Source organism: Gymnoscopelus microlampas (assembly GCF_963454915.1).
Source record: "Gymnoscopelus microlampas genome assembly, chromosome: 7".
In the NCBI taxonomy this organism is placed as follows: domain Eukaryota; kingdom Metazoa; phylum Chordata; class Actinopteri; order Myctophiformes; family Myctophidae; genus Gymnoscopelus; species Gymnoscopelus microlampas.
In genome coordinates this window covers 17,337,032-17,408,961 of record NC_139944.1, presented here as the reverse complement: position 1 = coordinate 17,408,961, position 71,930 = coordinate 17,337,032, and the positions used below count along the sequence as shown (strand labels likewise).

At 41.6% G+C, this 71,930-nt stretch overlaps 2 protein-coding genes across 29 annotated transcripts; one reads left to right on the top strand and one right to left on the bottom strand.

Annotated features, from left to right (window-relative positions):
- Positions 1 to 12,933: 12,933 nt before the first annotated feature.
- Positions 12,934 to 18,841, top strand: cd8a (CD8a molecule). 2 transcript variants are annotated; one of them, XM_084063349.1, is made up of 6 exons: positions 12,934 to 13,040; positions 13,675 to 13,983; positions 14,418 to 14,516; positions 15,408 to 15,515; positions 15,661 to 15,700; positions 16,205 to 18,841. In XM_084063349.1, the coding sequence occupies exons 1-6, from the start codon at positions 12,971 to 12,973 to the stop codon at positions 16,248 to 16,250; spliced, it is 672 nt and encodes a 223-aa protein (XP_083919475.1). In that variant the 5' UTR covers positions 12,934 to 12,970; the 3' UTR covers positions 16,251 to 18,841. The 2 variants fall into 2 exon arrangements, with proteins under 2 accessions (XP_083919475.1, XP_083919474.1); XM_084063348.1 differs by having other exon boundaries at positions 12,968 to 13,058; positions 13,690 to 13,983.
- On the bottom strand, positions 17,314 to 69,796 carry cast (calpastatin). Of its 27 annotated transcripts, none has more exons than XM_084063345.1 (32): positions 69,614 to 69,795; positions 65,775 to 65,843; positions 39,280 to 39,348; positions 37,489 to 37,575; positions 36,993 to 37,073; positions 36,351 to 36,470; positions 35,418 to 35,700; positions 35,272 to 35,381; positions 34,596 to 34,643; positions 34,374 to 34,475; positions 32,994 to 33,074; positions 32,067 to 32,105; positions 29,671 to 29,745; positions 29,376 to 29,432; positions 28,753 to 28,890; positions 28,490 to 28,594; positions 28,110 to 28,226; positions 27,571 to 27,672; positions 26,879 to 26,992; positions 26,318 to 26,371; positions 26,118 to 26,222; positions 25,649 to 25,765; positions 24,244 to 24,351; positions 23,274 to 23,384; positions 22,904 to 23,011; positions 22,661 to 22,753; positions 22,466 to 22,510; positions 21,723 to 21,860; positions 21,081 to 21,167; positions 20,694 to 20,723; positions 20,244 to 20,350; positions 17,314 to 18,939 (listed from the first exon to the last, which is right to left on the bottom strand). In XM_084063345.1, exons 1-31 carry the CDS (start codon positions 69,653 to 69,655, stop codon positions 20,252 to 20,254), a joined length of 2,934 nt encoding a protein of 977 aa, XP_083919471.1. In that variant the 5' UTR covers positions 69,656 to 69,795; the 3' UTR covers positions 17,314 to 18,939; positions 20,244 to 20,251. The 27 variants fall into 27 exon arrangements, with proteins under 27 accessions (XP_083919471.1, XP_083919473.1, XP_083919458.1 ...); XM_084063347.1 differs by having other exon boundaries at positions 35,448 to 35,700; XM_084063332.1 differs by having other exon boundaries at positions 32,067 to 32,098; positions 32,990 to 33,074; positions 35,272 to 35,700.
- Positions 69,797 to 71,930: the final 2,134 nt, after the last annotated feature.

Below are 71,930 nucleotides of genomic sequence, written 5' to 3'. Positions count from 1 at the left end.
AATTGTTGCCATCCGGTTTTAGCCCCTACATTGAATTTAGATGTCACCAGAGGTATCAGTACAGTGATCTCTGACTACTCTCTGATGTGCAGTATGTTATATGCATACAACCCTTATTTGTCATGTCTGGTGACTCTGGTCATCTAGTACTTTGTCAATTGACGCACAGGCTTAAATATGGCTGATGGCACAGTGTACTGGAGTTTGTATGGAATGTATTTAAAAACACTTTTATTTAGTTAATGCCTAAAATAATTAATAACTTAATCTATTAGCAGCAGTAAATTATGCTTGTGAATTCACTTGACAGAAACAACAGCATTGTTTTTCATGTATGTATAAGCATCTGCATCTGTTATGTTACATCTCTCTTTGCTCTTTGTGTTGCTCTCTTTTACTTTTTTCATATTTTTTTTCCTCAATGTATTTGTTGATTTAAAGTGCTTTTGGAATAAAGTCTTAAAACAAATGAAACCTTGTTGCTAACTGCACCAATTATTTACATCTTTACTGTTCTTGAAAAGTTATACTTTGGACATCTACTGTATATGGGTGGAGATTGATAGTGTGGAGGAGGCGTTTCAGTTTTTTTTGTGTGCCTACAATGACAGGCCCAAAGTAGGGATTCCAGGTTTAAAGTGGCTAATGAATGTCTGGTTGCAGACAAGACAAAACAAAACGTGTCTGTAGCGTGCTTAAAGGTATAGTTCACCCCCTAAATGACATGTTTTCTATTGATTATTGATTACATGAGTAATCCACCCACGAGCAGTGGGTTCCGGAGACACAAAGAGTCTCCTTTGTTTCTCCTACCGGAACCCACAGCTCGTCATCAAATTATTCGCTTAGGAATGCGACAAAAACAAAAGAAACTCCATTAATTCAAGTCTCCATGGGGTGAGTAATAGATAAAATAAGTACTTTTTTGGGTGAACTATCCCTTTAACGTCACATGTAGAATTGTAGATGGACGATCGTGGTTTGAGATGCACTCAGCGTTGATCTAATATCAGATTAATGTGCAAACCATGTTCAGAGGTGGAGAAAATATACATAAAAGACAAAAGTGATGAATTTGAAGTCCAATGTGAAGACCCCAAATGACACCCCTGGTGTGTACAGTGGTTTAAAATGACAGAAAATGTATATTCTAGTGTATCCGATTTCAATCACTGCTGCTGAAATGAAACACAGTAATGTGGTTCCTAAACGAGAACATAGTTTATTGTGTAGGTTCACGTTTTTCACACATTTCCTTCTTCAGCAATTATGATGTACATTGGACTGCCACATTTTACAGAAAGCACAATGTGTGTGTGTGTGTGTGTGTGTGTGTGTGTGTGTGTGTGTGTGTGTGTGTGTGTGTGTGTGTGTGTGTGTGTGTGTGTGTGTGTGTGTGTGTGTGTGCATATGCATACAGTATGTGCGTGCATATGTGTGTGCCTGCATATGTGCAGTAAATTCTCCAATTAGTTCAGAAGCCTTGACAGAGATGTTCTGTCTGTGGATAAAATGTGAGGAAATTCATTATACACGTTTGAACCTTTTCATAACATTACAGTAATATCCTGTGTGTTAATGTAATGGAGTTTTGCTGTGCTGTGTTCAGTTATAATTTAAAGTATGAAAATGAGTTTATGAGTACAATAAACTGGACACACAGGTGCATGTTTGGAGGAAACGAGACAGAGCTGTACTTCCAGTATCAATATTGTGTTTGACGGAAGTTGAGTAGGTGTAATGGGTGGGATTGTTTCTTCCTCTACTGGCAGTGTGAATAGAACGTGTTCTGTAACCTTGCATCACAGACTGTTCATCTTGAGCAACACAATACATGCAAGTAATAATTATATTCATCCAACTTTATTCATGGAAATTGACCTGATTACAAAAAGTAACTACATGGTTTAAGGCTATGTCTTGTGTTCTCTATGTATCCAAAACCACTATAGATAAAATATTCATAAAGCAACTCCTCATAGACGGGTATATTATACATATTACACACACACACACACACACACACACACACACACACACACACACACACACACACACACACACACACACACACACACACACACACACACACACACACACACACACACACACACACACACACACACACACACACACACGCACACACACCTGTGTAATTGAATAGGGTATAGGAACAAATGTCTTTGGTGGTTGTTCAGGTCTAGGCAAGCGAGCAGGACCCCTTCCTGTGTGTGTGTGTGTGTGTGTGTGTGTGTGTGTGTGTGTGTGTGTGTGTGTGTGTGTGTGTGTGTGTGTGTGTGTGTGTGTGTGTGTGTGTGTGTGTGTGTGTGTGTGTGATAGAAAAAGAGACGGGGGCACAGATGTTATCTCTCTTTTTTCATTGCTCTTTCAACTTTGAGCTGTTCATCTTCTCTGTGAAACAAACAGACCACAGAGAGACCACAGACCTCACCACAGGCACAGACACACACACGGAGAGAGAGAGGGAGGGAGAGAGAGAGAGAGAGAAGTTGCACTGTGTTCTCTGTTGTGTCAGTTTGTCAGTTTGTAATGTGTTTTTGTGACATTAACACAACACACTAAAATATTTTAGACATATTTTTTGTATATCATTGCTGTCCTCATATGTCCAAAACTGTTACTTTTCAGGATTCAAATTAAAAATCAAAACAAAAAATAGCAGATCAAAACACATCATAATGCAACACGTTTTGAGCTTGTAGATCTGAAATTCCTGCACTTGAGTGACGAAGTAGAAAAAAAACGTAAGTAAAAATATGGAGATAAGAGGTTTCTGCCTGACAGCCATGAAGGTGTAAAGCTGTATAGACACTATGAAGAAATTGTAATAATACAATAATACAAAATGGCAGAGCCTGAGGTATGATTTAATTTGTGTGCTCATACCGTCAATATGGAGCGTAAATTAGGCATAGGCTAATCCTCAAATGAATACAGATGGTGAGATGTAAGTGAATGGAAACAGTGACTATAGATTGATTACAATGACATTGTCTACTGCTGATGTTTTAAGGAGACTGATAGATAATTTTCATATCTATGTATTAATGATTTTATAGTATAGGACATATACATACAGTATATTGTATTGTGTTTAACAGTCATGTAGGCACAGGCCAACCCCATTTGCCACACACACACACACACACACACACACACACACACACACACACACACACACGCACAGTATGTCCATGAACCTTACTGCAGTCAGTACACAATAGAGAAATGTTGTGGATTCGTCTGGCCAAGCACCCACTGAGCCATAGTCGTCTATTAGACCTCCGTCTCAAACGGGATTATAATTGGTCTACTGGTGAAAGTTTTTTAGCGGTCTAGGCCTAGACGTTGATTAGCTGTTTTTTAAGCGTCTATAGACGTCATTTCAACCGGCCTAGACCGCTAAAAAACTTTCACCAGTAGACCAATTATAACCCCGTTTTAGCCTACCCCTTAGACGTATTTTAGACATCTAATAGCCCGAAAAATGCTCAGTGGGCACCTGGATTTTGAGTAACATCATTGATAACTGAATTCCTCGCCTGGGCCCCCGTCGGTGGGGCTTGAAGATAACGGATTTCCGGGAGCTCCATACTGACTTTTGCCTGAGACCACGGTGTGGTTCTCGAAGTTACATCCAGACGAGGTCAAACCTCCCCCCCTGGATAACGGTTCAACTTCCCCTTGTCAGACTCTAAACAAACCACTTTATATCATGCGTTTTGGTTCTATTGCAGCCAGAAGAGATTTTTATTACAGACGACCAGGTCGCTTTTCAGATCTAATTGTTTGTAACTGCCTCCATTCTCTACTATTTTGTGCAAAGTTAATTGTAATATAACCACTTCTTATAACCACTCGTGTCGTGTCTTCTTGTTACACATACTTTTTATAACTCTCACTTTTGTAATTATATTTTGCCAAGGTCCTGGTTCCAAACGATAGCTTGGGTTCATTATTGCAGAATTGCATATTTTCCTAAGTTAACAGAGACGTGTGTAAATTCTTCACTGCTGTGTTCTACAAATAGGGTTGGGTCGTTTTTAGGGGTTGTGAGTAAATATAAATAATGATTTATGTATAACAGCAGTTCCTCAGCAGGTACTAATGTTTTTCTTTCTTTAACGTTGAGAATTAAAATGGATCATCTGGTTGATGAGGTTAGACATGAGGTTGTGAAGCCATGGGCAACATTTTGTGGTATTGAATTAAACCTCCCAAATGATACATTTTATTTTATTATGAAGATTGTTCATCTCTCTATGTATATAGATATAGATATATATGTTTTTTTTCCTTCCATATTTTGTGTGTACAAATACATATATAATGTAATATGTAAATACATAAATAATGTTTTGTAATGTTTAAATATTGTTTTTTTTTTTTAACTCAGTTTTTGGGGGGGAAATAATATAAACACAATATACATTTTATATAGAGTGTTCACTGGTGTCACTGTTCAACAAATACAAGAGTGTTATAACCTGTGTATTATACAGTATTATAAGAATTTACTATTTACTTAATCATCATTATAATTTATTAAAAACAGGCAGTTAAGAATGATGACAACATTTACAATTTCAAATATCTTGATTCAGAGGGACTTCATTTAAGAATTGTATTAATATGAATTCATTCATTCAGAAGTTATTTGTTGAAAGATTAACAAACCCTTATGTTAGGCTCTAAGTATAATGATTTCATTGCCTGCAATGTTACCATGTGCATGGGACAATAAAAAAAAAAGTAAACTTTTGCCAAGTATAATAAGACAGAAAAGTTGATCAATTGCCAACATCAATTACCACGCAACTGCCAATATAACTCTGAGGGAAAGAATGTTTTCTTACACTCTCAGTCTCTCAGAGTTAAATGAACACTATTGAGTTTACAAGTAATTTGCATGCGTCTATGTATTAGTTCCCTCACCCATCATTTCTACTTACTGCTCTTGATGCTCTTTGCTTTCCATATCATGCCTACATTTCCCACAATGCCTTGAAGCACTGACATACAAGAAGCAGCAGAATAATGACAGATGAGCCCATAGGAGAACAGGTGATGCTCTGTTTTATGGACTCTCACACACACACACACGTTTCAGGCTGGAGACCCCCTGCGTGAGTAAGACAGGGCAGCCCATACTGTGGGTGCTGCCTGGGGGACATACAGTAACATGGTATGTGTGTGTGTCTGCCTGCTGTGCGTCAGTGTGTGTGAGTGACTCAACCCTGTAGCAGAGTCATGCTGGTGGGTTAACTGATAACATTCTGACTGGGTCTTCCTTCCAAACAGAGTCTCCCTGTAGACGTCTTCACGAAACCTGAAACTTGTCACATTTCCTCTAGATTTGAATATTAAATGAATACATACATAAACAAGCATAAATACATCTATTTGCTATAGATTTTCATGAATACAATATGTAAATATAATAACATAAATAATATCCCAAATACATGTTGAAATGTCAAAATCACTTATAACACAACAACAATATAAACACGAAGAGTTGGCAGCATAGTAGGAAAGGGGATGCAGGGGAGAACATGAGCCCATATGATGCAAGAGGAAAGACTTTCTTTATCTCTGGTAGTCCATTCTCTCTCTCTCTCTCTTGCTCTCTTCAGCTCTCTCCCACTCATGGAACAGATAATCCGCCCACAGCGGTGTTGAACGCTATATTGTAGCCTATTACCAAATATATGAACTTTCCATTGCCGTAGAGGAAACATGATGGGCCAACAACAGTTGCGCCATACTGTAGGTGGTGCAGCTTTCACAGACAATCTGAGGAGAGTTTATCTTTTCATACAACTGCTGGATCCAGTCATTCATGATAACTTGCTGTTCATATTGTGACACATGGTATTTGTGTCTGTGCTTTGTGGGTTAGACGCATGTGATGTTTGTTTGTCACTTTGACAGAAAGGACCTCATATGATATTGTTTTTGCTTTATGTTTATGTAATGTTAAGTTGTCTTATAGGTGCATAATAGACCATATTTAAAAAAAAATAGCCTGAAGATCTGCTATTTTTGAATAGCCAACGCAAAAAATATAAAATGACACAGATGCTTTCCCGGTTTTAATGGGCAAGAAATTAAAACATGTTGCCTAGATAATGTAGTTCACAAATTATTGATCAGTGGGGGCGAAAAAAATGTCTTTTGCCACTTCTGACCCACAGTGTGCTGTAAGATCATTGTACAAAAAAAGCTCACATGTTCCTAACTTCCCATTCTATAATCTCCAAAATTAACGAACAACACAGCTTTTCTCTCTCTTCAGAAATGATATGTGTAATAAATCCATGTACAGACATTTAAATTAATTAATCGTATATATTTTCTGGTCATTGATTTAATTTTCTCAACTTTGCTCAACTTACGCCAAACCCTTGTTCTTCTTACCCCATATAGCCACAATCCACAACAAGACAGACACAACATTATCTCATCTGATCTATAGCGTTGTAACTAACATACAGTAAACACTGATGTGATACCACACTTACACTCACTCTCAGACAGACTCAATTAAATCACTTCACATGGAAAAACTAAACTAAATAAACAAACCATTTTGGCTCCAGATAAAACAACAATAATTATAATTATAATTAGTACATTCAATATGTTCACAATATGATCAAACCATCACATGGCTGCTGTAATGTGAAGAACAATTACATTGCATATTGTTCATGGATTCCTTGTAACAGTAACCTTGTAGCCCTGCACAGTAGCAGCCATATAACGGTATTCTGGAGTTATGATTCCAGTGCAGCTGGCCTCAGACACATTGGTCCAGACCACCCAACTAATGTTCTACATGGTTCAATGTGATATGTGTCCAAATTCCCCAGCTACTATGAACCCTGTTGTCATGTAATGACTTTGCTAACACAATACCAGTGGTTATCTTTTTATTGTATTTCAAGGACCCCCATAATTGAGAGAGACAAATACAAATGGAAGGACCCCCACACATATACATACAGTACCTGAAAGGGTACATTTAGAACCCCTGCGCGCTATTATCCTATACCGAGACGAGCATCGTCATCGTCAAGACTTAAATCCTAGTTATAATTGACAAGGCGTAGGGCCTACAGCGTGTATCCGTTTGCCACCTAATGGCACACCAGTAGTGCAATTGGCTTCAAACTTTGCACAAATATAATGCATGCCATGGGAAATCCAATAAACTAGGCCTCTGACTGTACGTTATGTCTATGGGCCTGCCGCCTGTACCTTTCATGCTTGCAACTTTCATATCAGAAGAAGTTAAACATATACACTGCCTGCAGGGGGCGTTGTGATCAATCTAATTGAACAGCATGAGACTCCGAGTCTCAAATGAACAGGGTTTGATGTTTACGTCTTTTCATGAAAATAGGTCTCATATAAAAAGTTTGTAGTTGATAATCTATGGAATACACGGGCATCCGACGGCCTATAGGGGCCACATGCAGCCCCCACGCCCCACCTCCACGTAATGCAGCCCGCAGGTCAATATCCGAATACATATTGCTGTTCCAAAGTTTATTCTATGTGACATGTTAATTTAATTACTACATGTCATTGTATTTGTTTTACCATGATACTGACCATGGTACTGACATGATAGTTACTGAACATGATATTGACCATGATACTGACCATGATATTGACCATGATATTGACCATGATATTGACATGATACTGAGTGACATGATACTGACCATGATACTGACATGATACTGACCATGGTACTGACCATGGTACTGACATGATAGTTAGGCTACTGACCATGATATTGACCATGACTGACATGATACTGACCATGATATTGACCATGACTGACATGATACTGACCATGATACTGACCATCCTACTATAATTCTAGTAAGCTGACGGTGGATGGGGTCTTGGGACTCTTGATCAAACTGCGCATGCGTCGTTGCCAGGTTTCGCGAGAGAAACAAGCAGCGAGGTCTATGAAAACGAGGCCAAACCAAACGAACCCTATACCACCAACATTGGCCCTAAAGCGCTTACAATCGGCGGACATGGCAACACCGACGCCGACGCTACACCATAGACCCCGCCCACTCTCTACTGTGGAAAGAAAGTCAACACTCCAGATTTTTCCCCCCACACACGATGCACATTAGCTCCATAAAGAACGGTTCTATGTCGTTCTCTTCCAGGATCGGGCGAACGTCCGCCAAGGCTCCGCTGTTGTTTACCCTTTTGTATACATCGTATCCCAAAACTAATGGTAGATTCTAAACCGCACGGATGTTTAAGGTTTGGTCGGCTGCATAATATTTTAGGTCGCCAGCGAAACTACCCGTTTAAATCGCTTATTTAGTCAGCCTGTGGCCATGTTTCCCATTGGAGCCAAACCGGGAGACACCGGCTACACGAGGCGCGCGGATACGTGCATCCCCCATACGCAGACTTTTACAATAGGACTGGATCTAAAAGTGAGCGTGTGTGCGTCAAAAACTCTGCTGTGTTTCGTGTGTGTGTGTGTGTGTGTGTGTGTGTGTGTGTGTGTGTGTGTGTGTGTGTTTGCGACGACGGGGGGGGAGTAGCATCGTGCCTCCGTGGTGTGTGTGTGTGTCTGGGGGCTGGGGGGGGAGATGATCGCCCGTGTGTGTTTGCGACAGGCCACGGGCCGCATGGATGTACCGTGTGTGTGTGTGTGTGTGTGTGTGTGTGTGTGTGTGTGTGTGTGTGTGTGTGTGTGTGTGTGTGTGTGTGTGTGTGTGTGTGTGTGTGTGTGTGTGTGTGTGTGTGTGTGTGTGTGTGTGTGTGTGTGTGTGTACGCCATTCTCCGTGCTGTGTGTGTGGGTGGGGGGGAGATGAATCTGATCGCACCACAATTGCAACTTGGGTCCGCGGCCGTGTATGCGTGGACACGCACGTGCGCATGCACGTTAGGGAGCCACGTGTCACAATGTACTTTATTTGTACTTTATACACACACGCGCGACGCCCGTGTGTGTGTGTTCGCGACGGGAGGATGTACCGTGGTGTGTGTGTGTGTGTGTGTGTGTGTGTGTGTGTGTGTTTGTGCGCGCTCCCGACGGGGGACGGCTCCGCCTGTTATATGCGCGGGTGTTTGTGTTGTGCCTCCACGACGGGATGTGCGTGTGTGTGTACACACGAATACACCATTGGTTCTCAAAGTGGGGTCCAGGGACCCCCAGGGGTCCCTGAGGGAGTTCCAGGGGGTCCCCAGCTAAATGATAGATTAGGCACCAAATGGACCCACCGGCTACACGAGGCGCGCGGATACGTGCATCCCCCATACGCAGACTTTTAAAATAGGACTGGATCTAAAAGTGAGCGTGTGTGCGTCAAAAACTCTGCTGTGTTTCGTGTGTGTGTGTGTGTGTGTGTGTGTGTGTGTGTGTGTGTGTGTGTGTGTGTGTGTGTGTGTGTGTGTGTTTGCGACGACGGGGGGGACGGGGGGGGAGTAGCATCGTGCCTCCGTGGTGTGTGTGTGTGGCTGGGGGGGGAGATGATCGCCCGTGTGTGTTCGCGACAGGCCACGGGCCGCATGGATGTACCGTGGTGTGTGTGTGTGTGTGTGTGTTTGTTTTTGTGCGCGCTCGCGACGGCTGACGGCTCCGCCTGTTATGCGCGGGTGTGTTCTGTGCCTCCACGATGGGATGTGCATCCGTTTGTGTGTACACACGACTGACTACACCAGTGGTTCTCAAACTTTTGCATGTCAAGGACCCCCAAATTGACACCTATTAGCCCGCGGACCCCCATTTGAAAAGATAAGCCAGGGACCCCAATAAGAGAAGGTTTATACGGCTTTCTAGCAGTGATTCTCAACCATTTTAATGTCAAGTACCCCCAGTTTGACATGTATTAGGCTACGGACCCCCATTTAATGGCATTTATACCAGGGGCCCGAATTTGTATTATAAAATCAATGTTAATTTAACTCTGAGAGTGTGCAAATGGAACCAAATGGACACGTTAGGGTCCATTTGGTTCCATTTGTACACTCTACAGAACCATAAGGATGCATTTGGTTCCTATCCATCATTTAGCTGGGGACCCCCTGGAACTGCCTCAAGTACCCCTGGGGGTCCCCGTACCCCACTTTCAGAACCAATGGACTACACAGTACAAACTCACTTTCGATCCCTGATAAACTCTCTGTTCTCAGCGCATAAGCCAAACTACACACTTTAGGTGCTCATATTCCCCAACGGGTATGGTCTAGTGATAATAACAATGATACTGTCCATGCTACTGACATGATAACGACCACAATACTGACACGATACTGACATGATACTGACACGATACTGACCATGATACTGACCATGATACTGACATATACTGACATGATACTGACATGATACTGACATGATAACGACCACGATACTGACATGATACTGACATGATAACGACCACGATACTGACATGATACTGACATGATACTGACATGATACTGACCATGATATTGACCATGATACTGACATTATACTGACATGATACTGACATGATGACCATGATGTCACAGGGATGTCAGGCCCTGTCTCTGGGCTTGACATCCTGTGTCAGGGCTATAACATGGTACCATGGTAACATGGTAACATGACAGGGCCATGACATCCCTGCCATCCAGTGCTGTGAGAGGGGCCTGATACTGATATGACAGGGCCTGACATCCATATACAATTCTACTTATAACATAACAGTCTTTTTTGAGTGGTGCCGAAGGCAACCACTCCTATATCTGGCTTTGTCTGTGTGTAACATTGGTCAAGCATCACGTGACAATATGTTGAAAGGGTGTGCTTTGATTGGCTAGCGAAACGCATGGCGAAATAGAGACCTATAAATAGGTGTCACTTTGCAACATATTTACATGTTTCAAAGTGACATCAGTGACATCAGCCGAGCTAACATTGGACATGTTAGCTTGGCTAATTGAACATGTTAGCCAAGCTAAGCAAGGCACCACTCACTTCACACAGGGTGTGATTTTTTTTCTCCCTGGGAAGTAGGCTAATAATTACATAATAATCACATACTAACAGTCAAATTTATCTGGTATTTGGAAATCGATGAGATGTTTTCTAAATTATACAAGCAACACAATACACAATAAAAATAAATAAGGCTTACACGTAGCTCCTCTCACAACATTGAAGACACAGGTCGGGTTCTTTATAAACGGGCATTTATTGCTTCAGGCATTCTCCTCATCCCTCAGTCATGCCGTGAGAACTATGTTCACACAAAAAATAATAAGCATACAATCAATAACTTGCACAGTAAATAACAACGTATAGTCCAAAGCATACATAAATGAAAATACAATGACCTGTAGAAGTGCGCAACGCGCAGGTTAACCACAACGGTAACATCAGAACGAGATCAAACATAAAATACCTCGTTGGCCGCTTGTTGTGGAAAAGAGGTTCTTCGTTGTTGGGTTGCTTAATGTCCTTAGAATGTCTTTTGACCGTCTGTCTATGGTTTCAGACGTCCTTTTAATAACTTTAGCAGCATGAAATCACAAACTGCAAGTTTTTACAGAGCTTAGTCACCAGGTTTGTTTGCACCACCTGTCAGTAATGACATACAATCATGCGTCAATCAGTAATGGTCCGGTGAGTGCTGCTGACAGACAGGGAAACTTTTGTTCCGCCCCAGAACTTTTAACCACATTATGTTTTTACATTTTTAACCTTACATGAAATCAATTATGACCCAAAATATTTATTTATATCATGAAATTATAATGAATTATGCTTTATGAACTTATGACCATTCATTTTCTGTATTTTAGCATTTTTAGTATTTTTATAGTTTGCATTTTAATAACAACACTTACATTACATGTTAATTGGGTGTGGAGGGCGGTAAAGTTCCTGGATATTGGATAGGGCGCACTGACCCAAAAAAGGCTGAGAAACACTGATCTAGTCCTTTGACATTTCAACCCAAAAGGTAATCATCTGTTTTGGGTAGTCTACTGATCATTTCCATCACGCTTCATGAAGATCCAATCATCCATGCTTGATTTTGACCTTTATTATGACCTTGACCTTTAAGACCCAAAAGTTGATCATCTCTTCAAGCCAAACCATTGATCCTTTCCACCAAGTTTTGTGAAAATCCATCATCTGTTATTTAGGTATAGACACAACCCGTCACGACGCGTTGTGAGCTTGCATGTAGATCTGCTATTCTTATACTGTACGTACAAAATATATACAAAATGTCAGATTGTTTTTGGGGGAAATCTTTGAAATTATCTTTGAAATAATAATAAAATGTATATACAGGAACCATAAAAAAAGGGAATATTTACTCGCGACCCATACAAATAGTTCCGTGACACTGCTGTAGAGTGATGCTGTAGGCCAGTGGTTTTCAACCTTTTTCATGCTAAATAGATAGAAGATATGCACACTTTTTCAAGGTTTTTCAAAAATAGCAGATCTTCAAGCTCATAGCGCGGCACTCGGTGCCGCGCTATGAGCTTGTATATCTGCTATTTTTGAATAGCCAAAGCTAAGTGGTTAAAATGATTGTGACGCTATATTAACTAATCTTGCTGGGGACCCCCTGGTACTCCCTCAAGGACCACTGGTGGTCCCCGGACCACTGGTTGAAAACCACTGCTGTAGGCTACAGAATTGTGCTATAGGCTTGTTGATGACAGTGTGTGGTTTGATGCTCTAGTCTAGTCTAAAAGCAGGCTGTCAGAACAGAAATGTTTGTGGGGGGGGGGGGGGGGGGGGCTCCATTTCAGACATCCTGCAGACCCTGCAGGAGTGTTTCTGCAGATCTGTTGCAAGGATCCCATTTGACATGGTAGAAAAAAGGGTCACAGGTGAGGCGTGGTTACACAGCTCACTAATTTGTTTCAAAGCATTCTCTTACTGACACCCCCGGGACAGGTTTGAAAACGATGGCTTTGAACAAATTTACAATGGCCAAAAAGTGGATTTTGACGCTCGCATTTCTGTTTTACTGTCAAAGTAAGTTTTATTTAACATGTCTTCATAATACAATCTATAACTTGTCTTAGATCATAACGTGGCTTAAATGTATTCCATATCATACACACACACACACACACACACACACACACACACACACACACACACACACACACACACACACACACACACACACACACACACACACACACACACACACACACACACACTCAGAGGCAAATGTTTTACTTTTACTCCACTACGATTATTTAAAAACTTTAGTTACTAGTTACCTTTAGTTACAAATAATTTGGATTATTATTACAAAACATACATTTACCACTTCAGCCTTTTACTTTGGCTATTTGAAAATACACGATCTACAAGCTCACAATGTCATGCGTTGTGAGCTTGTAGATCTACTATTTTCAAAATATTTGTATACATTTTAGACATAATGATAACTTGAAACGTGAAACGGAACTTCTGCATAACAAGTACTTTTGGTCATCTAAGTATATTTTGATGCCAATACTTTTGAACATTTACTCAAATAAATTTTGATCACCAAACTACTTTTAACAGAGTATTTCTACATTGCAGTATTGATATTTTTACTTAAGTAAAAAAAATGGAGTACTTTTCCCAACACTGATTCTCGCACACCGTTCAGAAATGGCTTCCGGAGCTCCAGACCTTGAAGAGAACGCAAAGGTCTCCATCCAGTGTCAGCCACCTGAGGCTGGGCCTATCGTCATCTGGCTTCGAGTGCAGGACACCGGCATGCAATTCATTGGATCATTTACCAGCAATGGCATGCCAAAGACGACCATCGCGTCCATCTTCAGTTATGATCCTAAAAAACCAAATGTTTTAGTGCTTAAGTCTTTTAAGAGAGACCGTGACAGTGGCCTGTACACATGCGGGTCATTTAACAAAAATGCCATGAAGTTTGGTGATGCAACACGCCTTACTGGAAAAAGTAAGTTTTTTGCATCAAAGGTTTTGTATTGTAAAGTAGTCTGATAAAATACTTCAAAGCAGCACAATGTAACTTTCCTGTTCTACCCCGGATTTGAACCCCGTTTCCTGTGCAAGTGCTGACATTTTTACCATTGAGTTAATAGAGCCTGCCTGCTTGCTCGGGGGATAAATGTAATCTTGACCATCAGGTCAACATTTGTGTCAGATCCTGTGTCTTGGTGAGACATGACCTTTGACACGATCTAAATAAGCACAAGGGCCGTTCACACTAAGCACCGTAACTAGAATGATAAGTACAGTATATCGTTCACCATTGTATTTGTTATAGTTGCGGTGTGATCCACTTGAGTTAGTTAAAAAAAATATATATATTTTTGTTATAGTTAAAATATCTGTAGATTTTACTATGTGTTATCTTTCCTCATCCTACAGACCCAGTACAAATGACAACACCACCCGCCACCACCACCACGGACCTGAATACATCCACATCCGCCATGCCGTGTGCTTGTGAAACCAAGATGATTGAAGGTACATGCACAACAACACATCACTTTCTACAAACCTGTCAGTCTGGCAAAGCTTACACTGGCACCAAATAAACATCCCTACATCACTCTTTATTTTTAGGGTGCAAGTAAAAAATGATGGCAAAGTTTCGATGTCAATACATCTTCGTCAGGTCATGATGTATTGACATCGAAAGTGCTATATAAATTGTATGTATAATTATTATTATTACTATTATGATACTGACATACTGACCATGATACTGCATGATACTGACCATGATACTGATATGATGCTGACACATGTCACTGTGACATTCTGACCATGATACTGACCATGATACTGATATGATACTGACCATGATACTGACCATGATACTGACCATGATGCTGACACATGTCACTGACATTCTGACCATGGTACTACTGACCATGATACTGACCATGGTACTACTGACTATGATACTGACATGATACTGACCATGATAGTACTAACAAAAAAAATGGCTGGGTTTCCGAGGCTATGATAGTACTGACCATGATAATAACAATGATACTGTCCATGCTACTGACATGATACTGACCATGATACTGAACATGAGGCACTCTGCAACCAGATTGTGCATGTTGATGCTCTGTATATGTACAAATTATGGTATCCATTTTGAATTTGTATTTATGATAATAAATGTCAGTGTCTGTTCTTTATATAATCACCGGAGAGACCCCCTGTTGAGCACTGGTTGAAGAAAATGATGATTTATGTGTTTTATGTTATTTTAAAAGCAGTTAAAACAGGCCGGTCAAATTTGACCGGGAACACTGAAGTGAGGTGGGGTGCCGCGAACACTGCAGGAGGGTTAAGTAAAACAATGTAGTACTTTTTCCACCACTGATTATTTGTTTCTTCCAGTGAAGGTCAATGCTCTTGTGTGGTGTGAGCCCGTAGTGCTGGGAGCGCTGGCTGGAGGCTGTGGCCTTCTTCTCTTGCTCCTCATCCTCACCATCTGCTACTGTAATCGTGAGTCTACAACTTGTAATGCTACTTAGATTGCTCCCATTTACATCAGTGCATCCCAACTGACAGCCTTTTTATGATGTGTAGCCTAATTTGTGTAATCGTAGGCCTACAGGTGTTTGATTGAACTTTGTTTGATTTGCTTTAGGAATAAGAACAAGGCGGTGTCCCCACCATTACAAGAGAAAGTAAGTAATTTTACTGTAAAATGTATTAAAGTCTATTTTTGTACACTGACCAAAGTGATCATTCAAGTATATACTGCACTTGTTTTAAGTACATTTTATTTATCTATTTCAATTTGCCGTGTTTAGTTACTTAGGCTGGGTTACACCAACATGGATTAAATTTACCCTGATTTAGATTTACAGTAATATCTGAAATGAACATAAACCTTCTCCAGGGGTGGTTTAAATATAACTGTTAATTCCGTTTTAGAATAGGTTTTAAACTGCATGTGCAAAATAATTTAATGTCGTTTTTATTTCCATTTTTACTGCGATTGCCAAATGTTTAGATTGAACCAGAATTCATTTTAAACTATATTTTTAGGTTTAAAGTTTGGTGCAACAGGATTAGTAGCTAAACCTTGATTTAATCCAGTTTAGACCTACATGTTGGTGCAACCCAGCCTGCTCTCTGAAATATGCAGTTTTATCTAAAAAACTAAAACTGCTGTTTATCTCACACAGGCCACGGATGACAGCTCCGGCAAAAAAACATTCGATTGCCATGTAGGCACATTTAATACAGTTACAAGCCTGTGTAAAATATTACATTCCTTCTTTCAAGTGGATGCAAGGCACTCACTTTTGAATTATTTTGCAATCATATATTCATGATTAAATGCTGTTAACAGTGTCTTGTAAATTCACGATGGACTGGCACAGCAAAAATATTAACAAGCCATTTTATAATACAATTTAAATTTAAAAACAATGTTTGACAGGCAAAATATTTTCCCTTTGTCTTCATATATAACATGTATATTTGTTCATATTTCTGAAAATGTTTTGAAATACTTTGCTGGCTCTAAATCTGTAGGCATGGTCTTCATAGATGTGTCAGGGTTTTATAAAGTGTGTGTGGGTGTGTCACACTTATTAAAAATACATTTTGTTCATGGTCTGCAATCAATATAATGCCAGCTTCACTTAGCCTTTTAATTGTAATACAGACAAGAGCTTGGATTGCATAATTTTGCTATTTTATTTTGTGTTTTGTTTCAAATGAGACATCCTCCATTTTTTAAAATGCGATAGTTTCTGTGACATCATGACGGCTGCCGTGAAAGATAGTTTATTAAATAACTAATCTTCTTTTGAAATATTTTGTAATTAACATGATGTAAGCTTCAGCTATGCATATACTCTTTGTTTTGGTGGTGGTGGTGAGGGGGGGGGGCTACAATATGTAAACTATGTCTCTCAGCATTCTGTAAATAAAATACAACTCAAACAATATTTCTATGTAAATACAGTTATTCTTTTGTTCATTTAAATGTTTTTGTTTTCTTCTTACGCACATCATCAAAACCAATCATTTCTCATCAGTCATTCAGGGCCATGGCATTAAAATGTAACAGTTTTAGACGCACAGTTTGAGCACAAACATGTGAAACAAGTGTTAAGCCCCCACAGTGAAAAGGAAGTGGGCTTTGTAGAACGGCACACATGAGAAAAAAACGCTAAACCAGGAGCACATCATATTGTTTTGACAAGCTGGTATCTCATACGGTTGAGTATAATTCCTCCATTGCACAAACAATAGTAATAAACTCTACACATCATGAATGCTCACATAATATTCACAGATTTGTTTTTATTTAATTAGCATTCCCATATCCAAAATAACTATCTTGCCTTTTGACTTTGACGCTTATACATATCCTTAGAAAAAGAAGATCTTAGGAAAGTACAAAAGTAATTATTATTGCTTTTGACTTTATGGTTGAAAGTGAAATTATACAGTGTAGCGCAAATATCTTTTATACAGTATACAAACTAAGGTAATTTACAGAGCTCGTAATCACCTAGGTTTACCACTTTAAGTGCACTTTTGAAAATCAATACATGCTATTCCTACAAGGCCATGAAAACAGGAAAAAAGACCCATCCCTCGATAGATACAGAAAGCAACCAGTAGATCTCATGTGTACAGAATCAACCAGACCACGTCATGTAAATCCTTTCAGACATTTGTTTTTTTAATATTTTGTAAACTAAGTGTTGTCATCCTTATAAAGCAGTCTAAGCTGTACACTAGTGTCGTAACGGCATCGGAACACGTAACAATAGAAAACTTGGCATTTCTGTATACATCAAGATTGCACAGACATCCCGATCGCATACACCCACCATACGCTGCCCTCGCCTAGCTGATACTCTGTCAAAATGTGGAGTGTCCATCCATTAACCAACCACTTAAGCCCTGTAAAAGATATTTGAAAATGTTTTAAATATTTTGCCTATAATGATATGCCCAAAACAGGGATGCAAGGGATTCATCAACTATTTTTGCTGTATATTTTTTTTGTATTGCTCCAATACTGAGGCCACATCAGAACAATATGTTTGGCACTACAGCATATACTTTTAATATTGGTGTATGAATGGAGAAATTAAAGCTACTGTAGTGTATCAGCTATGGCAGCGGTTCTCAACCTTTTCTGGATCAGGGCCCACTCGAAAATGTTTGCGGCCCACCCATCCGACCACTTCAGATGGGTGGGCCGCGTGCATTTTCAGAGCATATTCTGGCTTGGGTCAATGGAACTAACATTAAAGTTCCTCTTTAATGTTATCACAATGAAAACTCATTTTTCAAAGTTGTAAAGACAAAATACCATGACATTTTTATGATTAAAATCTTAGTGTTTTGCCAATTATTTGGGGGGGGGGGGGGGCCTTGCTACATCCTCACTGCCCACCAGTGGGCCCCGGCCCACAGATTGAGAACCACTGAGCTACGGGGCAGAGTCACAACTCTGATTGGCAACACCTCCCATCCCTCCTCCCCCCCCCCCCCCCCCCACACACTCAACACAACCAAAAACCCAACAGGAAGTAAAACAGTCCATCACACTACCTCCCTACTATCTCTCTTCCTCTACCTCCTCGTCCTCTCACTTGAATATTACCTTTTATTTCACTCTCTCTCTCCAAGGTTAGAAACTTCTTTCCATCCCCCATGTGCAAAACCTAGCACAAAAAGTGTAGCACAGAGGTGTGTGTGTGTGTGTGTGTGTGTGTGTGTGTGTGTGTGTGTGTGTGTGTGTGTGTGTGTGTGTGTGTGTGAGTGAGAGAGAGAGATCTTTCTGTCATCCAGTATACATTCGCCACCATTTAAAAAAATAGACTCTTCATCGAGAGAGATGTTCCCTCAGTAGCTCCTCCGTGTGGCTGGGGAGATGAACTGCAGCAAGACCCTGAAATGCGTCACAAGACACAGCGGTCAACAGAGATTCTTGACCCCAAAGGCTGAACTCACTTAATTATTATGAAAACAGCAACACTAAATAAGAAAGTGATAACTTATAGACTGGATCAGAATGTTTGTAAACAAACGTGTAGAATGTACAGAACATTAGCTATGTCTAGTTTGTCAACCTTGATATTTTGAACAAAATAACACACACTATCTCTAATAGTCAGTGTCCTGTTCTTCCAGAAATAAGGTTAATGAATAATACTGCTCTAATGCGACTTCATCCGGATGACCAGACTTGGCATAAAGCACTATAACAATGAAACATGTGACTCCTAGAATATGTAGCAAATGTGGTGGTTCATGCCCTGCAGCATGCAGGAAATGCCAAAAACAACCTGCCATTTATTTTTCATTGAATGTGTGAATGTCCACTGATCACAACATTTTGGTCTTCTGTTCAATCAGAGATTGAGAAATTGATTTGAATTAAACCAGATCTGGAATTTTGGATTTTGGGTGTTAGTTGTCTGGTCAAAAGACCAAATTGCATTGTATCATAGGAATTGTATCATAGGACTACGTGACAACCAGGAATAGATTGGTGACCACCGGAGAGACAGGTGACAGCCGGAATGTAGACGGCATCCGGGAGCAGTTTGGGTTGGCGCCCCAGTCTGTGTCTTCCGTGAGGAAGAAGCCCAACAAATCCAAGGTGAGGCCTTTAGGAGGGCCATTCAAGCAAGCCGCTAAGGGAGCCTGCAGTACCACCACGGGCCAAGACACCATCACACCAAAATGAAATGTTTGGAGCGGGGGAGTCTGGTGCAACGCACAGGTCCTGGACCTGGTGAGACGGAGGAGGAGCCCGGCCAGGAGGCCATCCACAGAGCCTAGCCCCTCCACGTACCAGCAATTCCTCTCCCCCATTCCTGGCAGAGTAGTTTCGGACAAGCGTATTGAGTGGCCCTGTCTTTCCCTATTTAGGACTGACCGTGGGTAGCTACCTGGGACGTAAGTCGGGGCTTGATCAACCCTGGCTGGGTCACCTGGGCGAGGGTGTATGTTGCGAGACCCGAAACATCCTATGACCCCAGGCTACAACACTGATGATACGTCCCAGGTGCATCCATGTGATGTTTTTTCGTTATATCATGTTGTATGCTGCACGAAGATGCACATACACTATCACAAAAGAATACAAAATATTCCCAATTTGCCAAAGGCACCTGTAAAAAGTAAAAAGGTTTACCTTTATGTATTATTATCCATCAGACGTGTGAAAGGAGATTAAACAAAGCTTACCTAGAGGTCTAGCTGTGTCCTCCCTTCTTTGTAGATGTGGACACCACATCTGTACTGAGCTGACCAGAGAGCTGGTCAACAGCAGATGGATCCTCTGCATGTTGTTTCTGAAACACCAAGGCAAAGGTCAAACCAGACCAGAAGGAAGACACAGAGCACAGTTGTAGTGATGACTTACAGTAATTAACATGGACCAGACATAGAGCAGACATAGTGACGTACACAGCATGATTTAGGCAGAACAAATGATAAGCGGAAGCAACAAAGAAATCCCATGAAGAGGCGAGCATGCTCCTTGAGTACAGCCATCCAATTATTATTATCATTAGCATTATCATATTGTTCTCTTTTATATATATGCTAAATAATAAGCAAACAGATTCATTTGCTCATAATATTGCATATACACTTGGATTGAAGCTTTCATGCAGCAGCAGGTCATTTGCTTACTTTTGATTTTGACCTTGACTTGCCCTTTCCCTGGAACAAAGTGGGACAACTTCAGTGTAAACACAAGTTGGACACATTTGAACTGCTTTCAGCCTGGTGCCCCTATTTGGGCATGCCACTATAGGCGAAAGTTTTCAAAATTGTGCAGAATCTCTCAAAATGTTCATTAAAGGCAGATCTACAAGCTCGCGACACATTGTGAGCTTGTAGAGCAGTTTTTTTTCAAGCATGGTAGTATAAAACAGGGTTTAAGTGACTAAGAGACTGATCTTTGCAGTACGTCTTTACAACGATAGAGGGCACTGTGACATTATGAAAATCACAGTGTGGCTGATCAGTCTCTTCTACCCAGACTAAGATCACTGTCTCATCAGGTTCTCCTTGTACCTTTGGTTTGTCTCCCTTAGATTTGAACTCTGGGACGCTGGGGACCAGGGTGTCTGACAGCGAATCCAGAACTGGACCTGACATTGGCTGAGAGAGGGGGGAAAAATCATAACTTAACAAACATGTAACATTTACTGTATCTATTAAAGATGATCAGCTGAGTATGAATGTATGCTGTATTCATGTGTGGGTGCAGTAGGTACTACAGTTAAGGGATAAAAAAGGTGATAAAAGGTACACAGTCAAATCTGGAGTGTATTTGGGTTTGATATCACACTTCCCAAGGTACTCAAATAGTTGAAAACCCTTTTACCCACTGTAATCTATATAATCAGCATTATGATTACTGGGAATACATATCAGCGAGCCAGTATATATCTTTTTTTAATCAGTTAACCAGATACTGGTGAGCTGATACCATTCATTTACTTAAGCAAACAACATACTAACAAGCTTCCAGTGGAATAAACATAATGCTGATTAAAAAAAGTTATTCTACTATTTGACCAGTACCTTGGCCAAATATGAAATTCTTAATTAAACCTTCCCATATGAGAATTTACATAAGAGTTTAAGGAAAAAGCTGATAACATTAGCTAAATAACATTAGCTAAATTAACGTTTAGCTAAATGTTCATATACCTTCAAGGGTTCCTGGTCCAGTACAGGAGGGATCAGGTCTGGTGTGGCTGCAGCACATGATGAGGCTGGTACTGGTGCTGCAGGTTTAGCAGAGAAGTCACCCGACAGCAGGTCCAACGCATCTGCATCACTCATTGACTTCAACACAGAAAGACAAAGACGCTGGATGAAACATCTCTTACATTAGCTGATGAAGGATCAGAGCCGAAACGCATTCCTGATCGCCATGTTGCCTCTTTATTTTTCAAGTAAAACAAAACAAGTTATATTTTTGGTTAAAAACAAAAAGTATTTTGTTAAAAGGTTAAAGCTCTATATTCTAAAAGTCATCATTGTGATAGTGTTGAGTAACAGGGGTCTCCCCGTCTCTCCAGCTCATTAATAAACTGAAAATAACTTTTCAGGTGGGTTGCCAATTGCAACCCATCAGAAAAGAGTACCCATTTATCAGTTTCAATTTGATAGCATTCCAGTTTACATTTTGTCTGCTCATTTCTTTGTTGTCATCACTTCCAATTTCATGTGTTTATCCTGTATCCTGTTTGAGTTCTCTCTCCTGATTGGATCACAGAAAATGTATTTTCAGGTTAGGATACCTATGTGACATAGGTATCCTAACCTGAAAATACATTTTCTGTTTACTAAAGAGCTGGAGAGACAGGGAGACCCCAGTTAGTAAACTAACACTAATAAGCATGTTTAAGGTCAGCCCACTGTCCTTTCTGTCTATGGGAGGTTCTCACCTGCTTGGGAGTGGCATCGGCCTTGGCCTTGGCTTCTGCCGCCGCCTGCAAATGCAAATAGGAAAAGACCTGTTGGACTGGGGAGGGTGTATTCAACATCCAAATGCACTGAAAAGAGGTCAGTACATACTGTACTGTACCTGATTTACCACAGTAGAACATGCTGTAATCTAATGAGGTACAGTAGATGGCTACCTTGCGGTCTTCCTCGGTGGGTCGATACTCTGCGGGCAGACTGTCATCTCTCTCTCCCATCTTGATCAGCCTCTCTTCCATGGCTGTCTTCTCCTGCAATAAACCACACACAGAATAAAGACACAAGACAATCAAAGAGTGTGTTGGAGCCTTTTTATGACCTGCCAGGCAAAAAAAAGGATAAAATCTCTGCTTTTCCTCTGATCTTTACAGACATTCTCCTTTTCCGAAGCAGTCGGTTACCTTGACCATGTCTTTGGCGGGTACGGGGGCGACGGGCTCTGGGGCGGGTGTGGTGTCCATCAGGGTGTCTGACAGGGCGTCTAGGGCGTTTGTGGTTCCCGATGACAGCTGAGAGCACAAGCATCCACGCGCAAACATTCACACGCACACACAAACATTAGTCTTGGTGTACAGTAACTGTAAGATTGCAGATAGTTTTGTGTGTGTGTGTGTGTGTGTGTGTGTGTGTGTGTGTGTGTGTGTGTGTGTGTGTGTGTGTGTGTGTGTGTGTGTGTGTGTGTGTGTGTGTGTGTGTGATCCGTTTTAGCATTATTGTATAACTGTACCTCTGTACTTTTTGTAACTGTTAATAAAGTATACTCAATCAAACCTGGCGGGACGTTTCTGTGGGGTGACTGACAGCAGACTTGACTGCAGGAGCAACAGTAGGCGGGGCCACGAAGTCTCCTGCCAACGCATCCAACGCTGAGTCATCACAGAGCTGAAGAGCACAGTAAACAGAGCACAGCATGAATCACCGTAGAGCAGGTCTTCAACGTTTTTCAGGCCAAAGTACCCTTAGCTGAGAGAGAGATGAAGCAGGGACCCCCACTACATTGTCTACAATTGTGTTGCAGATTAAGCTTTTTCATAGATTTCATAGATGGCCTAGATTTTTGTTCATTTCAGACATTTAACCACTTAAACCTTCAATACTCAGTACTTGATTTGCTCCTACCCATCTACACCAAATCTCTTTGCCAAAAATAGCCAATCTACAAGCTCACAGCGCGTGGCGTTGTGAGCTTGTAGATCTGCTATTTTCGGCTAATGTTCCCCTCAGAATAGGGATGCTACAGTATAGGGTTTAAGTGGTTAATGTAAAAAAAAAACATCCTATCACACAAAGATTTGGCAGACTCCCTATAATAGCTCTGAGGACACCCTAGCCTAGGGGTCCCGGACCCCCTGTTGAAGACCCCTGCCGTAGAGTATTCATACAGGTCCCTAAACGTCACACAGGTTCTCAATCTAGTCTATCGTCGCTGTCGGGCAGAAACCTATTATCTCCATATTCTAACTTTCTGTGTTTTTTCGTAAATGAACGCCCTACAGTACTTCATCATACCATAGCGTCACACAGAAGCATCAAGTAGCAGATCTACAAGCGCACGCCACGTTTCGAGCTTGCAGATTTGCTATTTTTGCTGTTTTGGAATTTGAATCCTGAAAAGTAACAGTTTTGGAGATATGAGGTTTCCACCCGACAGAGATGCCATCAATGACATATCTATCCACCACATTATATGATCTTCAGTGCAATAACAAGCAGTGTTTGTACAGTATGTGTGACCTCTGACCTGTGCTGGAGGCGCTGAGGGGGTGACAGCCTTTACAGCAGGAGCAGACGAAGACATCATGAAGTCTCCAGACAGGAGGTCCAGAGCCTCACCAGTGTCCATAGAGGGCTGGGGAGGAGGACACATTATAAAGACACATCAGTTTTTGAATTTGAATCCTGAAAAGTAACAGTTTAGGACATACAGTATGAGGTTTCCACCCGACAGAGATGATATGCAGATTTGTGACTGTTAGCTCTGTCATTGTGCGTGTGTGTACTGTATGTGCCTTGAATAAGTAAGAATTGGTTGGTGCTCTGGTAAAATCCTCATCTCATATTTATTTTACATTTTATTGACGTGGCCAAGAGGGCAGCACAAGCAAATGCACACAGATTAAAAGACGAACAGAGTCCATTCAGAGGACGTTCTGTTCAATATCCAAAACAAAAAGTAGCTACACGTGTGATTTAATGTTGTAAAGTTATTTGAGGGGTATTATTTCTATTTCTAAGCCTTTATTGATAATTGAAAGTGGAGTGAGACAGTAATAGGCTGGGAATCAAACCGGGGACTTGCTTTAAGGCAGAGGTCTTCAACAGGGGGTCCGGGACCCCTAGGGGGTCCTCAGAGCTACTACAGGGGGTCCGCCAAATCTTTGTGTGATTTTTACATTAACCACTTCAACCACGCATCCCTATTCTGAGGAGAACTTTAGCCAAAAATAGCAGATCTACAAGCGCACAACGCCTCGCGCTGCGAGGCATTGTGTGCTTGTAGATCTGCTATTTTCGGCAAAGTGGTTTAGTATAGGGGGGGAAAAGAGCAGGCTAAGTACAGAGTGAAAGGTCAGGTATACTAAGTATTGTTTAAGTGCATGGTTAAATGTCTGGAAATACACATTAACATGAATCCAACGTGATAGTGCTGTGAAACAAGTCTATGAAGCTGCCTATGAAATCTATGAAAAAACAAAATTCTATACAATATATACTGGGGGTCCCAGCTTTATCTCGCTCTCAGCCAAGGGGTCCTTGGCCTGAAAACGTTGAAGACCCCTGCTTTAAGGCATTTGAGCCCATGTAGTGCCCACTCTAACCACTCTGTTAGGGTTGTCACGATCATGAAATTTGACTTGACGATTAATTGTCAAACAAATAATTGCCATTAACGAACAATGGAAATTACTTTTCAATTTGCCTTTTAGGCCTTGCAAACAAACAGGCCATGCATTTAATAATGTTACACTTTCAGAAATAAATAAAAAATAGTGGAAAATAGCAGATTGTGAGTTTGTAGATCAGTTATTGTTGCTATTTTTCAACAAACTAATACAGATTCTGACGATTATGCATAAATAATTGCGATTATCAAATAATTGTGATCAGGCGATTAAGTAATGATTGTGACAGGCCTCCAGTCTCACCTCAGGGTGTGGAGCAGGCAGGTCTTTTAGTTTGTCTCCTGTAAACCTGTATTCTGGAGGGAGGGTGTCCTCCCTCTCTCCAACAAGAACACCCTTCTCTGAATCCACTTTCCCCTCCTGCTCGCAGTCACACACACACACACACACACACACACACACACACACACACACACACACACACACACACACACACACACACACACACACACACACACACACACACACACACACACACACACACATACACACACACACACACACACACACACACACACACACACACACACACACACACACACACACACACACACACACATTATAAATAATAAGACAAATGGACCATGACGTATTGTACATTTTGTGACAGGTACACAGTAAAATCCAGAGTGTTAGTTTAATACTGAGAGCGTAAAAATGTCTCTCAGGATTTTAAGCGACGTGACAGCATGACAGTGTTTGCGTTCCATACCGAGACTATGTCCTCGGGTCTGAGTTTAGGGAGTTCAGGTGCTGGTTCGGGAGCTGCCAGTGTGTCACCAAGCGCGCTGAGGGCATCCAGAGACATAGAAGCATCCTGAGGTGGGAAGGAACAACTTGTAATATACTGTAGCATTTTAAAGCCTTAAAAACAGAGCTCAACCGTAAGTGCAGACAAGGTGTGTGAGTTACCTCATCAGTAGTGGGTTTGGCAGGGGCAGTTGGAGGTACTGGACAAACTGTTTTCTACAGAAACAGAAAAAAGCAGACACTCAAAAAACACATTCTGAGACCAGTCTGTAATGAACACCAAATAGTAAAATCCTGTGTCAATTTAACGCTGAGAGTAAAAATGACCCGACATTCTGTAATGATTCCAATTATTTTCACGTCCTCTACAGCAGTGGTTCCCAGACTGGGGGTCCCCAAATTATTTTGAGGGGTCCCCAGATGATTAGCTTATTGTGCAACATTGTTTTCTCACTCAACAGTAAACAAACCAACATACAGTATACTGTATCTGGGTATCTGTAGTCTGCACATTTCTAATGTGACACTTCTAAGACCTTTCTAATTGTCAAATATTACGTAAGAAAGAGGCAAAGACCAGGCGTTCCAAGTGGGGTCACGGTTTGAAAAGTTTGGGAACCCTTGCTCTACCAAGTAAGAGAAAATCCTATAGATTTGCACATTTCCACACCTTGTTAAGCACAAATGCACAAATATTCAAACAGAACTTCAGTCTTCTGTTACCTCTGGAATCTTCTTGGTTGGAGGAGGCATGGGAGCCTGGACAGAAGAGGACTTAGATGGAGCCACGAAATCTCCAGCCAGTAAATCCAGAGCTGACAAATCCTCTACCTTGGCCTAGGAAACACAAACAGTTTTCAGTGATAGATCACATAGATTATTACTCTGCCACCACAATGTGGAATGCCCTGACATCATCCTTTTAAGGATGTGAATCACTGGCTTCTTTGTAAACTGGCAAAACTACAAGTGGAGATTCCCATGAGGGGTCATACACTGCTGCCCTTTATATTTTTCTCCTCTGTAAATATAGCTATTTGTATTTGTTGATGACATCTATTAATGTGTTAATATTCTATGCTCTGTTGATGAATTGAATGCATAGGACCACAAAGGAAACAAGTCCCTAGGATTTTTTTATGGTGCCCTTTTAGCCTAAATAAATGTTGTACTGTACTGTACCCTGTGCTGTTCATACTTTTTGACTAATAAAAATATTCAATCAATCAATCAAGAAAACACAGCCAGATGGGTGACATAAAACAGTAACAATGCAGTAAAGTATAAGATTAATATGTTCTGTAAGTGTATCTATTTATTACGTACTTACTTTTCATCATATCACTAAAAGTATTCCTGACACATTCATAATTGACAGATCTTCATGAGAGGATTCAGTGATGGTTAATAATCACCTGTGTAGGGGGAGGGGCTGATGGGGGGGCAGCAGGTGCTACTGAGGGGGACATGAAGCCTCCAGACAGGAAGTCCAGGGCCTCACCGGCCCCCATGGAGGGCTGGGCAAGCAAGGGATAACATAGGCACTTCTGTTAGTATGTATATCATATCACATCATTTCAGCAATAGTTTATGAGATGGAGTATGTTATGATGGGTTAAGACCATCAAAGCTGTGGTGTTATTCAGCATAGCATAGTAGTTCTGGTGCTTTTTATACAGTACTTGTACAGTAACTTCATATTGTGAATTGAACACTGAGATATCAAGGTTTGAAGATAATTCAAATGCTGCTCTGTTTATAAGTGTTGCTAAGCAACTCTGGAAATTAGACCAGCTGTTGTAGAGCATCACTCGACAGGCCATGTCATAAGCTAGTGCTACACAACTTAATGTATGTTTTTAGACTTGTTACAGCATGTGTCAGGTGAGACATTAACATCTGACTGACAGTTGTATATCTAACTGAAAATGGTCTGTCACTTAAGGTGTCTCACCTCAGGTTTGGGAGCGGGCAGGTCTTTGAGATTGTCTTCTGTAAACCTGTATTCTGGAGGGAGAGTGTCATCCCTCTCTCCAACACGAACACCCCTCTCTGATTCCACTTTCCCTTCCTGTTCGCCGACACACACATATCACAACAATAGTATGCAATTATAAACAAAAAGTCAAATGGACAAGTTAACTTTGCCTTCCTAAAGTCCTTGAACAGGTTCATCACCCCAAATTACAGGTCCAACCCTAATTTTAGAGGTCAGGGTGTTCCAAAGACAGCCCAAGAAAAACGTGCCACAGTATGTGAGGTTAAATATTGTTGTGCGGTCTAAAATCAAAGGTGAACCAAGCTAATCCAGGGTCAATAAAGGGTGTTGCATACCGAGATGATGTCCTCGGGTCTGAGTTTAGGGGGTTCAGGTATTGCTTCTGGGGCTCCCAGTGAGTCCCCAAGAGCGCTGAGGGCATCCAGAGACATAGAAGCACCCTGAGGTGACAACAAGAGACAGTAAGTTATAAACCATCTGGTTTCAATACTGGACTAGCTGGTATACTAGTGTCAAAGTACAGGATTAAAAATGTGTTTTGTGATTATGTATAAACCATGAAGTGACATATTATATCTATCTCTGTCTCCTGTCTCACCTCGTCTGTCTTGGGCTTGGTGTCCACAGGGGCTTCCAGTCCAGACATGAGACAGAAGTCATCAGCAGCTTTATCCACCTTGGCTTTCTTGTCAGCGGGAGGCTTCACAGGACTCACCACCGCAGGGCCTTCAGGTTTCTGGAGCAAACGCAGGAGAGAAAGATGACACATGACTTTTTACACGTAGTGCCAACATGGGCCTAGCTGTCTAGAACAGGTGTTCCCAAACCTTTCAGGCTGCAACACAAAATAAGCATATTTGAACCGGGGACCCCCCCACCCTGAAAAGCACTATATCTACATGCTCGCAATGAGGCATTGAGACCATGTAGATCGGCTATTTTCCAAATTTTTGTCTCTTTCTTAGGTAATATTTGACAATCTGGCCAATGTTTGACTCTTTTTTTATAATATAGTTTGTTGATTAATGTTGACACAGTAATGGTCTAATTTTTGTTTTATTATTATATGTGCTCTTCATTATCTGCTGTCCCAGATCGCCTGAGTTCACCCTATATCCATGCATTCTACCATGCATTCCATTCGCTCTATGGCACGCTACACACAGCTGTCAGCTTTGGAAAGAGTTCGCATCATTAGTTAGGTCCAGATGTTTACTGTACCTTGTATGGAGGTGGTGCAAAGTTCGAAAAGCCAGCAGATGAGGCGCTCTCCATTTTCTAAAGATACCAGGGAAAAAAAAGAAATTACATACAAGTTAAGTATAATTTATACTTTGATCCAAAAACTACCTACATGTATTTTCAGTTAAGTACTTTTTTCACTTGAAATGACAGACAACCATATTGAATATTCATATTGAATTATAGAGATGCCTTGGTAGTGCTGTCATGACTCATGAGCTAAGTGTTACATTCTAACTTGAACTTATAATCAAAGGTTTAGAGACCCCCCAACCTTTTCTTTCTGAGGTGGAGCTGGACCAAAACCAAACGACAGAGAATCCAGGGCCTCATCTGTGCTCATTGGCTTCTGAGAATGACAAACAAACAATACATCACCACACGGAGCATAACACTTACACAGTATAAATAACCAGAAATTAAACTGTGTAAAACATATTCTAAGTCACAAAAGCAGGGCAAACCGACCCTATGAAAATGCCATGTAATCCACTAGAGGGCACATTACACCAAGTCAGACATACAGGAAAGGCCTAAATAATCCAAAGCAGACATACTGTATGTAGCAACAGTGAAGGAAGGGGAAAAACACAGACACACCCATTGCATTCCACAGAACCTAAATCACAACTAAACTCGACTGAATGAAAACATTCGACGTATCATATCGCTTTGATGTTGCTACATTATGGCCAACTTGAGAACTCACACTACAAACTGTGACATACAGTACAAAGAAGCAAAGAAGCAACGAAACACTTACAGATTACTTTTACAAAGGCATTTATGCAGACAATCTTATCCAGAGCGACTTACAAAATGCAACATCGGTGGGAATGTACTGTAGGATAGCAGGTAAACACCAAAACTACTAGCATCTGTCTAAACAACATGCTATCTATTGCACACAATCAAACAGCATAGATCTGAATTACATACATAGCATATCTGTCGGGTGGGAACCTCATATCTCCAAAACTGTTACTTTTCAGGATTCAAATTCAAAAGCAGCAAAAGTAGCAGATCTACAAGCTCAAAACATGGATCTGCTACTTTTAATGCTTTTATGTGACGCTGTAGTATGATCAAGTATGGCATTAATTTACACATGGTAAGTTAAAATGTGGAGATAGGAGATTTCTGCCCGACAGCAACGATATGTGAACAAGATAACATCTGGATTACATAAGTGGCATGTAACATGTATCTGAATAGGCAACAAGTACTGATACAGAGATAATAAGACAAAGTAGGCGTAGCCTCCAGTCAGATCAGAATGGGTGTGTGTGTGCAGTGCAGTGTAATGTAAATAGTGGGAGTGTGATGGGAGGATCATGTAGCCTGCGTTTGTGGGTGGGGCAGCAGTGGTGGAGAGTAAATAAGTGCATTTACCCAAGTACTGTGCACTTCTGAGGTACTTTTACTTCACTTGAGTATTGTAATTTTATTGCAATACTTTATACTTCTACTCCATTACATCTCAGAGGCAAATATTGTACTATATAATAATATAACAATTTGGTCCCCACTCCTTGGGGTGTTTCTTTTATCACTGTATATTTTTGCACATACGTGAATTCTATCCTCTGCATTTTATCCATTCTAAGAGCAGTGAGCAGCCGTTGGTGTGAAGCGGGGTCGGGGAGCAGTTAGTGGGTTAAGACAGGTTGACACTTTTGGACACATTGCTGAGGGCTGGAATTTAACCTGGGACCTTTGCCTTCCCAGGCGGGCTCTCTAACCATTCAGCTCCACTACATTTAGTTTGCAGCGCTAGATACAAGCTACTTGGCAGATTTAGATTATTAATAATTAATCATATTACTAATCTAAAATCTTGAAAATAGCAGATCTACACGCTCTCAACGCATTGTGAGCTTGTAGATTATGTCGAATGTTCATTTCAGAATCATATAATGTTATTGGACTATACTTATTCATCATGACCACTTAAGCCCTATTTTTAAACTACTTTTGCTACATTTTATGCTAATACTTGTGTACTTTGACTCAAGTAAAATTAATACAGGACTTTTACTTGTAAGAAAGTATTTTTACACTGTGATGTTACTACATTTACTTGAGAGCAAAATTGTTGTACCTCTCCCACCACTGTGCAAGCGGTTGGGACTGCCTGTGTGAATGTGTACGGTTACGTGTGTGATTGGGTTGGGCAGAACAAAAGCAAATGGGTTCAAGGTGGGTCCTCTTTTTTATTTGCTGAGCCAACACCCCACAATGCAATGCAACATTCCAGACTCTAGAGGAACCAGAAGATCATAGGATCATACTGTAGAAATGGTATGTGTGTGTGTGTGTGTGTGTGTGTGTGTGTGTGTGTGTGTGTGTGTGTGTGTGTGTGTGTGTGTGTGTGTGTGTGTGTGTGTGTGTGTGTGTGTGTGTGTGTGTGTGTGTGTGTGTGTGTGTGTCCACATGCAAAGTATGCACTGTATGTCTTTGTGTTTGTTACTGTATCTGTGCAAGTTAACGACTACTCAGACAGTGATTACAGTGTGTGTGTGTGTGTGTGTGTGTGTGTGTGTGTGTGTGTATCTGTGCAAGTTAACGACTATTCAGACAGTGATTACAGTGTGTGTGTGTGCGTGTGCGTGTGCGTGTGCGTGTGCGTGCGTGCGTGCGTGCGTTTTCTGTATGATGAAAGTCACTTACAGGCTTATCCTTTGGTTTGACATCTGGCTGAGCTGGTGGCTAGAAAATGCAAAGCAATACTGAGAGTGAATACACAAGTTAGCAGAGTTATCATAGTTATCATTTAAAACTAAATATACTGTAGGGCATTGGCATTAAACTTAATGTACTGTATTGCAACCCTAATACATATAACCTTCATTCATACAACTTTCAACTGTATTATTATTAGCCTTACTGTGAGCCAAGGTTACTACAGCACCACATCTTAATTCTGCCACAGTAAATCATACATTCACATTATTTTCATCAAACAGTTGAACAAATTGAAGATTCAGGTAGTATGCTAGCACAAAGAGTCAAAGGAGCTTGAAATTAACTGTGGCTATTGGCTACTATAGTTCCATTGGCCACTCAGAAGTTCCATTAGCGTAACAGCTTAATTTGTGAATAGATGTGTAGAGCTGGCAATACTCACAGTACACAACGTAAGTGGCATTAAATATACCGTTGTTTTCATCTGCCTACAGCAGTGGTTCTCAAAGTGGGGTCCTGGGACACCCAGGGGTCCTTGGCGGGGTACCAGGGGGTCCCCAACTAAATAAGTTAATATAGCGTCACAATCATTTTAACCACTTTAACCATTATTGCATACTTTGGCTATTCAAAAGTAGCAGACATACAAGCTCGAGCTTGTAGATCTGCTATTTTCAAAGAGCTGATAGATAAAGGGTTAAAGTAGTTAAACTGACATTTTGATGCTATATTAACACATTTGGCTGGGGACCTCCTGGAACCCCCTCAAGGACCCCTGGGGGTCCCCGGACCCCACTTTGAGAACCTGGTATAAATATGAACCCAGTTCAAGACATTCCACACGCAGTTAGGAAGAGGCAGAGGAAGAGAGAGAGAGAGAGAGGGATTTGGGGTGAAATAGTGGTGACTGACCATGTCTTCAAACCTGTAGCCTGGCGGGAGTGTGTCATCTCTCTCTCCACAGAGAACGCCCTCCATGCAGTTGATGCCATGCTGTCACACACACATGCAATGCACACCATTACACACCTGATGCACGTCAGAGTTTAACCACTTAAACCCCAGCATGATCATTCTTATTGTGGGGAAGTAGGGGTGTGCCGATATATCGTCCCGCGATATATCGCGATACGTTTTCGCGACGATATGTATCGTTTTGGAAACATTTTTTTTTTTTTTTTTTTTACACAATCATAATAATCAGGCATGCAAACGGCCCCGAAGTGAAAAGAGTGACAACATGTTTTTTTTTCGGGTCAGGTGTCATACTATTTGGATTCAAAACGGCTATTGTAGCTGAAAAGCTACAAATTTGCATGTCTGAATAATGCAAAAACAGAATTATTTGTTTGCATTTTCTTTTTTTCTCCTCCATATATTTTCATAATAAAAAAAGTGCGTATCGTATCGTATCGAAATCGTATCGAAGTTGTGAGCCAAATATCGTATCGTATCGTTTCGTGAAATTAGTGTATCGGCACACCCCTATGGGGAAGGCATTCGCAGAAAATAGCGAATCGACAAGCTCACAACACGCTTCGACGCGTTGTGACCTTGTCGATCGGCTATTTTCTGCGAAAGCCTTTCCCACAATAACAGACAATACGCTAGTATAGAGCCCTGAGGGACTCCATTCAACCGTATGGGGTTTAAGTGGTTAACCAATTAAGACCCATGTAATTCGTCATAAAGGAATATCGAAAAATACGCCGATTTACAAGCTCACAACGTAGTTGTACTGTAGCAACGCGTTGTGAGCTTGTTATCTGTTATTTTTTACGAATGTTTTGACATGTCTTAACTGTTTTGCCTATAATGACATGCCTAAAATAAGGACATCAGCGTTAAAGTGATTTTAATCCTCAAGCCATAATTTCCATGTCCTCCTCTCCTGCACAAGAGACCCAATTTCTACCGCTCTTCCAATAAGGCATCCCACTTGGTCAGGGGAGATATTTTGCTATGAGCTTCAGTGCTAGCGCTAGTTGTCCATCCTACCCAGGGTCTATATTTAACCAGTGGAAGAGGGAGACCACCACCAACCACTGCAGATCTACAAGTTGTCTTAATATACTCTACCATACAGATGGGTTAAAATAACATTTTATTCATTAAAATAAGTTCCGGATTATAGCTTTAATGTAATCTATCATATATCAATTCGACTCAAGAGCGCACGCACAAAAGACACTTCATATTATGCCACACAAATGCAGCCTGGCACACACACACACACACACACACACACACACACACTCAAGCATGCATGCACACACATACGCACACACTGACCTCTGTGACCTCTGGCCCAGTGTATACAGGCTGTGGGGGGATGAGAGGTTGTGAGGGTGATAAGCTGCTGGCCAGGGCATCAAAGGGGTCCTCAGCGGGTGCCTGTAAAATACATGCAACACATCTCAGCATGCTGTAGTCACACACACACACACACACACACACAGACACTACCATGCTTTTCAAAGCATATTGTGATGGGTGTGGTGAATCTTACTGTACCTCTTTGGCTGCCTTGGCCACCGCTGGGGGAGCAACCTCGACCTGCACCTGCAAGCCAGACCAGGAGAGTCAGCATACTAGGGCTGGGTGATTTGACTCCAAATCAATAACACCATTATTTTAAACTTTTGTTTGAGAGATGAAGCAGGACCCCCACTACATATTGTATAAAATTGTGTTGCAGATAAAACCTTTACATAGATTTTATGGATAGCCATAGACTTGTTTGACATCGTCAGTGTTGTGTAAGTTCATGTTTATTTGTTTGTATCTTTTCTATTATTATGTTGGATTCATGTTAATGGCTCTGTACTTCTTCTCCCTACACCAAACCGCTTTGCCGAAAATAGCCGATATAAAAGCTCTCAACGCTTGCAGATCTGCTATTTTTGGCTAATGTTCCCCCCAGAATACGGATGCTAGTGGTTAATGTAAAAAAAAAAAAACATTCCTATCACACAAAGATTTGGCGGCCCCCCTGTAGTAACTCTGTTGAGGACCCCTGTTCTAGACACTTTTGCTCCGATGTTAATACTGCCTATTGCATAACACTGTCTATTGTGCATTATTACATACAGTAGAGAGCAAACACAGTGCTGACGGTGCACTTGACTTACAGTACAGTATCAGGAGTACCAGACAAATGTACATCACCATTGACAGAGGGTTTAACTACCTTGCTCTGTGAAGGTTTAGTCTCCTCTGCCTTTCCCTGTCCCTTTACAGAAACATTTGCCGTTGCAGCAGCTGAGGCAGACTTTGTAACTTTAGTGGGATCGACTTTGGCAGGACTAGGAGGCCCTTTAGTGGGATCCACTTTGGTAGGAGCCCCTTTAGTGCGATCCACTTTGGTAGGAGTCTCTTTGGCGGGATCCACTTTGGTAGGGGCCCCTTTAATGGGATCCACTTTGGTAGGACTAGGAGCCGCTTTAGTGGGCGGCACTTTGGTAGGAGCCTCTTTAACGGGATCCACTTTGGTACGAGCCCCTTTGGCGGTATCCATTTTGGCAGGAGCCCCTTTAGCTGTATCCACTTTGGTTGGAGTCCCTTTGGCAGGATCGACTTTGGGAAGATCGGCTTTGATTGTTGTGGTGGCAGTGGCACTCTACAACGCAATGCATTTTGAGGTGATTATAGATCAAGTATAAAACAGAACTTGGGATCATCATGGTCACAAATTAAGCCAGCATTAGGATGGAGGAAAAGGACCATGTGAGCAAGCCTTTGAGCATCCACCTTCAGCAATCCCCGAAGCCACCAAACATGATGACAGCCGATGATGAAGACATGCAATGAAATGTGAAGGAGAAACACCTCTCCTGCTCCCTGACAACACCTGAATCCTGGCAGCCGTGGTTTGAGTGGGAGGCGGTGCAACAGCGGCACACACAACAGCAAGTGTGGGCACAGTACTAGCTAGAGTAAAGACACTCCTTCCCCAACGAGTCAACTCCAGCGTAGAGAAACAAAAACAAGAAGGTAAAGTGTGAAGCGGAGACATGCTTCTAAGGAGATCTCCTGCAACAACACATTCAGAGCGATGACGTCCCCCCCCCCAAAGCAAGGATCATTCTGCATGACAGCAGCATGCAGTCTCACACCAGCCTCTGTGGTTCAAAGTGGATGGAGGGTAGGAGAAAGAAATGGAGCAGAGACCGAAGAAAGCACTGGACGTTTTGAGCAGAAGAGACATGGAGACAATGTAGTTTCTTTTTTAGAGATCTCTCTAACGGTGCTCCTGTGACAAAACTCTACCTTGGCTGTGCCTTTGGGAGACTCTTTGGGTTTGGTTGGAGCGGTGCTGCCAGCGGTGGCTCCGGAGGCAGGGGCTGCTGGCATTGCAGCTGTGGCTTTGACTTGGGATACGGCTGCAGTCTACAAACAACGCAATGATTACTAAACATACAGTATTGACACAACGCAGAGGGAGCATATTTAAAATATCTCTCAAAATATATGTACAGTAAAAGAGGAAATATTGACTCTTGCTCAAGGTGACAGCAGAGCAGGATAAAGGTGTGTCAATCATTTGCATTTGTTTCAGGTATGTATTTACTGTTTGCCCTGTGTTTTATGTGGCCAGGGCAGAGATAGTCTGACCCTTGATCAGCGAGTGGTCAACCCCAACAGACATTAACCCATTTAGACCTGAGGCCGATTCTAAAAACGGCATCCAAATCCTAACAGTTTTCTGAAATGACACAGACACTGTCCCGGATTGAAAGGTATAAAGACCTACAGTATAGCTTACAACAGGTCTAAAAGGGTTAAACCACTGACTGATCAAACCGGTTAGAACAGGAGTGTTGAGCTTCAATCAGACTTTCAGGTCATCGTGAAGCACAGACCAGCACTCCTGGTTTAATGAATAAGAAGCGGACGAAGGTCAAAGGTTACCTTGGGGATATCCTTAGTGCTGCCCCTCGCCTCTGCTGATGCCATGTCAATGACTGTAGTGTTAGGAGTGACAAGAGCAGTCTACAAACCAAGGAGCATGTGTTGAACACATGTTATGAAAATGTTATGAATATTATGTACAGTCAGCTCACAGTACAAATACAGCAGCGTTCACCGCAAGCACGACTGCCTCGTGTTGAGAAAGAGCAGGTTCTCAGCGAGCGGCCATTGTGAAAAGACAAGAAGTGGGGACGGCTGCACCCCGGAGGAACCCACAGAGAAGAGAAGGAATGTTTTACAAAAGACTGGGATGAAAAGAAGGAGATAAACAAAGCATCATGGAAGAAGGGTTGTGAAGTCAAGAAGAGTTGCCACGTAACCCAGTGAACACCAACAGTGATGTGTCCAAATGAAGGATGAAGTGTTACTGTAGTGTACAAACACCAAACAGCCCAAAAAGCCCCACAAGCCACTTAGCACCCACAATATAGTGTACCTCGGGCATGACTTTAGGTGTCACCTTCCCGGTGGTCCCTGTTGTCCCCCCAGGCTTTGCAGCCATGCCTGATGCCGATGATGCCTTCTGTAACATATCAAGTAATGATATCACATCTTCTAATCAAGTAACGATAACTTCTGTAACACATTTAAGTCTTTTGTTTTGGTCATACAGTGTTCTCTCAGTCCTATTCTCTGCACTCATCTCCTTCGGTCCAAGCTAACTTCAAGTGTGTAGTTGACAGAGAATGAATGATCACAGCAGGGTAGAGTGTAGGGTAGAATGATCACAGGGTAATTAGTCATGTTAATTGACGACACTCCTCAGTAGTGAGTTATGTTGTGTGTACATTTTGTCGTCACTGCCATAATAATGATGAAATGTGAGTGACGCTGCGGAGCCCCTCTCTTGCAACTAGTGGCCGAGGGGTCACAAAGGTCAGCTTCTAATGAGAGATAATTATAACTCATGGGGATTTTTCATTGAGTCTCACAGGATTTGCTTGTTTATGAACAAGCTCAGAAAAGAATGACACATAATATGAGTCAACCTTCAATGGGGAACAGTAAAATCCTCAGTGTTATTACATTTGGGTCTATTTTAACACTCTCAGAGTTTAATTAACACTGGAGATTTAGCTGTGCAGGTTGGAAGAGTTGCTGCTCAACAAAACTATTTACTTTCACTGCTACTCAATTTGACATTTCTGGCCCTGTGGCGCAATTGGCTCAGAAGCTGTTGACTGACCTCTACTGAATAGAAGTTAATTACGAGCAATAAAGTTTGAAAAGAATACGTAAGTGGTCTTATCTGACACCAATTCAACATTGAACAAGGGTTAGACTGCAATTCTGCTCAATGTACATAAATGAATTGCTACATACAGTACAGTACATACTTAATCAGAAAAGTTCTTAAATGTTCCTCATATCATACCTTCTTTATGCCTTATATCTGTTTGAACTATTTAACACGAAGAATCAAATGTGTTGAGTCGTTTCTACTGAGCCTGTGTGTAATGACTTGAGTGAATACTAACTTCCTTAAGGCGTCTGTATAAAAGTTTTTTGTGGAGGAGCAATATTTAGAATCATGACATAATAGAGAAGAAAACTCATGATACAATGTTGAATGACTCTCCTTAGTACTGGAGTTGGAAAGCATTTTTACAAATGCCTTGAATACTTCTGTTCAATTCTGTTTCTGTTTTGAAAATCCACAAACCATCAAAAGAACAAAGCCATGTGTTTTCACTCGAGGTCATTGTTGCAGACTAGCAGGGGTTAAACTGCTTTCCACGTTTTCTTTTCTCCATGTTGCAACTTAGAGGATGCAGCTAACCATGTCCTTACTGGACTGAGAAACTATGGAGAATGCTTAGCACGCTAAGCTACAACAGGAAAGGATGTAACAATACCTATGTGACCCAGATAAGATAAGGGGAGGTCAGGGGACGTCGGTTGGAAAGGGTATCACACTGAAAAAAGTACTTAAAAACTATTATGGCAGTACATTGACTGACCACAGGAGGTGGACAAGCGGTTGTTTAAACCACAGCCCTATACTATATACTGTACTGTACAAATGAGTGAAAATAGCCACACTCACAAAGTTGTAGATCTGCTGTTTTTGTAAATTTGTAAAAGAAATGTGCCCAAAATAGGGGCCCCAGGGTTAATGTGTTTAAGCTAGAGAGATGGGGAGAGAGAGACATGTAGGAAGAGAAGAGGAGGTGGGGTAGAGAAGGATAGGAGAGGTTATGAAACATGTGAGATGAACGTGTCGTACCTCAAACTGTGCAGGCTTCAAGGAGGAGACCTGAGCTGCTGCTGTGGGCGTGGCCTGGCTGGGCTGCGACTACAGAACATAAGACACAAGAGACAGACAGAGAGAGAGAGAGACAGAGAGAAGAGTTATTAGAGTGCACCACCAAGTCAGTCATAATCATTTCAAGATCCAATGGAGCCACAACGAACATCAATCCGGGCTCGTTGACATGGCACAGAGCAGAACAAAACATTCCATGCAGCTCATTTCTGGATGCAGAGGGAAATATGCAGAGAATTTCTGTTTACCACAGCTTAAATTTCAGAGAAAGATATTATATATAGAGACACTCTCCAGTATCTACATATACTGTACTGCATTATTCTAGAGCCTGACCGATGCCGATGTTTTGATCTATATTTTGTGAAAAAAAAATATATATCTAACAATAAATACATTTGTGAAAAACGTTAGACTTGATTAAAGCTTCTATTTGAGGACATTTAATGTATACGCAAAGAATAAGCCCTATACAAAAATAAAAAGTTGATCTACAAGCTCTCAACGTATCGCAATGCAACATTAGATCGGCTATTTTTGAAGGTTTTTGAAAATGTTCTCCTATAATGACAATGCCCAAAATAGGGACGACAGATTGAAAAACCGGGACACATTGGCCGCATAGTCGTCCAAAAAGTCAAATCATTACTGATATATCGGTCTGGCTCTACTGTATAATTCACTTATCTCCCTTATTACACACTGTGTCACACACTATGGCCCTGAATCCACAATGAATGTTTTATCTCCAACTGGCAGTTTTCAGGCACTGTAAGAATCAAACACTACGCTATTGATTTTTAGAGCAAGTAAACTCTAGTTAACTGGGCAGGATGGGATCTTGTATGACAATGGAGAGAACAATAAACCTATGTTTCATGCTGGCCCCTAGAGTCACATTAGCAGTTTAATGGGATAGTCCTCAGTCGACACCCAGTACGGTAACAAAATATCAAAGTAGTCCAGTTAGCACCATCGGTAGAGCCTCTTGACCACAAGGTCATGGGGTCTTAGCGCTCTGCGAATTTCACATCTGTCTCCAAAGAACGCCTGCACAATTGGCCTTTGACTGAGGAATTTGGTGTGGCATTTCTCACAGCCAAACATAACATTAGAGGAAACCTGCTGCCTCTAAATATTTTATAAGAGAAGTTATGTAACGAGAATAGAGAGAATTCAAACACATTGGGCAATATTAATTTAGTGGTGGGTCGGTGTATGTATGTTGCATGCATGGTCATGTGTGTCTATGCATGCATGTGCAACCATGCATGAAGCTAGGTTTGCTGTTGGCAGGCCACAGTAGTCAGGTGGAGTCCTGCATTTGTTAACAGTATAACTGTTCACAGCATGTCCAGGGCAATAAGTCTCTCCACCCATTCTTCGCCACTGGGTCAGAGGCTACTGTAGTTAGTTTCACCGCCTAATAAGACAGGATGCTAATACAGCCACTTATCTAAGCCATTCTAAAATTCTGCAAAGACTCTGAGACAATGCAGTGGATTTTTATGGTGCTGTATTCATTGTACAATTAGCCTTTAATACCCTGTTTACTGGGTGTTCTATTCTCATCTCAGCTGCTTGTAGCACTGTTTTGACAGTGACACTGATATGACAAGTAATACTGGCAGATGACATGGGCTTTAGGGTGGTTAAATGCAGTGGAATGATCCCTCAGCTTATTTCAAGAATGAGTACAGCCTGAATTTGGAATCAGCACTGTGTCACACACTGGCTCGATTCCCAGTACTGCTGCTGATGCTAAGAGTTCATCAGAAAGTAAAAGCTGTGAATGGTTTGCTGTGAAACCATGCAGCCACAGTAGTAAAACAGTAGTGAAATGGTATAATACCGTGTTCTGTTTTTCAGAGGCTTCATGGTCTGTGTGGAAAGAAAACAAGTAGCTGCCATCTTCAGCACACCACTTCTAACCTTGTTAAATAAACTAGTCTTAAGCCTCTGGGTGTCATAACCTGTCAAGCAAGCTTGGACACACGTAAATGTAACACCCAGGTGATGGTATGAAAGGTAAAAGCACTGTGTGCACTTGTATGCGTGGCGTGCATGTGTTTGTCAAGTTACTGCATTTTCAGGACCCCATTTATAAGACCCTAGTTGATGACCATGTCGAATGCATGTGGAAACGAAACAAAAGTAGATTATAGCCTAAATGATTGCCACCCTATCGGTATAATGCAGCTCTGACGGCACTGAGTTGGCAGAGAGGCCACTGCTTGGCTCATCTGCCTTGTCCTCCATTGGTGTCAACTAGGGACCTCGAAACCCTAGTCCTGAAACTGTTAATATGTCATAGTGTTGGAGTGTGGGGTCACTGGGGTCAAGAGGAAAGGGAAAGATAGTGTGTGCATGCGAGATGAAGAGTGAGAGCGTTTTTGGGCTGACATAATTTCCTGCCATCATATACAAGATGACAGACTGTGGGAACTTAGATTTAGAAAAGGCATACAGACTGTACATTACCGTCAGTGAATGTCAATGAATATCAATGAATCACTGAGTTCAGCGAACAGCTGATTACACAGATTACGCACAGACAGACTGGTGATGAATTTAACACAGTTCATGTCACAACTGAACCCAGCTCAGTGACAAAACAAGTGAGTCAACTCTTCCCTCTTGTCTTGCTTCAACAATATGCCATAGGCCAGGATTCTCTCAATTCCCCAAAGCCATCATTTGTACCTACTTTAGTCTAATTTATACACCCTGTAGTGCAATTAGGACAACCTACTGTACAAGCTGAACACATTGCTTGCAGATCTTTTCTTTTTGGAAAGCCACAACCTCCCACAACGGAGTCTAAATTAAGCTTTACTACCTTACTGGTGGTGGGTGAGTGCCCAAGATGCTTGGCCCTGGGACATTCTCTCCCTGGTGTGATCAGATGGAGCTGATATAAACAGACCAGTAGAATGTCGGACCTCCACAGAAATTCACACAATTAGGCAAAGGTCCTCTACAATTCTCTCTTTAAGAATTCCAATCTGATTTATTGTCACATCGATACAGCAGGTAGCAACATGCAGGCAGTCAAATTATTATTGTACATTTGATCTCAGTTATCTGCATGCTCTCTAATGGAAACAGGTGTATCTCTAAACAGTTTTGTGATGTGTACTCCTTAGTGTTTATTTAACTGCATTTAACTGTTTTACTCCCAGGTTTAAATTAACATTATGCTGTGTATGCCTGAGACAACAGTAGACTGTTTCGGAAATTGTGGTGTTGAGGAAGTGAGGTCACCAGTGCTGGGAGGCAGGCAGAGGAACGAGAAAGGATTGATCACACTGCCCCACCTCTTCGGTGTGTATTGATGGGTGCTAGGCAACCAACATAACTCTGCTAATGACTAAAGAGAAGTAAGTGTCAGTCATGTGAGCACAGAGCACTCTATTTCTATTCTTTATTCGATGTGTATTGCAATTGGACTGTGATGTTTTTTTATTAAGACCATTTTTTAGCATAAAAGAAATGTCCACTCCACTCTGAATGTGAAAATATTATCAAAACCATGGTCTTTTTGAGACAAGCTGAAGTGTAAAAATGTCAGCATGTTGTGCTAGTAGAGGTGTGAGAATGTGCCAACTGGCACTAAACACTCTTAGAAGGAACACTGGTATGCTGGTATGCTGTCCAACTCACTAAGTGAGTCGCTCGTGAGGATATTCATGATTATCCCGATAATGGACATTCACCACCATAAAATTTGTGTTTTTATCTCCTCCCATTCCTAATCTGTAGTTAGCAACATTTTTTAAAACACTTGCATGTAAATCTAAAGATGCATTTAAGAACAGATTACTGTAGGTAGGCCTACTATTGTTTTCAATATCACAACATAGGTTGTGATATTGATATTGGGGTGTATTGATGGGTGCTAGGCAATATATCACAACATAGGTTGTGATATTTATACGGTTGCTCCATGTTTACTTTCATATCTCTGGTCAAATTAAATCATGTCAGCTTTCACACAGGAAGCAAATAAACCACACCTTCCTCTTAGGAAACCAAACTTCCTGAAACAAGGAAACTATACCTCCTGCAACAACCTAATTAAGGACCAATATCAATCCCAAAATCCTACAACTGTCCCTCTAGATTAGTGGTTCGCAAACTTTTAAACTTCAAGGAACCCCATATTTCTGAGAGTGTACAAATGGAACCAAATTGTCCATCTGGCTCCATTTGTCCACTCCCAGAGTTACAGGCCTGTAAAGATCTTTTTGGAACCCCCTTAAGGAACCCTGAGGGTCCCTGCATGGGCCCCGAGAACCAATACTACACCTTACATACTGTTGCACATGCTGGTCTCACCTCACAAGCATCGTTTGCCAAACACCAGCTCACCAAGATCCCCATGTTAGATTGTTAAAGGCTCTGAACGCTCACTCACACAGGTGTATTCAGTTACTCTGATTACACCTTCTCTCAAGGTTGTGTGGGGGCGACTGGGCGTCCACTAGGTTTGTTTGGCAGCTCCCTCACTCTCCTGTTGCACCTCTTATGACCCTTGCAAAGTCCAGTCCAATGGCAAGTTTTTATTGGTCAATCATATTTAATGCATCAGGAAAACACACAGGAATCAAACTGGGTTCACATGTGTTTACATTCGGAGCACATGCGCAAGAAGTCAGAGTTTAAATGTTCATCGTCAGTTTTATTTGTGTGGGAACAAAATCTGACTGTATGCAAGGGGTTTAAGGAATAAGGACAGGCCAATTTACAAGCAGACACATGCTGATAGATGTAAAATAAACAAGAGTTGTAGATCCACTCTACCCCAACGGAGACAAGACAAACATATAGTAACATTCTTACAGTGGACCTTATACATACAATAAGACAGACAGACAGACATGCACATCTGAAACTAGTCACCACATCCATAAAACAACAGCACTTCAAATCACTCTCTAGGATTTCCATTGTGGGTTTTGCAAAGGATGACTATAACAGAAGCTCATGGGACAGGGACACAGACAGTGAAAGGACTCACTTGTCTCCTGTGTGAGAGTCATACAAATGTTATCTTTGACCTCCAACACCTGTAAGGTCCTCTTACACCTGTCCTGGAGTGCTGACTTGGTATTAATAGAGCTGGACAATATATCAATATAATATCAATATTGTGATATGAGCCTAGATATTATCTGGGGTTTTGGTTCTAATATCGTGATATAGCTTAATGTTGTCGTTATCTTAAAGATGCATGGATGCATTACAGACAGGTTAGACAATTTACCTTATCATCCTTATTTTTGTGACATAAAATAGTTAGCATAGCTCCGCCCAGCTTCAATCTGACTAATTAAGTAACAGAAAACACCTGCATGAGTGTTCAGGGTCTTTAATATTTGACCCTCTAAAAAATGAGTCTCAGATTTTTCAGTTGAAATAAAAGGGAAGTTAACTTGGCAAACAGGGTTTTGGCAACCCATGTGACTGCAGACCTAATAATCTGAGAGCAGCCCACAAAGGAACAGGGGTTAAGTGGCGATGCGACAGGAATATCCCGTCGGACCCCTCATATATACATTCCATGACCCAAAAGGTCAGAATGCTGTCCCTCTGCAGGCCATAGGTACAAGCCACAGGATTGCTTTTACCACAGCAGGCTATATATACTGTAGAAAGAAATGCTGTCCAATGGGGAACTGGATTCACTACAACTTGACCAGTGACCTGACCTGCTCGGTCAAATCGTTAGTGTTGCTCCATTTAACCCATTAAGACCTGAGCCTGAGGCCGATTCTACAAATGCCTTCTAAATCCAGACAGTTTTCTGAAAAACCTATGTTGCTTGTATATCGTTGCTGTCGGGCAGAAACCTCTTATCCCCATATTTTAACTTGTTGTGTTTTTTCGTAAATGAATGCCTTCATAGATCATAGATCATACTACAGCATCACACAAAAGCATCAAGAGTAGCAGATCCAACTTTTGCGTTTTGAGCTTGTAGATCTGCTACTTTTGATGCTTTTGAATCTGAATCCTGAAAAGTAATAGTTTTGGACATATGAGGTTTCCACCCGACAGAGACGATATATAGCGAAAATAAAAAATAGGTTTTAATAGGTTAAACTCATTTAAAATCTAAGGATTTTACTGTGTGGGCCATACAGTTCAATATCTAAACTCCAAACACATCAGAAGAAAGCTTATTATGTGATTTGCGGACAGACACAACCTCAACACAATGTGTTTCTTTTCAGCTACAATGTGCATTAACACACCCATCCTGGCACTAGTGCACAAACAAAGGATCTGTCTCATCCCACAACTATTACACACGTCTGTGCATTTGTGTCACAAATGGATATGAGCACACACACAGGGACAGAGACAGGTTGGGCTAGCTATAGTGAACCACCCAGATACCATTCAAACATACATGTCTGTATGAATGCCTGATGCGTTCACAGTCGTGGAAAAACACAAACTAATGCATTGTAGCACAGACAGACTGGCAGGTGGATATACAGGTACAGTAGCTCAGGTACCATTCATTCATCCCTGTGGTACCGGTTACGTCCATGGATGCAAAATACCTACTCCTGTATGAGATCTACTGTGTGAGTAAAATAAAAATGACAAATCCCCCTACTGTAAGTTGATAGGGGCGGTGTCATTTCAATGAAACACAAATAGGCTGTCATCATTATTTGTTTTGTTACAGCCAGGTGAGGAATGCTCACCTGTGCTATACGTGGTAGCCACATGTTAGCTTCAATTAATCGTGTTATACAACATGTTGACGGGTAAACAGAGCTGAGGGTATTTAATTGTGGGTGTGATCCATTTATGTGTTTCTGTGAACAAGCATGGACAGCTCCTCCTGTACTGTTAACTTCATGCACAGACAGAAACACATACAGTACATGTTAACACACCTACTACAATTAATGTAATTGTACACCTGTCAAAATGGCTGCTGTGAAAAGGGCCTGTTAGGGTGACATGTTGAACCATACAAATGCAGCAGGCCAACATCTTTCTGATGCTCCTCTAACGTGTGTCATACAGTATGTAGGCCTAATGCTACTTCTTTTATTCAGTTCTGTGGTGCTTTCCCTGACAGAAGTAACAAGCTCACAGGCACTTGTTTGTGTACAAATTATTTTGAAACCAACCAAGCACTTACTCATCCAGCCAGGTAACAGACAAAGCATTTTGATGAAATAGGCAGCCTAACATTTCAACTGCTACTGTACATTTGGGTTATCACTTATCAGACAACACAGACAAAGGTCTGAGTTTCATTTACAGTACTTGGAATATACCACTCACCATTTTGGTACAATGAACAAGACCATGAGACACCTAACACCCCCCACCTCTCTGTGAAAATCCTCCATTCCATGAGGCAGACTTATGCGCCGCCGTGCGACGGTGTCGCGCGCTGAGAATAGCAGACCAACAAGCTCTAAATGCATTGCGGATGTGACGCCTTGTGAGCTTGTGTTGGTCGGCTGACTTGGCTATTCTCGCCCATTCTCGTCACGCAACGAGGTATGTGTCAGGCTTTACTCTAATACTTAAGTGTGTTTCCTTGCTCCCCTGAGCCCCACCCGACCCATCTACCATGCCTCTTGTGACAGCAGCATTCCATCATGCATACCACGGCAGGCCGACCTTAAGTACAATGTTGTGAGCATCATACTGTAGTTCCGTGCTAATTGAAAACCACATCCATAAACAAACACCCATGCAACCCAATTTTGGAGTGCAGTGTCATCTTAAAAGTGCACTGCAACAAGTTCAATGCACACATTTGTTAAAGGACCATACCGGTGGTCTGGCTGCTCTGGCATGTTTAGCTTATTGACTACAACTCACCAAAACATACGTGGTTTGTTTGGTCAATGTTTTCCATTCATTTCAGTACGGTATAAATAGCAACTTGCAGAGACTTGAAACTTGCTTGAGATGGGTAATACTATACACTAAATAGCCTAACTTTGCAGTCGTTTCCTTTTGTTTGCCAAAGTTATGTTATTGTTGTGTTGCATGCACATTGATTTTAAAGGTTTGAACCGAAAATAGTCCCTGGAAAGAAGATTCATTTACAAATTAAATTCCAAATGTTTTTTGTTTGTTTTTGCCTACATTGACAACACATTTCAGTTAATTTGTGTTTTTAAGACCTTCACCAAAATGTAAACAAACTTAGACAACCTCTCTAAAAAATGAAGCAATTAACAGCAAAATGGTATATGTTTATGTACAAACTGTATATAATGGCCAAAGCCTTTTGGCTGGTATGGTCCGATAAGCCTCAGTAAAAGAATGTATAACGGGCCATGTTCAACCCACTGAGCAACACAGGAGCACACTTTTGTCATGCAGCCATACATAGACATGATCAGAGTGCATACACAGCAGTCTCATACAGTTGTACCTGGTTGAAATTAGGTCTGGGCTCAGGAAGGGGACGATAGCGGCCATAAGTCTGTTTTTTTTTACAAGATATGGAAAAGATTACAGTGTGAAGACAGGAGTTTTTATAGGGACAGACACACAGGACAGACAAGCAGACACATAGGCTGACAGATGTAAAGTAAACCACAGTTTAGACAACACAAACATTTAGAAACATTCTTACAGTGGACCTCATACATACAAAAACACACACACACACACACACACACACACACACACACACACACACACACACACACACACACACACACACACACACACACACACACACACACACACACAGACAGACAGACAGACAGACAGACAGACAGACAGACAGACAGACAGACAGACAGACAGACAGACAGACAGACAGACAGGCAGACAGACAGACATGCGCATCTAAACTCATCACATCCATAAAACAACAGCACTTCAAATCACACAGTAGGATTTCCATTGTGGGTTTTGCAAAGAATGAGTATTACAGAAGCTCATGGGACAGGGACACAGTGAAACTCACTTATCTCCTGTGTGAGAGTCATAAAAATGTTATCTTTGACCTCCAACATCTGCCTCAGACATCTGTATGACCCTCTTAGACCTGTCCTGGAGAATTGACTTGGTCTTCATACTGTACAGCTGGACGATATATCAATATAATCAATATTGTGATATGAGACTAGATATTTTCTGGGATTTTGGTCGTAATATTGTGAAATAGCTTAAAATTGTCATTTCCTTAAAGAATGCATTACAGCAAAGTGATACAATTTATTAGATTGTTCTTGATATTTTATATTGATTATTTATCAATATCGAGGTGTTCAGTCAAAGATAGTGTGATATTTGATTTTATTGTATATTATTTACCCAGCTCAAGGTGTCCTATAAGGCATTTTACTGAATGACACTTAGCATGACATGGACCCTGCACATCTCTGCATTCTGTCATGCACACAGCCTACTCACATACAACAGCATCCATTCCACCGACAGACAGACAGACACACACGTTGCTTTTGCAAACTTTTGTGGAATTTGCACTGACTTACATTCATTCCATATCTCCTTACCCTAACCTTAACCATAACAGATTTAACCATTACATGAACCCTATGAGACTGCAGTCAAATCAAACTAGGGACACCAATTTTGACCCCAATGTCATAAGCCGTCCCTTATCTCAAGTGGTTTGATGTCTAAAATCTTTACCAAAGAGTGGCATACACAGTATGTCAGGAACACATATGCGTGTGCGCACACACGCGTGTGCACACACACACACACACACACACACACACACACACACACACACACACACACACACACACACACACACACACACACACACACACACACACACACCAATCAGCAACAAACTGATGGATGTTATTGTAGTTGTACACAGTCAACACCACACTGACAAAGTTGATGACCTGACACCAATATCAGCATGACAGTGTTTCTAGAAAGGCTGGTTACGTTTATTGCACCACCATGGTTCGTGTACATTCTGGCAGTTGCAAGTTACCTTTGAATCCCCATATGAAACACGAGTGGCAAAAATAGGCACAGCAACTTTTCTGGTAACCTGCATGTGTTTCTAGCACATTACTCTATAGCACTACAGCAGGCTGACGTGGACATTGATCGGAAGCATTTGCAACCTGTGTCCATTTCAACGCCTCCATAATGATTTCAGTCAGTGTGACAAATGCTCATGTGGAAACTCTGTAGACTTGAAGTGCTGCTGGCTCTGTCAAGGTTGCCACGTTATATGACTGGTAACATAGATAGGTCAGATCAATAAAAACCGTGGCAGATAATTGCCAAGAGACTGTCTGATGCGAATCAACTTGCAATAATTTGTCTATCAGCAGTGAGGTTTTCCCAGCTTGCCAAACAATAGCGACTTAAGCCGCAACTTGGCTTCTTTGGCCTGGTTATGAAAACTGATGACTAATGCTGGGGCCTCACCCCACCCACCACAAACAGACGCATGTGCAAAAGGGCTGGCAAAGAGGCCATAGCTGTGTGCCCTCCTAGTTTTAAAATAACACTGGCACCATGACTAAATGGTTACCGTTGGGAGTGGAACATCACCTCAGCAGATGAGAAACGTAGCCAGCAACATAATTCAAGTATCTAGAAGGGTGGCAATCTTCATAGTGAACTGTTTGTTTTATTGCAAAGCTGTGCAGTATGCGGGTGTAATCGTTACTGCTGTTGCTGTAGTGAAGACTGCAGAAGCAAACAGACAAATGGCTGATTCCTAATAGAGAATTAAGTGAATTGAAGCTAGGTGGTAAAACATTACTGTAACATATTGTCTATGGGAAGTCTTTAAGTCATAAACGCTACAGTTTTCTAGTTAGGTGTGTGGTATGGTCTAAGAACATACGATTGGTTTTAGTTAGAACTCAGCACAAGTCATTCTGCATATTATATCATGCTATATTATTACTTCTTTTCTTTTCACTACTGCTTTCACAATATGGATCCAGTGGTGGTTAGTTGTGTCAACATCAAAGACAGGACTGAACTTCCCATTGTTTACTATCTGCCAAGTGCAGACATTGTGTTGTACAGCTGGTGCTGCTACGCCACCTGAAATACAGTTTTTAGCTACACTAAACAACAGACACAATAGTCTAAGAAGCTCACTGGAGGCAGAATCAGTCACAAGAGTCCTCACATGAACCCCTCTGTCTGTCTGTGCTGCTTCAACATACTGTATTTGCTTCAACATACTGTATTGTCGACAGAACTGTGCTCGTAGAAGTTTTTAGGGAGTGTCAACGTACACTAAACCGTTAAGTACTGTAGTGTACACCAACCGACAGTTGCCTACTTGCAGTTTCCTATGGCATAGATTAGAACATGCTAATGTGTTTCCTCTTTCATGTCTCTACAGTACGTACACAATAAGTTCAGATGTTTCCTGTCAAAACATCTCCTGTCAGTCTAAAAGCCATCAAACAGCCAACACACACTCATTTGACAGTTGAGAAAGCACTCAAAACACACACACACAGGCAAAGCTATTATGAAGATAAAAGGGTGGATGGATACATACCATAAGTTTGAGAGTTTATCCCCTTTATATTATGTTTATGTATATTCCCAAGACACTGTCTGGAGGACAGATAACCTTAGATTCCCTCTGTAGAACCACTGAAGTCTGTAGAGTACTGTGTGTCGCACATACACACATGCAAAATTCACATAAACACACATACACACGTACACACCACAGCAGAAACTTGCTGCTCCTCCCATTGGACCCAACCCAACAAGCCCCTCCCTCTCTCCCACAGAGTTGTCGGCCAGTTTCCTCAGGATTGGACGGCCAGACACGCAGAGCCCGCCCCTTCTCATTGCTGGCCAGGAAAAAAAATAAAGAAGTCAGTTTGCATGTGTAAGGGAAACTTTGGTTCCTGGGTGAGAATGAGGGGGTGTCATACATACCTAAAAGAGACATGGTTATTGTAGAGACATTATAGATGTTGGTGGGAGGGTGAGCCTTTGTCAGGATACAATTAAAGGGTAAACATTGATGTGGGGGGTTTGCAGCAGCAGGCTTGTTTGGCAGCGCCTGGGTGTGTCTGGACCAGTCATTGCTTAGGAATCTAGACTGCAGAGCTCTTGAACAACAGAGAGAGAGAGAGAGAGAGAAAGAGAGATTGAGAGAGAGAGGGAGAGATTGAGAGAGAGAGGGAGAGATTGAGAGAGAGAGGGAGAAATTGAGAGAGAGAGCGTGTAGAGAGAGAGAGAGAGCGTGTAGAGAGAGAGAGAGAGAGTGTAGAGAGAGAGAGAGAGAGAGAGAGAGAGAGAGGAAGGGAGAGCATGTGTGGAGAGAAGAGGAGAGAAGGAAAGATAAAGAGAGAGAGAGAGAGAGGAAGGGAGAGTATGTGTGGAGAGAAAAAGAGTGACCAAACCTCACCCAGGCCCTCCATAGAGAGAATGAAAATGAAGGCAGATAGAGACAGGCAGAAATCTGTGATTTTAGGAGAAGAAAAAAGAAGGTGCGAGAGAGAGAGAGAGAGAGAGAGAGTCTGCATTGGATTAAAATGTTTATCGCAGGCTTAGACATGCCCCTCTCTGTATCTCTGCAAGTCTCTGAAATTCATGTAGTAGCTACAGTATAGCCTCAAAAGAGAGGAAAGAGACAGGAAACATTGCACGATCTATTTGATTCTCTGACCATTCAGTACTTGGGTGGGTCCAAGCAAAAGTCACTGACTTTAACATCAAATATGGGGCACTGTTCTGCACTCGCCCCCTCAACATTAAAGGAAACATCTTGTGTTTCCTTTCCTGTCCATGAAAAAAATGTTTAGAGGACTCCAGAGAGTGTGATGCCCTCTTGTGTCTAAGAATATGTATGGCATGTATGCACAAAGAAAGAAAAACTGCAGGAATAAGTATGATTGTGGCTGTGTAGGTTTTGATACAGCTGTATAAAAAGTCATGTTGTTGATGTTGCATGCATGATAGATAGATCAAGATGTTCCAGCAGCATTTGAATAAATGAATGAGTATACATGACTCATATACTGTATATAGTATACAGTATGAGAATACACAAGTAAAAATGGGTACAGTCCAGCTGTATCACTGGGTGCCAGTGATTTGTGTACAGTATGTGCAACTATATAGGGCTGTGTTTTTGATATACTGATGACAATAACCATACATTTTTGAGTGGTGCCGAAGGCAACCACTCCTATATCTGGCTTTGTCCGTGTGTCCGTATGTATGTATGTATGTATGTATGTCTGTCCACAAACATTGATGACAACATCAATACGGGGGTCAATACGGGGCTCATCAAAGGCACCACTCACTTCACACAGGGTGTGATTTTTTAGATTTCAGAAGCTCTTGGCTGAGTGATCTCACCATTCATATTGCCTTTAAAATATCTGCAAAAATAAAATAAGGCTTTACACTTTTAGTAAGCCTCTTGTGTACAGTGGATGTGAGCCATCGATGCATTTTAGTAAGACAATCCCTGCTGGCTAATGTCTATGCTTCCTAGAATGACTGAAGCCAGTAACAACAAGCATTAGCTGGCTAATGACCAGGATACAATCTCTGTACAGATTCACTTATCAGTAACAGTCATATCACAACATAAACCATTCAACTCTAGCCGTGGTTCTCAATGTGGGGTCCGGGGACTAGGGGCCCTATCTTGCGCGTCGCCTTACCCCTTATCCCTACAGCAGAGTATGGGACCTGGTTTCATCTTGAGATGCAGGGTCTGTCTTGGGTCCACATTCCTCCACCCATATCCTATCAGTCTAAAGATATCCTAAAAAGGACAAGTAGTCATACGACCATTGACCTCGCAATGTTACTCTGGCATCTACTACAGTAGCTGCTATAAACAATGCCTGTGTTGTCCTGGGAGCACGCTGGATAAATATTTAACATTTATAGTGCATGAAAGACATTGAAAACTGGGTTATAGTGTGTGTGTGTGTGTGTGTGTGTGTGTGTGTGTGTGTGTGTGTGTGTGTGTGTGTGTGTGTGTGTATGAGAGAGAAGTTAAGCATGCATGCTTGCTTGCTTGCACTTGCTCGGTAACACAATGTTGACAGCCAATCAGAGCTTAAGCAGACCGTGGCACCACCCATCCCCCCGAGACTGTCCAATCACAAAATAACATGAGTAACCAATCAGTGCAAGCAGGCAGTTCCTGCTCTACAATGAACAATATTTAGTGCCAATGAAAAACTCATACTCTCTCATAAAATAATATGTGCATTGAAAACATACAGTATGCCTGGAATGGTTGACAGAGATAGTTTACTTTATGGGAGTATGGGAAATGTCTGTATGTGACAAAGCAACTACGTACACCACTGGTTCTCAAACGTTTTCATATAAAGGATCCCCAAATTAATATGTATTTGGCAGTGTACCCACATACAAAATGTGTGTTAATAATCGATCACGTTTTCGAGATTTTCTGAAAATTGCAGATCTATGAACCCCCTCAAGGACCCCTGAGGGTCCCCGGACCCCACTTTGAGAGCCACTACATCATCAATATCATGAAGTATCTGTCAGCACTACAGCCACTACACCACTAAATATACCCCAGAGAATCCCAGTGCCACTCCAGTTCTATATTTGAAGAACAAACAGTGACCCACCCCTGTAAACACACGCACACTCACAAACACACAATCACACTCATGTTCATCAAATATGACATCACTGTTTCTGATGCATATTGGTTGCATCCTGGTTATACTATCAGTGCACTAAATCAAGTGGTTCTCAACCTGTGATTTTGTAGGATTTTGTAGGATCCAAATGACAGTAAAGTGACAATTTAAGGACTTTTAAGAACGTTTTAATACCTATTTTATTTTATAATAATAATAATAAAAACCATTACTGCATCAAAAGTAATCAACAAACTGGCCTGGACCGCTGGCGTAGCGGTCCAGACACATAGGCAGTAGCCTGATAGCGCGTCGCGCGTTCGAGTCCCGATCCCGACGGCCTTTGCTGCATGTCACCCCCATTTCCTGCTAGCCTATTATCCTATCCTATCAATAAAGGCATAAACAAGCCACTCAAAAACAAAAAGGAATCAACAAACTATACTATAAAAACTGGCTTAATAAAAAAAATGGCTTCATTAATTAAACATTGGCTGTGGGAACTGAGTCAAACTAAATGTAATGCCTTAACTTCTACATTCCAAGTGCTCGTCAGGGTGGGGGGTCCCGGCTCCCTACTTCAAATATGATTCTTTTGGGGGGTCACGGCCTGAAAAGGTTGAGAACCACTGCTATAAATCATTCTTGATCGATTAACTGAATCTGTATTACCCAAATTTACACAATACACACCAGAGCTACTGCTTTTATACTCACTTTAAATCAATACCCTGCTTTTTCACTATTACCTGTCATTCCCTGATTTCCCTCCCATGTGTATCAGCCACTCTGTGTCCTGTAAGTAAGAAAGTCAGTAGACTTGGGAACCGTTTGTGGCTCATAGCGCAGCAGCCATGATGTACAAGTACACCACCTGGACATGACGCTAGTATGTCGCAGGGACTTACAGTAGCCCCAATCCAACCCTTAATGCTGAGTGCCAAACAGGGAGGCAGTAGGTCCCATTTGAATAGTCTTTGGTATAACTCGGCCAGGGATTGAACTCCGACCTCCCAATCTCAGGGTGGACACTCTGACCACAAGGCCACTGAGCTGGTGTCCTGTGTCCTGTAAGCTAGGGTTATTCCTGGGTCAGCTGGGTGACCATGCCCCACAACCAACCATGTTTCTAAATTTAGCAGTGTACTCTGCCTGGTTTGTTTACCTGCCTTCTCTGTCCTACACTAGCAATTCTGAACTTTTTGTACTTGATCAGAAACTTGACTTAGTATGACAGCTGCAAGCTATGTCTTCCCCCCAGCTACCCGCTTAAATAAACATACTATCTCAAATGTTTGCCAGATGCAAAGTAAGAGTTATACTACTTATAGCTACTGTTAGGAGTTGACAGCAATATGCTCATACTATCATAATATTTGCTAGCTTAAACAAGCTGCTGTAACGTGTTTATGAGAGTAACATCTCTGTGATATCTTTACAATTTCCTGTGTCTGTTTGTTTGCTATCTAACTTTCAGTTCCTTTCCGTACCTGGTACGGTATCAGGCTACCATCTGGCTACCATCAGACTGCTGGACAAGGCCTGATCACCGCCTATCACCCAGGCTGGCCTGTCGACTTTACTTGTGTTTCTTGTAGTGTATTATCTTATAGTTGCCTGTTTTATGTTGGGGACTATGGATGGAAACTAGCATCCTTGCTAAATCAGGTGCATTTACATTTACATCATGTGTTGTTCATAAATATACACTGTCCCGTCCAAATAAACAAATAAAGTAAAATAACAAGATTATTTTACAGATTGCTTTTTTTCTCCCTTTTAGTGGATATGTTCCTTTGTGTGGACTTTCCCCGTGGACATGCCAATGTTTTACCACCTTATGCTTAACCTCATGTACTGTACATACTGTATCTGCTGGTCTTATGTTATGTGTGTATATGTAGGTAGGGCTTTCACGACTAGACATTTTTACTGGTCGACTAATTTGACCCAGTGGTAGGCGACTAGTCGATGTTAACCTATTAAAAAATAAATAATAATATATATTTTTTATATATATATATATATTTTTGCCATTGTTTTAATGCCATTACTATTATTATTACTATCCTCCTGCCTTTATTTTTATGCCGTTTTAAGGGAAGCGCTTCTGGCACAGCAGCACAGCAGCGTCTCCAATGATCCTCAAAAGGGGGTTATTGCCCAATAATAGGCTATTATTGGGCATACTTTTGACCCCCTTTTGATAAAAAATAAAGGCAGGAGGATAATAATAATAATAGTAATAGCATTAAAACAGTCGACTAGTCGACTACTTGGTGACAGCCCTAGTAGATATGTTGATATTTTTATGTTCTCTTTGCTTGCTTATCCCCCCCTTTTTCTTCTCCTTTTCTGGAAAACAACAGAAATGATGGACCTTACGCAAAAACAAATTTCACCCACTTCTTTACACCTATAAACCAGTGGTGTGACAATAAAGTTTATTCTGAAAGTAGCACCTCTGTGATATCACATTACAATTTCCTGTGTCCGTTTGAATGCTGTCTTTCCGCACCTATTTGGCAAAAACATCTGTCAAGAGCGGTCGCTTTTGCTGAAGCATGCATGACGAGATGCAAACAGACACAGGGAACAGAATGTCAGAAAGAGTTTGTGTTCAGCAACACCCATAGTGCATTCTCCGAGGCCCTGGAAGCTGTCCCAGACGAGATTCATTTATATAACCGGCCCAACGGAGATCCAGTGAGCATGTAAGGATTAGATCAGCAGCCAAACTGACAGTGAAGCGACAAATCTGAAAGCGGGACTCTTTCACTGATGCTGCCTAACAACCCACTGCCAGCCAACGGAATAGCTCACAGACACTGATGTGTGATAAATAAGATATTATGGAGTGGGAGGTGCATTTGTACAGTATGCATCATCTTCACATGCAGAATGCATGTGTTCTGTAGAAAATAGTTCTGGGCCATGTGAACAGAATCAAATATCACAATCTTTTTTGATCGATAGATATTGTATTGTGACTGTTGTGAACCTTTAGATCTTATATTCTAGCTATTTTTAAACATTTTTGAAAGCATAAAATAAGGGTGATCAAGTGATTAAAACCAGGAAAAGACAACACTTATTGCCATATCACGATAGTACAGTATGCAAAATTGCAAATGATAATCTAAGTCTCATATCACAACATTGATACATTGCCCAGCCCTGGTAGAAAATATAAATGACAATGCGTACTCACACACTGCACACAACATGTTGACTTCCCCTCACATGCTCAGTGCTCTAACACACACCCAGCCTCAGGCTGCCTGTGCTGCACGTGCTCAGTACTGTGCACTGCCCTCCCCTCTCCACACACAGCAGACCCATCCAGATGAGCAATAAAGGAACAGTGTCTGTATGGTGATGAATATATCGACAGCGTTTAAATGCATTACAAACAGAAATGTCTCCCATCTGTTTTACTTAATTTAACCTTCAATTAACCAGCAAGTCTTATTGAAAAAAACAATAGGCTATCAATAATTATGTTCGGTTTGTGTTGTTTGCGTTAATTTTTCTTTTCTGTAAAGAAAAAAGAAAGAAAAGTGCAATGCCAACTGTGCCTGATCTAGGAGATTTTTTTAAAAAGATTGCCAAAATATGTTTTGATATAGAGACATACAGCAACCTTGCTGGGAGCAGAAGGTCCCAAGTTCAATTCCCGGCTCCTGCAATGTGTGGAAGACAAGTCCCTGAGCAAGACACTTAACCCCTAACTGCCCCCCCTCCCCCACACACTCAAGTCTGACCACTTGGCCAGTAATCAGGGTGAAGCTGAAAACTACATAATTGATTGATTTTGATTGATTTTCTTTATCCAAGGAAGCCCGGCCCATATGGACCTACAGGAGACTTTTCCATTTCATTTAACAAACATCCCACAGGATCAAATAGGTCTAATGTATTAGTATCACCTGTGTATTAGAAATGTAGCATGTGTATTAAAAGAAAACTGAACACACATTGCAGCAATTCATCTGTGACATAAAATAACCACTGCGAATGGGGGAGCAGGTGTGACAGAAAGATTGTTACGTCTTCACAGGAAATGGCACTGTGGGGGGAGAGCAGATCATTGTGACACCACTGTCCATTTGTCATCACTGGACATTAAATGTGATGATTTTGCACGTGGACTTGAGATTCCCCAGTGGCTGTTTCCTGTCTGCTTAATGAGAGCTTAACAGATGATGATGACCATGGTAATAATGGTGGGACAGGGTGGGAGACAAGACGTCACTGTCACTAAGTGTAGAATGCAACATCAGGGAAACTCCCAAAAAGGAAGCACAACACACAGCCTCCCACCAAAGCAGTGCAAAAAAAAAAGGCCCGGCGACCTTTTTGACAGGAATTGCCGTGTTTTTATTTTCTTGATAGTCAATGTGCTTATCAACGTTAAGTTTTATTATGACACCACATCAACATAAAATATTTGCATAACCATATATGCATAACCGTTATTTAAGTATTTATTTGTTTATTTTTTTATATATATTTTCTTCCTCCCCAGTCAGAATTCAGAGTTTGAATGAATGTAGAATTATGTGCAGGACGTAGTTTACATACAGATGTGAGGGGAAATGTTTTATCAATGTGAGGGGACATTTATTTGACTACATTGTTTTTTAAATATTTTATTTCAAAATCTTCTCTCTCACACTCATGCCAGTGTGCCAGTCATCACCCTCCCCTGTGCCAATGTTGGCACTCGTGCCTAAGGTTGTCTACTCCTAGGCTACACAGTCAAATCCCCAGTGTTTATTTATCACAGTTGTAAGTAACTCTGATAGCATACAAATGTACACATTTGTACAGCATGCTATCAGAGTTAAATTAACCCTCAGGATTTCACAGTGTGTTTCTCTGCGTGTCCATGGTGCTCTTACCATTCATCTAACCTTTTACACACAACGGTGACTCACACACTCGACTAACTCAACTGATGATAACCAAGTGAATAAACAATGATGTCCTGTTTGTCCACCACACTGACAAATTGACTTTCTGTCAGTTACACAGGCGCGCACAGATCATTATGCTCAGCCTATAGAACAAGAACATTCTTTTCATGCTATTTTTAACTGCTATGCAAACCTGCACACCTACAGTACTGTGTAACACACCAATTCCAGCGCATACAGTATACAAGTCATATAAAATCATAACCTGCTGTAGAACCTCTCTTAATAAAAGAAAAATAAGTCGCAATATGCTTATTAAGCAAGTCCTTCCTTGCTCTCAAAGAAAATTGTTGTTGTTGTTGTTATTATTATTGTTACAAAAATGTGTGTGTACTTGTGATGGTCGTTTCTGAAGTCAAGACAAGCAGGCACCCCAGACTTCCTGCACCACTGAAAGCAAACAAAATGTCCTGAACAACACAGGCCTTGTCCGGGCCTTGAATTAATAGCTCACCAGTCACAGCAATACACACTTCAACTGTGAACGGCCAGAGGTTGACCGAGAGACTCTCACATTCCAGTGCTCTCTCTCCTCCCAGCCCAGAGAGAGAGAGAGAGAGAGAGAGAGAGAGAGGGAGGGGAGGGGAGGGGGACAGGGAGGAGGGAGGAGGGAGGAGGGAGGAGGGAGGAGGGAGGAGGGAGAGTCCTGACTTGGATCCATGCCAGGGCAACTTTTCGGGAAGACATGCCTTCCTACAAGTTTTTTTGCTAAACATACAAAACGCGTTTTGCAAAACCAACAACCCATTCACACAAGGGATCATCACAAAAGGCACACATCCTACCGTTTGCAACAAAACAAAACATGGACACAGGCAGACAGACAGGCAAGCAGACAGACAGACAGACAGACAGACAGACAGACAGACAGACAGACAGACAGACCTGCTGTTCCACGGCCACATCCTGGAGGGCCGGGTGGTCCCGTGGCGGGCCTCGGATCCAGCTCAGTAACTGGCCCATGTTGGCTGAATGTGTCTCCGAGTGTCAGTGTGCCTGTGTGCTGCTACAGTGTGTGAGCGCCAGCATGCTCCAGACATAACGTTACAGAGCAGGGAGGAGGGGGGTGGGGACAGTGGACGGGGAGGCGGGGACACTGTAGAATGGGTCATGGTCAGGGAGCAGAGGGGGGCGTGGTCACGGAGCAGAGTTGGGGGGGCAGGCTCCGGGCTGGGAAGGATGAGGGAAGCGTTTATTGTTGCTGTCGGGCAGAAAGCTTTTACCTCCATATTCTTAGTTATTCTTCATAACTTTTTGTGTTTTTGTGTAAATTAATGCCCTACTTGATCTACAGCGTCGCACTCAAGTATCAAAAGTAGTCAATCTGCTACTTTTGCTATTTTTGAATTAGAATCCTGAAAAGCAACAGTTTTGGACATGAGGTTTTCAACCGACAGAGATTTGTTTACGACTTTGTTTATACGGATGTAGCCTAAAACCCTAAATAACACATTTACAGGTTTTCAACTGGTTTTCAGAGTTTTGGGTGAAAACAGATTATTTCCATCCTAGGACAAAATATAAGTCGGCTTCGAGAGGGAAGCAGGGCGATCACTACCGCCTGAGCTTGAACTGTGAGCTATAAAGGGACCCGACCGTGGACTAACACGCACCTGACCCCACAACTGAGCCACTTCTGGTTGAAATGGATACGGCTGTGAGCATGGCCATACATACACACATATGCAGCTGCACATGTGCACAGAAATACGCATGGATGGACAGACACAGAGAATGGCAGTCTGTTTACAGTACATCGTAAAACAGGCACCATGTACCTACATTTACAATGAGATTCCACCATCAAAACACACAGTAATACAAGTTGAGGAACCAGCATGACTACATACAGTATATAGGGAGGGGCAAGACTTCTGTTTTACATTACAGCTGTGTCCAACTATCTGCCAAGGGAGACCACGTTCAGCTGAAAACTTTCCTGACTATGTATTTTCATAATCACAGGAAGCTTGCAGAGGCGAATGAAAAAGGACATTGTGTACACACACACACACACACACACACACACACACACACACACACACACACACACACACACACACACACACACACACACACACACACACACACACACACACACACACACACACACACACACACACACACACACACACACACATGCAATCATGCATGCATGCATGCGATTCAGCTGGTTTATGACTAAGACATGGCATTGTAAATCAAATGGCTGTGATCCCACATGAACTAGAGTGCATACAACCACACCAGAATCTAGGGAGGTTCTTGGGTGTGCAGACGTCATCACAAATGCTTTTAAAAGGACTTGAGGCAAAGTCTATCTTATAAAGAGAATACCATATTATTTTGGTCTGTGTTTGTTGCACGATCTATTGAGCAAACCACATGAAGTATAAATAATGTAATGAAAGAAATACATTATACAGCACCTTTTAATCTGAAGGCACACACAATTAAGTTGGAATAAAAGCACTGGTGTGAACTGTGAAGGACTCCCCATAATACACGGTGAACAGGGTGGACAAGTTTTGTCATGCAAGTCAAGCCACTCCCATAGTTACTTACAGTACACCAATATCACAGAACACAAGTGATGACCAAATAATGGGAGTGCAAAGTACAATTCCAGTCATATCTCTGCAAGTGAACCTCAAGCATGACTTCAGTGCGCTGCACGTCTCGTCAGGGAGTGCTTGGGTGGAGTGTGCAGACAATGCCGTTGTTGACTGAGTCACTGTGATAGAATCAGCCCCCAAAACCCAGCCCTTTTTGTGTGAATAGTAGGCTACACAAAAGTACATAATGTGTACATTCACACAGGTTGCTGCAATAGTGCTGCAAGTGACAATTATTTTCTAAGCGATTATTCTATCGATTAATCGAATAATCAAGAAGCATGTATTTTTTTCATATATCAATGAATCGACATGAAAAGATTATAATTTACTAAATCAATTCGTTTTATCAACCGCTAAAGCCTGATGTTATAATTATTGTACAACAGTGTCGTTAAAAAATAGTAGAAATAGCTTTTTTTCTGTATTAAAAAATGAAAACAATAACATAAAATCAACATAAAAAAGTAGATTATGGTTAATTTTTTAAAATCTATTTAATTTATTATTCTATTAACTGTTGCACTCCTGCTGTAAATTAGTTGAAAGCAGCCTAACTAACGTGGTGCAGCTTTCCCATGTGCGTACTGCTCTGTTGCTTAAACCCTGCCACATGTTAGGGTAACAAACGTCATAGGGCTGTCATTGCACCCCCTGTAACTCCATACACATTAGTTACACAGAGTGCGAGGAACCATTCTCTGTATGACACCGAGATTGTGAAAGAACTTGCATGGGGACCTGCAATCCGATACAGAACCTAGATAGCACCAGACTGCGTAACCGTTGGCAAAATTAAAACGTCAACACATAGATTCATTCCAAATGCTTAAAACAGACGGGCTTGGCATGAATCTATGTCCATGTTGACCAAACACACGCACACGCTCGCACACACAAACACACACACACACACACGCGCGCGCGCGCGCACCCACGCGCGCGCACACACACACATTTACCCACCCATCCATTTGCATATGCATTCATACACGCACAAGCATACATTGATACATATACACACATACACATACAAACGCACAAATACAATGTTTGCATTTCATAATTCCTACAGAACCCAGAGTGCTACTCAGACACACCTGTTAGAAGTGGCATCTGACCAAGCCTGTTTTACCAGTTACCATGGCAACCACAGAGGCCTTGAAACCAACCCTGGACTTAATCTTTTCACATATTTATACAAGGTGTTATTTATTATTGGAGGTGATGGTCAGGTTCTCTCTCTTGGCTGGATCAAATTGGCAACCCACCTGAAAATGTATGTTCTGTTTATGACAGGGACACCGCTGTTACTGAACAAACACTCTATATCAACAATTACTATCTGAATATAGAGCTTTAACTTTTTCCACACAAAAAAGGTTTAGTTTTAAACCAACAAATATCACTTACACTACCTTTAAGTTTAAATTACTACTTTTAACTAATACTTACAGTGTAAAAGTCATAAACAACTAATTAACACTAAACCTGTGAGTCACTGTGATAGAATCCATTCAGTTCCTCAGAACTCCCAGGATGGCCAGCCCATTGACTGGTGCAGTGAGCAGGGGTTCTGAATGAAACCATCTCCCAGAAGAAGCATAAAGCTCCTTCATAAATAGCATCCAAGGGTTTTAAAACAGAGGCTGAGGTGTGCATATTCAATGTGTCCCTTTTTTTAAATTAGCAGCATGAAATTGGAAGGAAAAGTTAGATAATTGTTTTGGTATACATGTTCAATTATAATATAGTTTAAGTTTAAACTAGTGAGTAGCTGAGCTTCCATGTGATCCCTGTACTGTATGGTAGAAGGAAATCATACATTTGGTTTTGCTAGCATTCAGGATCACTTGAAATCAGCTAATGCACGCAAATATGGTATTAAAATACATCTGTAAGTATGACAGGTAAGATACTGTAGATCAGGTTTGTTATTATTTATTCGTTAATATGTTTACCTATTAGTAGGAAGGTAATACACATGGATTCAAACACAATCATAGAGTATAGAGTATAGTGTGTGTGTGTGTGTGTGTGTGTGTGTGTGTGTGTGTGTGTGTGTGTGTGTGTGTGTGTGTGTGTGTGTGTGTGTGTGTGTGTGTGTGTGTGTGTGTGTGTGTGTGTGTGTGTGTGTGTGTGTGTGTGTGTGTGTGTGTGTGTGTGTGTGTGTATCATGCATGTGTAACTGGACTCCTGAGGTTCTGTTAGTCACTATATTTAGATGCATGTCACACACCAGTCGCCACTCAACGGGTCACACTAACCTACAATCACTGTCAATCTCTACCCCCATACTGGACTCTTATAGGACTTACATCATATTCCTAAATGACTTAAAGTTAATCCCTTTTTTAAGTGGGCACCTTAATATCACGTCCATAGCTGCTGCTTTGTGGACCTACCGAAGTGCTACCACCTTTGTGCCTAACCTTATGCACCCTATGTATAATCTCATACTGTACCAGCTGGATTATGCTACAGTATGTATATAATGCAGATATCTTTCCTCTTCCTGAAAACAACCAAAACGATGGAGCTTACACAAAAACGCATTTCAACCACTTCTTTACACAAGTCTTACTTTCATAGACTGGCTTTTTGTTTTGCTTTGTTTTTATTATCTTGTATGCTGTTTTGTTGTCTTATTGTATTTCCTTGCATTGTTTTATTTGGTAAAGATTACCCCGTTTTGGAAAGCTGGTATATGAGTAAATATAGTTTATTATGGCTAGGTCTGTGTGCCCGACGGCTATGATGGCTATGATGACAGTTACGGTGTGTTGTTCACCAATTTCCTGTTAACCAAAAACTACATGCATTCTCTTTTAGAGAAAATATATCATTGACAACCTACACAGTATATGAAAATACTAGCAGCCAAGCAAGCAGCACAACAACTGCTGATACTAACAAGCTTGGAAGCAGGTGCAAGTCCCAGAGAGCCTTGTGAAAACCACACCTCTGTTCCCAACAGAGAGGTGCTTAACTCATTCAATCCGGTAACGCATCAGTGTCATTTTAGATTTCTTTTGGCTATTCAAAAATAGCAGATCTACAAGCTCATAGCGCGGCACCGAGTGCCGTGCTATATGAGCTTGTAGATCTGCATTTTTCAAAAAATCTTGAACATTAAATGTTCAAGATTTGCACAAATGTTGTGCAAATCTTTGAATATGTATATTTTTACAGCGAACATTTGTAACTCAAATTTTTGCTTCTGGAGGTCCCTGGGACAAAATATTGCGCTATGAGCAAAATATTGCTCATAGCGCAGCGGTGCTGCGCTATGAGCTTGTATATCTGCTATTTTTGAATAGCCAAAGACATCTAAAATGACAGAGATGTGTTCCCGGTCTAAATGGGTTAAGAGATGTTTAATCCACAGACATTTAACACCTGGTCAGTGGTCACACACATTTTAGACCGTAAGGTCACACACTGGCTCCAATTCAAGCCAGCAAGTTTGTCCGTGCTCACTAGAGGGAGACATACTCATAACATTCTACCACCAATGTCAAAGAGATCAGGCTCACTGCTTTCATGGGTGTCATCAGCCCTGAGGCTGTGACACCCATGAAAGCAGTTTAGGGTTGGATGTGTGGATAGAGTTAGGGTTGGGTTATTAACCCTATAGTGTTGCATTAGGGATAGGGAACATAGTGCTGAGGCAAGACTTGGCCTTGTCTGTGCCAAATGTTTGTTTTTACACACCATTATAATGTTCTTATTTTGATCATAACACCTAATTACTGAATGTCTCCAGGTTTTCTTCAGATTATGTATGACACTGATTTACTATGACACCATGTATTGCATGGTACATTAGCTAATGAGTCCACTGGTGCAGTGGTTCTCAAAATGTTGCTTTCAAGGACCCCCATAACTCTGAGTGTGTACAAATGGAACCAAATGGACCCCAAAGGGTCCATTTGGTTCCATTTGTACACACTCAGAGTTACAGACCTGTAATGGTCATTTAGGGCTAGCTCTTTATGTGTTTGTCTATATTGTATGTCCATGGCAAAAATAGAATTTTGTCAAAAATGTCTACCACAAGCCACCCCTGACGTCCTCCAAAGTATTCAAAGGTAAATATTTGTTTTGGCAGATGTCTGGTATGGCAGGGAGACAGCATGCGAAGGAAAGGCAATTACAAGAATACTTTTCTTTGTTGTGACAGGAGATGCCTGTGATGGGGATGGGGGAGGGGGGGGGGGGGGGATTTCACTCAGTACCTTAGCATGGTGCGTCGCTGTGGGCTTGCTAGTCTGATGGCCTTCAACTGGGGTAGTAGGGTCTCCATGCTGCACACAGACACACAGACAAACAGACACAAACACGTAGGGGAGAGCTGGGTTAGTTGATCCACAGGGTTATGCTTAATTTTATGCTCCGTTAATGTGGTATCCCACAGTGAAAATAGCCAACAACAAGCTCACAGCACGTTACTTTTGCAATGCGTTGTGAGCTTGTAGATCTATTATTCGGTACACGCTCAGGCATAGGATGAGCTGCCCCATGGTTCAAGCAATCTAAAAACAAAATATGCAGTATGCTGCTGAATCAGTTATGGGTTGATTACTGCGCCATGAGTGGTTCTCAAAATGGGGTCCAGGGACCCCAAGGGGTCCTTGGGAAGGTTCCAGGGGGTCCCCAGCTAAATTAGTTAATACTTAATGTAGCATCACATTCTGTTTAAACCAGACCCAATTTCACGTTGTGAGCTTGTAGGTTGGTTCCTCCCCGGAGGTTCTGGCCCGTTACTCTGCCCCACCCCCGGTCCTGTTCTGGGACGCCTGGAAGTCGTCCCGTGGAGGGGAGGTAATGTCACGGTCCGCTCCTCGGACCGTGTACTGTGACTTTATTATTTAGCCTGTGTCTGACCTTATATGGTATTGGACCCTTTTGGACCCTTTTGGCCACTCTTCCTGTTGTATTGTTCCCTGTTCTCCTTGTACCCTTATTCTGTAGTGTTGTCTTGGTGTTTCCTGTCTGCCCTAGTTGTTGCTTCCTGTCTTGTCTCACCAGTATGTCTTTGCAATTGTAGCTCACCTGTGTCTTGTTCTGTTACAGCCAATCATGTGTTAATTGTCCTTCGTTCTCACCTGTGCCTAGTTAGTCCCTGTCTATGTATATGCCCCTCTGTTTCCAGTCTGTGTTGGTTCATTAATGATGTTACTGTGTTCTGTCTGTTACCTTGTGTTGCCGTGTATTCCCTGTTTAGTTAATAAACCCCCCTGCATCTGTATTGCTCTGTCTCCGCTCACTGTCTGCGCTTGGGTCCTACAACTCTCTGCCCCGCAGCGTGACAATAGGCTTTCTTGGGTTATCCTTTTAGCATCCTTTTGTATAGAACTGTACCTCTGTGCTTTTTTTGCAAAAAAATATTCAATCAATCAAACCAGGATTTATAGAGAAAAGCTGTGTTTTCTTTTTCAATTTTGAAGATTATAGAATGGGAACATGGATTTTTACAGGTTGTTGGCACAACTTAAGTAATACTTTTTTCACTAATCAATAATTTGTGAAATACATTATCTAGGCAAAATGTTTTTGCTTCTAAAAGGGTGTAGGCCTACAAGATGCTCAAGTATTTCATTAGTGTAGGCTATTGAAAAGTTGTATTTCTGGCTATGGCAACGCAAACATAAAAAGTGTCTCATCTTGAATTTCCCATGATAAAATCACCATTTGACAGCATGTTTGCCACTGAAGCAGGCTATTGTTGTGTCAGCTTCCCATTCCTTCAGGAAGCACTGATCTCAACCTATTGTGTCTACAGTTTATTAGTTGAACAGCTGAAAATAATTGTTTTACGGGTAGACAAAATAAATACATTCCACACTGAATGAAATAAACAATACACCAGCATGTTTAAATAGTACACAATGCTCAACTCAAGCCCATGAATGCAATATTCAAGCCAAAATAAATAGTTCAAAAGAAATGCTTAAGCACTGGCATAAGGACCATATTCGGGTATCAGAGTTGAAATAGTGCCACTTAAGTTAAGTGGCACTATTAATTCAAGAGACTTGACCCAATGGCCTGGCAAATAAATGGAACTGCTTGGATTATGAAATACTGAGGATAGTGTATAGTATACAATCATATCTCCTATCTAAAAGTGAATACACACCCAATGCCAGCCAGGATATGGGCAAAGCCCTATGTGTGTGGCTGTGTGCCACAATGCCAAATGTTAACTGAAAATGACAAAGACAAATGGTAGTCATTCAGTTCCATTAACATTCAAAGCTTAGCCTCGAAAGCTCCCTTGTAAAAACAAAACTACATCATCACAACTTATCTCTAAGAGCTTTACTGTTTTTATCCTGTGTAAAAAAAAAAAAGATTTCCTTCTATACAGCTGCCAAGGTGAATACAGGATGGACTTGATTACATTTTCCCAGAGGGTAAAAGAAATCCTAATAATGAATATTAAACAGATGGCTTATAGCCATGTACTCACAGTCCACGTCCAATACGCTGCATACGCCATGGGGGACAGTCTGACAAGAGGAGACGAATTGCTCGAGGAGCAGGGTGATTTTTTAAACTATCTTAAATGTGATCTGTCTTGACATGTAATAATTGTCACTCCTTCTTTCCCATGCGTCCCACAGCCATGCGCCACTCCCCACAACAACTACATGGAAAGTAGACGAAGAGATAACGATCGCAGCCTAATAGTCGCACTTAGAGGAGAGGACGCTTAAGCCTTTCTTCCGCCCAACGTACTGTATGAAGAATCACGCATTCACCTTCCTAACTTCCAATCAAATTACTAACAGCAGCATACATTGCGCAACTGTTGTTACTGTACGAGGATGTATTCTTAGTTCTTCCCCAAGTAAATACACATAAGTTTACTCATGCCACCATGTTGTGATAACATGCGATGTAGGCGTAGCCGCTGCCCAATTAGACCACCAGTGGCGGAAAAATGACACATCTTTTACTTTAAGTAAAAGTTTCAATACTGCAATGTAGAATTACTGTTACAGGTCGGAATTCAAAATGGACGTGTGAGTAAAAGTACAAAAGTATTGGCATCAAAATGTACCAGAAGTAAAAGTAGCCTACTCACTATGCAGAATATGTCCCGTTTCAAGTTTTCAAATGTATAAATGCAGATCTACAAGCTCACCATGTTTGCATCGCGACACTGGTGTGAGCTTGTAGATCTGCTATTTTCACATGGCCGAAATATATAAAGGGCTGAAGTGGTTACTGTATGTTTTGTAATAATCGAAATCTACAAAGTAACTAAACTCAAGTTTTCAAATCAATAAAAAGAGCAAAAGTACAATATTTGGATCCGAGATGTAGTGGTGTAGAAGTAAAAGTATTGAAAATTGGAAATACTCAAGTAAAGTACATACCTAGTACATTACTTACATTTACTTAAGTAAATGTACTTAGTTACTGTCCAAAACTGTAGACCACACATGCAGTGGTGGAAGATATAGTACACTTAGATTTAGCAATATAATTGAGCAATGTAGACATATTAGCCTACAAGGAAAAGTCCTGTAATCAAAAATATAGTCTACAAAGATATTCGCATTAAAAATAGGCAGATTGTGCAGAATGGCCCATTTGTACATAATTCTTTAATGTGCATTTATGTGTTCATCACTTTAATGTTGCAGCTGGTAAAGTTGGGACTGGTTTATGGACATTCCCAAAACTGGCGTAGGGTACTGTGCGGATGCTATATCCGCATACTACATACTGTAGCCTATGTTGTTATTAATAATCTAAATTACAGGGGAGTAAAACGTGCAATATTTGCCTCTGAACTGTATAGTGGAGTAGCCTATATGCTTAAATAAAGTATAAAAAGAAAACATATTCAAAGTAAAGTATTTCAAAATAGCTTACAGTACTTGAGTAAATGTACTCAGTTAGGCTACTTTCCACCACTGCACAGTGCACGCATGGTTGATAGCACCTAAAACAACAATAGTATTTAAAACAGACAACCATGCCAGTTTGCCATGCAGTTGCCTGTTGCCTGCACTCAAACGTCCAGTTTAAAATGTCTGTTTTCTCTAGAAGGAAAACTTACCCCTTTTGTTTTTTTGCCATGGGTTCTCTTTTTGTGAGGCATGTTTCTGTGATGTCAGGACTGAACGTTTATTCCCAATCCGACGGTTAATCCTCTGGAGGGAATAGTTGTCGATACACGCCTTAAATATAAGATATCGCCCCTCCCGCAAAGATTGATTTGATTAATGCAAGTGGAAGCCTGTATCTTGCTCCTTGTGTGGTGTGTGTGTGTGTGTGTGTGTGTGTGTGTGTGTGTGTGTGTGTGTGTGTGTGTGTGTGTGTGTGTGTTTGCGTGCGTGCGTATCACGGTTACACTGCTGGTTTGTTGTTCCTTATTTTGTCAGATCCTCCAGACTGGGAATCACTGACAACTGAAGTCAGAAAAGTGAGAGAATCATAAACCAGGAATAGAACCCAATTATTCTAATCACTTCTGTTATCAGGGGTTGGATGGATCGAAACGCCCCTCTCTCTCTCTCCATGGAACAGTTGACTCACTTGTGGTCTTGGCTCATGATGACCACGGTGTGGTTCACTTTTGTTTTTTATCGTAGCCATCCTGGATGGTTACATAGCACGATGCTGCCCTCTTGTGGCATTCAACAGAAATGATTGCTGCTGTCAATGTGATCTCTCAAATCTGTCAGCAGTCAGCACCACTGTCCCTGAACATGTGTTGAGCACCACCTCGTCAAGCACCAGGGTGAGTTCACACTTTGCAACAGCGCAGCCAGCTGTGCACCAGTCAGTGCTGCACATAACTCCAAACGGGGCATAGATTGCTGGCGCTTGGGCACCACTCTCGACCGTGCTGTCAGGAAAGCCACCTCTAGACTGATGTCTGTCTGGTAGATGTTGCAGCTCATCTTGCCAGGTGAGCCACGCCTTGAGGGGTGTCCTCCGGCAGGGACGGATCATCCCACTCTCTCTCTTTTGCACAATGACTTTAGCCTGGCTGAGTGGTGAAGGGAACTAGGAAGCCTAGAGCAGTGGTTCTCAATCAGTGGTCCGCGGAGCACCAGTGGCCCTTGAAGGGATTCCAGGTGGTCCCCAGCTAAATGATGGAGAGTTGGTCACCAAATGGACCCTTATATAAATCTTTAACTCTTGAGAGCGTAAAATGAAACCAAATGGACCCTCTCGGGTCCATTTGGTTTCATTTTACGCTCTCAAGAGTTAAATGACTGTTAAACATCTGCATTGCTTAATTTACAATATGTCTACACAATTAGAGAATGTAGAAAACGTGTTATTTTGATCAACGTTTGCCTGTTATCTCTCCTATGGTACCAACATCAATACAGCATGGAATTGTGGACAAGATCTGGTCCAACGATAACAAAATATTATCGTTGGAATAGAAGCAAGCACTCATCTTATAGTATAAGTCTCGAGTCTGGGAGACAAAATCTCATCAAACGGTGGTCCGTGGCTCAAATGCAGAATACATAATGGTCCTTGAGATGAAATGGGTTGAAAACCACTGGCCTAGAGGATCATAAAGCTTTGCTAGTGTGCTGTAAATGTTCCTCATAGATAGTTGGCGGGGAACGGTCAGTGAGGCGGCACTTGTAGCCAAGGGTGTCGTGTCCGAGGCACGTCATCTGCCATTGACTCTGTGAGCCATAACACACTACTCTGCGATTGCCTCCTTCGGCAGTTGTCTGATGACTTCTGGGACATTGCTAGTCCACTGCCGCTGCTCAAACCCACCTGTGGCTAACAGCATCTTCAGTTTGTCGGCCAGCTGCCTGGCTACTGTGGGGTAGGACACCGTAGGAGAGGCTTTGTAAGTGGTTCTCCACATAGAAGTACTGCTCGATGGCCACCCGGACATCCTCCTCTGGCTGACTGTGATCTGCCACATGCTGCTGGAGTGTGAACGTTGCGCAGAATGGGCTACAGGTGGCACTGGTGCCAAAGGGTAAGACCTGCCATTCCTAAATGGTGGGTGGTGCCTCTCTGGGCAAGCCTCTCCACAAGAAAAACGGAGCAAGGGCCTGTCTTCAGGCAGCAACCTGACCTGGTGAAACATGCCCTTAATGTCACTGCTTTTATACTTACTTATAGGAAGTATTAGTGGTCAAGGTAACCGATTAGGTCTCATATACACAATACTATTGTTTTACATTATAACCAGGGTAAAGGTGAATAATGGATAAAATCCATTGTGACGGAATAGAATACTATTCAGACTTCTCTTTAAATGCAGGAATTAAAATATTTATTAAAGGGTTTTACGATACAGGGTAATGATCAGACAGTATAGTAGTTGTTACAAATTAAAGAGATTAAAATAAAATAAAAGTCCCTGTCAGTAATCTCCCTACCAGTCT

Bases quoted from the DNA above. Each gene is read 5' to 3' on its own strand.
- cast (XM_084063321.1), bottom strand. From the start codon at position 69,655: ATGCCTCACAAAAAGAGAACCCATGGCAAAAAAACAAAAGGG. The intron at 23,012-23,273 runs GTTTGATTGAGT...TTGTGCTCTCAG, and splicing joins CCACAGAAACGTCCCGCCAG to CTGTCATCGGGAACCACAAA. The intron at 21,168-21,722 runs GTATATGAACAT...CCCCTCTCTCAG, and splicing joins TGGACCAGGAACCCTTGAAG to CCAATGTCAGGTCCAGTTCT.
- cd8a (XM_084063348.1), top strand. From the start codon at position 12,971: ATGGCTTTGAACAAATTTACAATGGCCAAAAAGTGGATTTTGACGCTC. The intron at 15,516-15,660 runs GTGAGTCTACAA...GATTTGCTTTAG, and splicing joins CACCATCTGCTACTGTAATC to GAATAAGAACAAGGCGGTGT. The intron at 15,701-16,204 runs GTAAGTAATTTT...TATCTCACACAG, and splicing joins CCCCACCATTACAAGAGAAA to GCCACGGATGACAGCTCCGG.